Raw genomic sequence first — 72089 nt, 5'->3', positions numbered from 1 at the left:
CTTTAATTTAATGTAGACTGGAGTTGGAATAGTAATTATTAATTAATTAGTGTCCAGCACCTACTTCAATTTAATGTAGACTGGAGTTGGAATAGTAATTATTAATTAATTAGTGTCCAGCACCTACTTTAATTTAATGTAGACTGGAGTTGGAATAGTAATTATTAATTAATTAGTGTCCAGCACCTACTTCAATTTAATGTAGACTGGAGTTGGAATAGTAATTATTAATTTATTACTGTCCAGCACCTACTTCAATTTAATGTAGACTAGAGTGCCAATAGTAAATTATATTTTATTAGTGTCCAGCACCTATTTCAATTTAATGTAGACTGGAGTTGGAATAGTACAATTGTGTAATTAGTGTCCAGCACCTACTTCAATTTTATGTAGACTGGAGTTGGAATAGTAATTATTAATTAATTACTGTCCAGCACCTACTTCAATTTTATGTAGACTGGAGTTGGAATAGTAATTATTAATTAATTAGTGTCCAGCACCTACTTCAGTTAAATATAGATTGGAATAGGAATAGTAATTATTAATTTATTAGTGTCCAGCACCTACTTCAATTTAATGTAGACTGGAGTTGGAATAGTAATTATTATGTAATTAGTGTCCAGCACCTACTTCAATTTAATGTAGACTGGAGTTGGAATAGTAATTATTAATTAATTAGTGTCCAGCACCTACTTCAATTTAATGTAGATTGGAGTAGGAATAGTAATTATTAATTAATTAGTGTCCAGCACCTACTTAAATTTAATGTAGACTGGAGTTTGAATAGTAATTTTTAATTAATTAGTGTCCAGTAACTACTTTAATTTAATGTAGACTGGAGTTGGAATAGTAATTATTAATTAATTAGTGTCCAGCACCTACTTCAAGTAAGTAATATTTTAGCACCTATTTCTATATTAAGTAGAGTGGAGTTGGAATCATTATTTTTATTACATTAGGGTCCAGTATTAATTTTAATTTTATATAGATTGGAGTGTGAATAGTAAGTTACATGTTATTAATATCCTGTACCTAATTGGATTTTGCAAATAATAATATTGTGAGAATATTGTAATAACAAAATAGAAAATGTTAAACATGTTTGAAAAAAAATATTTATTAGGTTTATTATTTTTAGCAGAGATAACAATTTAAATCATAATTAATTCACTTTTATGAAACATTTATATTTCTGCTAATAATTTGCAAACACAATTACAATACAATTAACAGAAGAAGAAGAAAAAATAAAATGGTTATATTTAATATGTAATATTATTTCTTTATAGTATTACATATTATATATTAAATCAAATAAAAAATCAATAATAATATTAACATTATTACAAATTTTTAAAACAATTACTTTTTTACATCTAAGTTTCTCTGAAAAACGGATATTTTTTGCAAACATAATTAGTATATTTAAACATTGTGTGACATTTTTTTTAAATTTCTATACATTGTTGTAATAAATATTATTTCTTTCATAATATTTATTTTTGAAGTTTTTATACATATTTGTAAATATTTTCATACTAGCAAAAAAATAACATTTTTTAGCAAATATTAGCAATTTTTAAATAAATTCAGGTAATTTTATAAAGAATGTCTATTATATTTCTTGCTTTGGACTATTTTATTACTTTTGGGTTCTTTATTTTGTAACCGGGTTAGGTCGTTTTGGGTCATTTGGATGAAGAGCAGCTCGCGGTTGGGAGACACTTCACGTCGCTTCAGGTAAGGTTTATTGTATAGGTTTTATGTGTATTTTAATGTACTTTTGAGAGTAGTGTGCTGCTATTTAGTGTTCTTATATGTGAGTGAGTTGTGTTTTAGATTTTTAAAACGATTATTTCCGTGTGGTAGATACACGTAGTTTTACTTTGTTATAGGATTGTTTACAGAGTAACTTTATCTAGGTTTTAAGTTTATGTAGTAGCAAAATAATGTTTTTACTAATGTTAGTAGTTATTTATGTGTTGCTTAATCTGGGTGGGAATGTCTGTTTTCTATGTTTTTGTTATAGGTGTTCGCCATATCGGAAGTTCCGTTTTTTTTTTTTAAAGGAAGTGTTTGTTGGTTTTATTCACCACTGCTTTGCAAACACTTCTTTTAAGTTTTCGGTTTTCCTGGAGCGTTTCTTTAACTTTTTACTACTTTTTGGGTTTTTTATGGTTATTCGATGGTTCTTCACACCGTGGATTTAGTTTTTTTGGTACAGTTGTATTTTTGCATTTTATTTTGGGTTACATTTGCACTACCTGGATTACTTTGGTGGAGAAGGACGTTATTGGATTTCCAACATGATTGGTAAGTCATTTATGTTTAAACTTTTGTGGGTGGTGATGTGAATATTTAATTGTTCTTATTTTTATTTAATGTGTGCATATATGTGATTAATATCTATATATATTGCATACATTAAATACATCAAGTTTGAAATGTTATGCATATTTAGGTGATAGTTTTAGGGATTGCTTTGGTGTTGTTATTTATTCAGAGTAGGGTTTTGGCAATTATGTTTAAGTATTCTATGCCTTTTGTACTAGGGTATAATTTCACTTGCTCTTCTAGGTATTTGTGCATTTGCTTATTTTGTTTTGATGTTTTAGGGACTAGTTCAGTTATGGATTGGTCCATTCTGAATTCCTGGTAGCTTTGTTCTTTCTGTAGGCCTTAATAAAATGTTCTAGAGTTGGTTTTGTTCTGCCAGTTGATTGTTTAAAGGCATTGTGCCAACCTTCTACTGCGTTGTTAGTTTTAGATTCTCCATTTAAGGTGCTTCTGTAAACGTTCCACCAGGGTATTAGGAATTTTGGGTTTCTTCTGTGGCCAGATCTATGGAGTCTGCCTACCCAGGTGTCTTCAAAGTAGTCTAGAAATGCACTCAACTTTGCTTCATTTTGTTTGTAGAAGGGGCTGTCTATAAGAATGTTGTAGTGTTCTGCTACGTCTGTTTCTGGAACATAAGCCAGTGCTATGAGTTTTTTAATTTGGTATGCAAAAGATGAGTTAGTTGCATATTCTACACTTAAGGTAGTTTTTTGTAGCTGTCTCCATAGACACTGGTTTAAATGATAGTAGCAGCCTTGAATGCAGGTATGGGGGTGGATTTTTAGGATGGTTGAAAGCATTGCTTGCTCAAAATCTAGAATTATTTTTTCTGGAGAATAATCATTAGTTTTTTGTTTAATTATATTTAATAATTCCATATATGTGGAATTATTTTTGTTTGGTAGTAGTGCATATAGTAGTGGTATGTTGCAGTTTTGGTAGAGGCCATGTACAGTGTATAATTGGAAAAATGGTTTGGGACAGATGTTAAAAGTCCCATCCATCATACAATATTGGCTTTGCTGAAGTTTTACTAGATTCATATTGGTCCCAAAAATAATAAGTCTTTTGTCATTGTTTTCATTGTCGTAAATTATAAATGGTTGCCTGTTTAAAGTTATAATTTGGTTGGCATTTAAATTGATATCATGATATGTTCTGGGAGCTGGTTTGGTAGTAGTAGTAGCTTTTTAAGTTCGTGCTATAGTTCTTTTTAGGGAGAGAATATTTGGCATTTGTGTTGTGGCAGTTTTAGGGATTTTAGGAATTGCTTCTTTTAATATGACGTTGCTTTGTTTTTGGGAACCTGTACTTGCCTCTTTTATATTTTCCAATGCTGTTCTAACTTCAATTTCAGTTACATTTGGTGGATGATTGTGTTCCCTAGTATACAGTACAGTAGCTTCTCTTGTTGTTGCCCTTCCATAACACTTGTTAGAATAATATTTACAACATTTCCAATTAACTTTCATGCCATATTGCTTTTCTTGTGTATAAGTGTAACCCATGTAGCACAGTAATAGCTTTCCTTTCTGGCTGGTTACAAATTCTGCTCCTTCTGTCATTTTGTTGTTTGTATATCTAGAAAACATATATATAATAGTTAATGTCAAGGAAAATGTGTTTATAATTTTAAGTAAGTGATTATTAGTAATGTATATACTTACGTGTTTTAGAAATCAGTGAAATCTTTTGATATGCTTTATTCTTTCGTTGTGGAGAGTGTTTTATGATGTTGTTTGAGCTGTTAGGAAAAACATAAAAAGACAATGTTAATACCAAATTGTGTGCATATTTACAATGTTACAGCTAATTTCTATTACAAAAGTGGATACTAATAAGTGTAGGATTTTATTTTACATTGTCAAGATACTTACTTATTTTGTTTTAGGTAGGGTTTTCCAGTATAGTTGTATCTTCTTTTTGTGGAGAGTAGATTGTAGTGTTATCTTAAAAAAATAGGTACATATGTGTAAGAAAATTCACCATGTTTGTAGGTTTTCAACAACTTAGCAGTTAATTATGTTCTTTAATATACTTACTTAGTGAGTTGTATTTTTGGTATTCCGAATTTGGAGATCTGAATATTTTCAGTATATTTTTCTTTAGTGTTAGCTGTGTAAAAAAAATAGATAATAGTAACTAATTAGAACAAGTGCTAATGTTTGTCGTGTTTACCACATTGATTTCTGTTTACAAATACTTACTTAGTAATATTTAATGTAGAAATAGGAATAATGTTCTTGGTTCATTTGTAGTGTAGTTTTCAGTAGTAGAATCTGGTGAAAAAAAGTACATATGTGTTATAAATGTAATTGTTTGTTTGTGTTTATAATATTTTACAAGTACATTAAAAGTTACAATTTACTTACTTAGTTATTAGTATCTTTAGTTTTAGGATCTTGTTCACAGTTGTTTTTTGTAGAATTTTCTCTAGTGGTAGTATCTATAAAAACATTTGTATGTATAAATAATTACAACATGTGCTGAATTATGGGGATTGTCACAGTTAACGTAGTGTTAAACGATACTTACTTTGATATTTGTATATTTCTTTAATACGTTAGTAGTATAGTAGTAAGTAGTAGAATTATCTAAAGTGTTAGGAGAGAAATAAAAGAGTTAGGATATGCACATAAGAAAAATATTTTTAGAAAGTTTACAACATTAATGTCATATAGAGATAATTATAACATTTCTAGTAGTTGTGTTTTCAGAAATCAGTAATCTGTTAATTATTATTAGCATGTTCTGTAGTAGTAACAGAAAAGGAGCACAGGTTATTTAGCAGGTAAGTAATGTAGTAGCAGTTATTTACTTAGTGTTTAATTGATTTACTTACTTGAAAGATTTGATTATATGTTGATAGTCTTGATGTTCTTGTTGGTGTGCTGCAATTCATCCAGAGATGTATCTCCTTCCGTGACTTTTAACAAGTGGTTTGTGTTTTGGGTTTAATTGCTTATATAGAGGAGTATCATTAGTACTTAGTTTGCTATTGGTTGGTGAAAAAAATCTGTGTGTTGATTGGTTAGTTAGTATTTTTGAATTTCAGTTGTGAGTATTATGTAGTAGAAGGGAAAATAAAATTAATGATATAATTATAAAAATAGCAGACAATAATTTTCTATGTGTAGGTTATATAATAGATAATATAGAATAGTTTTGAATTTTTTATAAGAAAAATAAAAATGTTTAATTATGTAGTGTGTATTTAATTGCAAATAAAATAATAATTTGTTAAATAAATGTGCAAATATATGTATATAAACTGTCGATATATCAGAAATTACGATATTATTGTTGACGATATTCTTGATGTCGATATTTTATTTACTGTGTATGTATTTTTAAGAAATCGATATTTATGTATACCGATATCAAAGTAGTCAATATAAAAGAAAACGATGTTTTTGAATATCGATATTAAATATCCGATATATTTGTATGTCTATAGTTAAGTATAGGAAGTCGATAATAGTGTAGTCGATATTTTTGTTCCGATATTAGTGTAGTACGATATTCTGTATTTCGATAATATGTCAGACATTCGTAATTGTGTGTGTGGGTGTGAGTGAGAGAGAAAGCAAGAGAGAAAAAGAGAGTGAGAGGGAATGCTAGGGAATGTCCATTTGTCCCTTTACAGAATTTTGCCTGTTGTTGGATTCAAATGAAATGCTATCTGTTAAAGAGATATTTAGCCCATTCAGGTAGTTTGGCTGTGGTTGCACACTAATCAACTTATTTCAAAAAGGTTAAATGCAATATTAGAGATTTCTGAATCTGTTGATGATAGTCTCTGCAACTGCACAGCATCGAAAGACGCACATACATTATGGTTGGAAGTTAGAGTTCGATTTTATTTACAACTCAACTCCCAGTCTAAGTTGAAGTACCCTGGGTACTCCTGTTGAACATTTGTGAATTCCTATTTACGGACATGAGAAGGAACTGTTGTATGCATAATTGTAAATATTGTACATTTCCATATGGGAACTGTTTCACGTGAGTGCGATTGCACTGTGAAGATTTTTGTATTTTTTTATTGTAAGAAAAAAACTCCCATTGGAGGAATTCCTTCCTCAACATCCAAACCTTCATTGCTGGTATTCTCTTTCTATCCTGTAATTAGACGGATGTCTGCTATTGACAGAATACATATTTGACCATTACGAGGAGGGGAGAGGAATATAACAAGAAAGATAGCTGAACGCATACAAAAAGGTTCTTCTCATAGTAATCAAAACAACCTGACATGTACAAAATCAGGAACATGATTGGCAAAACTTGTGCTAGAGTATTTAGTATTTGCCTTTTAATTCTCCTTTTAGCGTTTGACGTATGTAACCACTCAGGGTATTTACTTGAGATAACATCTGTATTTGTTAGAATGTGCGTTTGTGTAAGCGTATGTGTGTGAGTGAATCTGAGTCAGTCAGTGACGTAGTAAGAGTGACTGAGAGTCAATAAGTGTGAATAAATGGGTCACAGTCAATGAGATTGAGTGAGATTAACAGTGATAGCAAGTGAGTGAGAATAAAGGAGAATGGATGAGTGTGAGGGAGTATAGATAGTGTGAGCGAGAGTGAGGACAGTGAGTGAGCTTAACTATGAGTGAAAATGAGTGATTTAGAGGGAGGGAACATAAAGGAGAATGAGTGACTAAGAGAAAATAAGCGTGAGTGAGTGGCAGTAAAAGTGAATTTGAGTGACTGAATTAGTGAGAGTCAGTGAGTCAAATTGAGTGAAAATAATTTAAAAGGAGTGTGAATGAGGGAGCGAGTATGAGTTGGTGCTAGTGAGATGATGTATGAGTGAATGAACTAAATATGAGTGAGTGTAAGTAAGAATGTGTGTAAATGAGTGAATGTGAGTGAGCATGAGTTAGAAAGAGGTGTTTTGCTTGGGAGTCTGCCTTTGACCTTGGCACTCTGAAGGTACTTCTTGGCTTATTGGCAAAAAAAATTAGTCTTAGCATACCAGGCACCTTAACAAAATTCTTTAACCGGCATACTCGAGGTAATTATTGATATAATAGATACCAATTCCAAAATACTTGTACTGGCATACCAGAGGTTCTTCATGGCATACATGGCACCTGTGGAAAAATGCTGGCATACTTGAGGAAATTCTTAACATATGGGCACCTGTGATAAAATACTGGTTCTAGCACATTGGGGTTAATTCCTAGTGTAAGGGAGGAGAGCACATGACAGGAAGGAAACCATGACTAGTGCTGCCCTAACATACAAGAAGTATGTTTTGAGATAAGTGTCATCAATAAAATATGCACACCATTAATGGCAACATTCTGACAATGGCATGTTGTATGTAAATGTTGCTATAAGGAGGGGACAAAAGGCATGACAAAATGTGGGCTGTCTCCCAGTGGGGGTAACTTTTTACTTGAGAGCACCCATTGCACATTCTGAAATAAATGTGATTAACTCCTTGCTAGCATCAAGTTTCATTGGTTTGCCACACTATGCAAGGACATGAATATTTCATGATTGGCTTATCAGAGCCTATGGCTTTTTAGCGAACATATTTGGAAAGTGTACTTTAAAATGCACCATTTGACCCCATTCTTTTCACAATTTTCTTGGAGGAGAACCCAACCAATCCTCACTAGAAGAGCTTTGGCTCACTTGCTGTGCATGTTCAATACAATTCAGAGCCAGTATTAAGCCCCACCTCGTTCAAAGATCATGTCAGCATCCCATTATAGGTGGCATCTAAAACAGGCATTTGTCAGTGTTGTGTTTTCATAATAATCATGCAGGTATTATGGAAATGCAGGGATTTCAGTTATTGTGATGTCATCAGGATTAGGGTCTAGTAGTGATGACTTTCTCGAAGATTAAGGGTCAAAGGTCACATGGCGTCACTGACATCATAGGGTATGTGATGCTATTGCAGCTATCCCTGGCCTTTTAGAGAATTGAGGTCTATATCAGCTAATTCAACCACCACTAAGAGGCCCTTCAGGGTAGGGAGGACTTTGCAAATGTAGAAGGCAGACCGTTTCTTTTACTTTTTCATTATACCCAGCTTCACATGATTTACATGCCAGTGGTTAAAAACATTTGAAAGAAGCAGCACCCCTCCTGTCTTTCAGTTGTAGAGCAGACATTGTTCCTATTGCATGGTATGTTGCTCAGTAATGTATTCCTTTCTATTTGGTTCCCTTCTATAAGCAATCGCTTTGATCAGGTCAGAGCCTGTTGCACACAAGGCAGTTATGCATGGCCTTCAACCATGCGCAGAGGACTTCTGCATCCCAGCCAAACAGGTAGTGCAAAATCTTTGGCCATGCACTGCAATCTCTGGACAAACATCCATGGGCCTAGCCCCATTCCTACCCAAACTAGCCGTGCTTGGCATTTATACATGTGCAGCACACTCCCCTTCACCATAAACAAACAGCTGTGCATAACCTATGCCAATACAGCGGCATGTAGGAGCATTGCCTCGTTTATTGCAGAGGTGGAAAGGGAGATAAAAGTAGTAATTTGGGGCTTTTGACAAATCTGCATGAAATTAAAGGTTTTTTTCACCACCATAACATTAATTTCCAACTTTACGAATGAAACTGATGACTCCAGCACACGTTTTAATATGCTAAGTGTATTTTAAATATGTCAGAGCTACCAGTCAATGCCAACATTCTTCCAAATGTATAGCTTTCGAACCACACCTCTAGCCTCGTGACGCCTGATGGGTCTGCAATGTCAAACTTGAAATTCCAAAGGCCTCATCATAAACTTGCTCAGAGAACAGAGACGGGTGTCAGTTGTCTGAGCTATTGCCCTGACTACTTCACCAATCCTAAAATTGTCTGAGTTATTGCATGAGCTGCAGAAAGCACAACCACCTAATAACTTTTCTTTATCAACTACTCTTATCTATCAGCGTTTTACTTAGTCCACCCAGGCAGACTCTAGAACCATTGGATGATCATCACAATTTCTTACTTGGTTTCAACAGAGAACATATTTAATTGACTTGTACTTTCTTCCCTCCAATAAAGGCTTCGGATGTTCTTGTCGCCAGCGTGTAGAGCTTTAGAAAACGCCAAATGACATACTAATACATTATGTACAGGAACAGGAATCCAGATTAATGGTAAAGAGCAAGCTACACCCAGACTGCAGCGTTGGACCTGGAGTTATGAAAGTACTACATGACAATATAAATAGAATAGGATTCTCTTTGCTATTTCTTTTTCCTCACTACTATTATTATGCATTATACTCTCACGGACAATTTGTTCTATGAAATATTATTCCTTTAATGCACGCATTCAGACTTCCGGTGAAGAAAATTTACAATTGCATGTAATGTATTTTCAGTACCAATTAATCAGTACTTGCACCGTCTATTGTGCGCAAGGCACAATAGACACATTATTTTTATGTAAAACATTTATTGTTTTTTGTGGAAACATCACAAAGAAAAAAAAAACTCATGACAGTTTCCACATAATCATTAACAATACACGTTACATTACATTAAAATCATTACAGCTTTCACGAGCAGTAAAGCCCCAGCCATCTAAGCCATTACTTCAGTACCTACAGATCTAGAGTCAGGCCCAACCAGCTCCAAACCTATGCCTAGATATTGGTCCCAGTCTTTCAATATTCTATAATGCTTCTGAAGGTAAACCCTAGAGAGGAAAACTGTTTTTACCAAACAATGGGCAAAGTCCTCCATCCTTGCTTGATGCTTAGTCCGACTCCTTCCAACATTTAGCATTATCGCTTTTGGCAGTGAGGAGGCCCAACCTCAGCAAAGCCATTTTGTATCTGTGCTCAAATCTACATTAATATGCAGAATCACCAGTTCAGGGTCTATAGGCAATTTTCACCCTAGCACATCGTCTAAAGACAAGAACATATCCTTCAAAAAGGGGGCATTCATCCCACAGCACTAGCCGTTATGAATAAGGTCTCTGTATGAGGTGCACATCTCAAACAAAGCAAGGAAGCAATCACACCCATCTTCCACAATCTGCCTTGTATTGGATGGCTTGGAGCAAATATTTCACTTAAATGAGTCTGAATTGTGATTAAATAAATAACACACATGGGGATGCTCGTGCATCTTCCAGTCCTCATCTGTGAGTGGGTTCAAGTCTTGTTCCCATGCATAATGCACATGGTCAAAGGAGTCGGGTGTATTTAGCATCAATGATGTATATATTTGTACAATTTGATGTTCTTTTATGTTTTCAGTCATTATCTTTGCCTCCAGCATGTTGAAGTCTACAAGTTCCACCAGAACCTTAACATATGGCGCACGGACATGGCAAAGCTGCAGATGTTGGAAGAACTGAGTGCCGGACTACGATGATGGTAGGACCACCACCGATGGGTTGTCGATGGTAGTCCCACCACCATCGCAGTAAAGAATACCACCTGCCACATTAGGAAGGCAGTCAGACGGTCGGGGACAGAAAGGCCATCTGACACTAATCACATGAGCTCAAGGAGCCCATCAGACAGTTAGTCTGTAATGCTTACAATGGTGGTGGTCCCTAACAGGCACTGCCTTAGGCATTACGATGTTCCATTCCGCCAGGCCAAAAGCCTGTCGGAAAGAGACATCGGGGCCCCTAGCGGGTCACCCTTATTGATTGGTCCCCAGACAATGGATCTTTGGGGGCACCTATGGTGCCCCCCTACATATCCTTGCATCATGTGGCAGGCACTGCATGATGCATGCTCGGTAGTGCAGGCATATGTACAGAGTCCCTTTTTTGCATTGCGGCGGGTGCTACAGCCAGCAACACCCACCGCAATGGAAAAATATAGGCATTGCTACCGCCATGGTGTTGGTCAATTTGTAATGTCTACTGAGTGACTGCTGACAGCCTGCAGGGCAATCTTGATCCCCAATAGGCTGGCGGGCGGGTGGACATAAGTCTGCTGACCATCCTGATTGGGCCCTGACTTCAGTGGAGGTCTTATTCCTCCTGTAAGTCAAAGAATTATAGTTCCCAAAGCTTGATATTCCTACAACGTCCCATTGTTTGAAACTCTGCAGTTCAGCTACCTAACTGAGCCTCTTTCCCACCCAAAGTGGAGTTTCTTTTGTTAACCTGTACCTCCATCCCAAGGACTCATGTGTTTGTCTCCTTATTTAAAATTTGAATTGAGTGACTGGGACTAGGGACAGCCGGGTTGTCCTGCTGCATAACAGGTATAGTATTTGAGCCTCATGTACCGCCCATTTTTCAGACATAAAGACCTGGTCTTCCATCCCATTTTACCACCATTCGTTGAGAATGACTAAGTGTGCAGCTCTATAGTGAGATGTAATATCAGCCCCCGCCACCCTACCATCATACGTAGACTTGAAGCACTTTGTCAATGTAATTTAAAGATAAAACCTCTTAGAATGGACTCTAGCAGCGTGAAGAAAGTATGACATATGGGAAATGGGAAATATTTTAGTTGGTACAACAAATGATGCCGGACCACCATTTTAAAGATTGACAATTGTTGGACTTGGCCCTTTTTGCAGGGTCATCGATGAACCTTATGCATTCCTCCTAGTCTTTTTTCTGATCTGGTGTTGGTAGTTTTAGGACTCTGGGCACTTTAGCACTGCTGTCCAGTCTGATGTGCATGTGCTCTCTGTGGTAAACATGATAAGATTGGTCTACACCTGTTTGGCGTATTTAATTTACCTGTCAGTCCCTTGTCACATGGTATATCAGATTCCAAGGGCCAGTAAATTAAATGTTACCGGTGGGCTTGCAGCGCTGCTTGGGCCACCCACCAAAGAAGCCTTTCAAACATGTCTCAGGCCTCTACCATTGCAGGGCCTGTGTGCACAGTTTACTGCCCCTGTGACGTGGCACATATAGTGCGTACCATGTCTGTGACCCCCCCTTTTACTACATGTCAGTCACCCCTGAAGTAGGCCCTAGCTAGCCCCATGGGCAGGGTGCAATGTAGGTAAGAGGTAGTACATGTGCCTTAACTGTGACATGCCCTGGTAGTGACAAACAGCCATTTTAGGTTCTCACTGCTGTGAGGCTGTCCTCCCATTGGAATGCATTGGGGATTCCCTGGTAAGTGTTTCAGTGGTAATTCCTGATATGAGAGGAGCAGCGTGGTCAAGTTTGGTATGTTTGGAATAGTAATAATAAATGCTGTGTAATGGTGTGTGCAGATTTATTATCACTGTTTTAGAAATGCCACCTTTAGAAGTGGCATTTCTTGTACTATGTGTCTTAGTGCCTGCTTTTTGTGTATTGCATGTCTGGCTCTAGAGTGACAGGGGCTGGTGAGGTGTTTGGCTCCGGAGGCGCAGGGTGAGTCGGCGCTAGGTTGAATAGGCAGGTCTACATTTAGCGTAGTGGGAGGAGTTGCCCCTGACCCTGAATTGGTCTGTGCCTGCCTGGTTCAATGCCGGCTCCACCCCCCTGTGGTGTGAAGAGGGTAAAAAAAATGCTCCCAAACCCCCCCAAATCCAGTTGGGACTGGATCCCCAGGCCCTTTGCCAGGGCAAAACAAAGACAAAGCCTAGCATAAATATATTGGCTGTGAACCCATGAAAGGTGTGCTAGTGAGACTTGTGCCTGTTCTGGGGCAAGGAGTGCTGGGCAACAGGAGGAACTGCTGTGGGACCCAGCTGCTACTTTCTGGGGGTCCCTACGTGCTGGCCTGCCTGTGCCCAGCTCTGCCCCTGATGACTTTGGCTAAAGTGCCCTGAAGGAGCGCACTCGGCTCGAGGAGGGCACTGCCCAGTCCTGCATTTCCCAACTTTGTGACGGGGGAGAAACAGAGCTTAACGAGCCTCCTCTGCTGACAAAGGCGAGCACAGATTGAGCGCTCTACTTCCCTGTGTACTCGGTGCCTTGCAGCATGTGGCCGTGCTGGGGGTGTTGAGCTGCATTGCTGGAAGATAAAACGTTGTGGTGACTCTGCTCTGTTCCCCAGGCTCAGAAGAAAGTCAGGCGAGGATTGCCTGGTTGCGGGTGGGGCTCTCAGGAGAACGAGGAGAGCCCCGCGCAAGTTAGGCAAGGTTGTGTCCTGGTAGTGGATGGGGCTTCAGAGATGACGAGGAGAGCCCATCCTGTTACCAAACAGAAGGTGGAAGTCCAGCAGGAGGCGTGGGAGCCTAGTGGGCTCCATTTCTGCAGTTTCCTGCCTCCCCCACCTGGTAGAGGGAGAGGTGGGTCACCGCATATCACCGGGACCAACAAGATCGAGCGAGGTCTGAGGAGGTCCTGTGAGAGGGGCCTGCAGGGCACCCTGTTGGTGCCTGGTTTCGGCCAGATTGGAGTGAGGGTGAGTCCAGAGGGGTTTATCCCCTCCTTGCTTACACAGAGGCAACCGCACCACGGAGCAGTGGGCGGTTGCCCTTTGGTCATTGTTCGTTTTCTGATGGAAAAGTGACTGAGGGAAGTCTCTCTACCAACAGGAGTATTTCTTTTCTGGCACTTTTGTTGTGGCTGCATCAGCATCCAGGGAGGCCAGGGTGAAGGCCTTGAGAGGGCCAGTGAGCTGTTAGGGATATTGTCGAATGTTGTGACCTTGAACAGTGATATTTATGCCCAGAAGGGGCTGATGAGATAAATGCCCCTGGACAGTGTTACTAGGGTGCACTGGTGAGCTAATGTGGTGCATAATGTGTTTATGCCTAATGTAATGAATCATGTGTTTATACCTAATATGATAATGCTGAGTGCATTATTTTACCAGTAGTTGCTGGTTGTTTCATATCTACAACTTGTGCTTTCTAATGGTTCTGACATTGGCCCGATTGGCCATGTCATGTATATAATCCTCTGTAAATTACTACCTTGTGCCAGTTGGCATAGTGAATTTGTGTGATTATTTTCTAATGTGTTTATGATAATACAAAGGCTATTTTTTATATAACCTTGTGTGGAATTTCTTTTGTGGTGTGCCTCGTGTGTCGCTGCTGTGTGTGTGTGTTGCACAAATGCTTTACATATTGCCTCTGGGATAAGCCTGAGTGCTCGTGCCAAGCTACCAAGGGGTGAGCAGGGGTTATCTTCAGCGTGTAATTCCCTTGCCCTGACTAGAGCAGTAGTTTCTGCCTGGCTTAGGCGCATGCCCTAGCCAGCCAAAAATCCAATTTCTAACAACAATCTAATAAGTATTGGGAAAGTGCTGCTCAGAATTTAATGTCGCTGCAGTTTGTCTATTTGCAATTATGTGTTTTTATTCCATGCTCTCCCTGTATTTTGCATCTTGTACACGCACAAATATTTAAACACCTTTTTTGCCAGCTGTAGACCAAGGGCCCCAGTGTCATCATGTGGGTGTTTGACCATCTAGAAATCTATGACTTAGCTCTATTTATCCTGTGCCCAGATATGGTACCACTCGTATGATTGATCTGTAGAAGTGTAGAACCAGATCAGTGTGGGTCACTTAAGAAGACCAGAACATTGTTGGCATACAATGCAATCCTGAAGTCATAAAACAACCCCCTTGGGAGGAAATATATAACCACCAACACTATTTGTCACACAAACCCTCAAGAATGAAATCCTGGCCAATACAACCTTCACCCAATCAAACCACTTGTTTGAGCACCCACTCTAATCCACTCTGCCAGGGATCAATCCCAATGGCAAAGAAAAGTAGGAACAGAGAGAAACCTTGCCTGGTGTCAAGCTGCATCGAAAATGAGTCAGAAATCGGCCATCCCACCGTGACACGTGTGGATAGATCTGTCTATAATAAAAGGCCAACTGTATGAATTCTGCTTCCAGTTCCAACAATTCTGAAACATTTTATGAGAACCAAACACACACACACAAAACAAGGGAACTACCAAAAATAACACACATTTCCCCTTTTGTCTAGAGCCGCAGTGAGTCCCAGCAACCACAGCCTTGGCGCTTGTATAGTGTAACTTTCTGCAACTCAGAGAACATCACTCTTTGTTTCATACAGAATTAGTCTTAGAAGCAATCAACATTTTCATTCATCCACGAATAGAAAGGAAATACATGCGCCAATACTATTTTATTTGGCAAGTTTTAACTTCCCTACCTTGAGCAAATGAAAGCAGCACTACGAAAGAGAGCCCAGTCATGGAATTTCCCATCCGTTCAGCTTTTTTGATTATTGGTTCAATCTGGTCTGTGCATCTTCTTGTTTTGTCTACTGTGGTGAGCTTTCCTGTCAGTAGAAGAAAAACGTGACTGTGACTGCTTTTTGACTTAACTACATTGTAAGTCATAGCCTAGCAACAGAGCCACTTAATCAGGGAAATGTACTAGGACTGTATGTGCTACTTTCTATTCATTGTCTGCATGATGGAAGTTCTCTAGATTTATTTACAACTGAAACAGTGTTCATTTAGTTTTTAACTCACTGCTCTTGTCCTTTGTTAACTGTGATTTGACCAAGTGTTCAATAGAAAATACACACAACTCAAATGATATCTGTCTCCATTTATCATGATTTTTCTATTGTATCTTTGCATAAAGCAGGATATCTGGCTGATAGGCAAATATAATATTGAGGTACCACAACACTGACCACACCACATTCACTTACTATCACCAGGACTGGTCCTGGACCGAGAAATAACCCTGGCGAAAATCTTAACACTAACCCTATATTGAGCTTAGCTATCTCTTGTACCAAGTGATCCCAGCGCTTTCCACATGGTTTAATGGTTGACACCAAACCTGAGACCAAAAGGGTGGATTTTACAGCCCAGTGTATCAAATATATTGGCTAACATGTGATTGGAGCTAAAGCAGTTCTAAAGCTAAATTAATGGAATATTCAGTCCCCTGTGATGCTATTTCTTTTTTTGTTAGGCCTCATTCTGCCATCAGTTTTCACCCAAGTCGAGGAGCTGAGCCTGTGCACTCCAACCCGGAGTGCCTGATGCACATCCTTGCTAAATATATCGTGCTATTCTGGGGGTCGGTCCATATTTCAGCAAAGTTAGGCTGTTATCATAGGACAATTATTGTTTATGTGCCATACCACAAAGGTGTTCCATCTTTTCTCAACTGAAGTGACCTTATGTTCCTGATCTAATTAACTGGCGTAACATACCAATGATGGGTTAGGGCTGATCCATCTTTTACAAATTTTCCTTCTTGCAGGCAACATCAGGAAAAAGTTCAGTGACTCGGTTCTTGCTCAGCTCATCGTGCTGTGATAAAGGGTCAGTCCCAAATAAAATCAAGCACTGGCATACCTAACCTCAAGGTCAATGATTTACTTCATGACATTGCTTACATCCCTCCAGAAAGGTATCAGTGCCAGGCAATCTACGAGCACATGCTTGTCATCAGCTCCTAGCCAGCCACACCTCCTAGATCTTGGAGTTTCTTGCGTACATTTGACCAGTTCTTTTGGTCTATTGTGAGATATTTCGGCTCCTAGCCAGGGAATTAAATCAAAGCAAAACCAAGAGGGATGATAGACAGAGTGTTAAACATTGCAGGCACTCGCCCCCAGTCAACTGATCTGGGTTTAATCCATCATCATTCTTTAGCTCAGTCCGCCACCCCAGTTCAGACATGGCCATATGCAAATCAGTCTGACCCAATGCTTCATGGGAACAGTCCGATACATGTAAGAGGGGGGTCCCCATAGGAAGGAGTTGTGTATTGTATATAACAAACACAGCAAATTGCACAAAACATCAGGCAAAAATTGTGTAGACAAAATTCAAATTGGCATATGTTATTTAATGACCAATGTTTTATGATTAGTATCTACAATCAAAACATCAAGTGGATAAGCGGCCCCAAAGGGGGGGAGAAAGGAGAAAGGGAGGGGTAGTGCTCAAGGAAGTGTCGAGAGGTCATAACATAGTGTAAGAGAGTAACAATACAAATTAGCAAAGGTTATCAAAAGATAATCTGAATACACACGTCCCAAATCAGGACTACAAATTCAAGAACAAATATGAACAAAGCAATTCCACGGTCACAACTAATTATTAGTAAATGCAAAAATGTGCCGGAAAGACAAAGTACAAAAGGAACTGTCGACGTTTCGACCCCTATCTATAGGCCGAATGGAGTCCTTTTACGGGGTCTTCATCAGGACATCAAAGTGGGGAAGAGGGGAGGGGCCATTCTGTATAAAAAAATGAATAAACACGTATTTGACAACAATCCATACGGGGGATGAAGAGCATCATCCTATCTAAAAATTAGATGCAAGACATTAAATCTGATTTACCATGGTTGTGTTCACACAAAGAAGGGAGGTTTTTGGTACATGTGCGGAGGATACCCGCTGAACGTCGAGGTAGGTATGGTTACTGAACGCACCAGTAATCTGTAAAAAATGAAGAGATCTTACTTTGGTGTCCCCAGTTGTGATAGGAAAAAGCATCACAGTTGGCCTGATTGTGCGCTTTATCGACGCACTTTATAACAGCACCTGAGGTTAATCTGATAGGAAATGATCTGGGCTACATGGAGAATCTAACTATTACTAAATACTTATAGGTCGGATGGTTAAGGCTTTCCACAGCGCTGAAAGTCAGGTACTATGCTTGACAGAGCCAGGGAATAAGGTCAATTGCATGATAAACATCACGTGTAAATGGTGGCAGTAAAGTGAGTACTCACAAATAGAAGTGCTTAATTGGACCGTTCACAACTCAGGTGAGGTTATGCATAATATGGTTTCAAAAAGACAGTCAATTCGGAAGGTTGTTTAAACCTGGTAATGAGAGGGATATTGTTAGAAGGACAGGCATTCAGTTATAATCATCGATCTCAGTAAAAGGAAAAGGTCTTACTTGCAAAAGTACATGGGCTTGCAAGTTCAAAACACGGCAGTTTGCAATACGGCGTCTGTCCGTAGAAACTGGAGATTATTCAGCGCAATACGCCAGTCACTTGGTCTGCGGGAGAATACGGATGATTTATTAAAACCGAGGGACTTGGAGGTTACTTCTAAGGGAGTGGTGTATTAGCATTGGAAATTACTTACTGCGCTGGCATCAATGATGCCTGCCACTTGAGTGTCAAACACGAGCTTGGTTGGGATAGGTAGGTCCGGTGTTTTATCTAAAAAGAATTCAAAAAGGGGTTGCTGTAATAGCGGGACTCGTAGGTTACCAAAGTCGGCAAAGCAGTCAAAATTGACTTTAGGAGGCACTTACTTGCTAAACTACGGCAGCGACCCTGCCTGCTGCTAAACACACGAGCGCCGACTCCGCAGTCTGAGCTACGCGGAGTTTGGGGGCGGGGCCAGAATTCGTACCGGCTCGGGAAATGGAAGAGTTACTACACTGAGTATTTGGTGAGGTTAGATACGATGTTTTAACAAAACTCTGGACTTTTGGAAAACGAGAAAACACTTTGATGGACAAATAACAAATAGCAACATATGTGGTGGTATAGCAAAATGCAGTGAAATAGTGCAGCTCTCATGCAAGAGGCTGAAGACTTTTTACTCAATTGCTGCAACATATGTTAAATGGATAATGTGCTTAATTCCGCGCAACTCTTATTGCACGATGTCATAAAAGGTGCCAATTTACATTAGTGGACGAGATCTGCAAGATTAAACATTCTGTCACTTTAAAAAAAACCCCAAACAAGCACATGGACACCTTATGTGTAGTACAAAGGTTAAAAGGAACCAAGAGATGAAGCATTATATCACTTTACACCATGCACATATTGTAAATCAGGCTGTATTGGCATCCTTTGTATAGCCCAAGCTCATAAGATACTGTAGCAAGAAGAGTGATAGGTTAGGCAAAGGCCATTTCGACAAAGATTAATTTATATTAACCCAATGCTGCCAGTTGGGATAGGCTACTGTCTTGTTCATTCAGCCCATTATTAATGGAGTCCAAGAGGGTCATCCATTTCGATTCTCGAGTATTAAGTACTGTGGGGAGGTTGCCCCCTCTTCTACCTAAGACTACTTTTTCGATGACAAACCAGCGTAAGTCTGAAACGATGTGTCCTGCTGCCCCCCAATGTTCCACAAGGGGCGCGCCTGCCACTTTACATCTCAATCTACTCGAATGCGATGATATTCGGGCTTTGATTTTCTGCTGAGTTTGCCCTACGTATAGTTGGTTGCAGGGACACTGGATGATGTAGATTACTCCCATGGAGTTGCAATTAGTGAAATGTTTTAGGTTGTAAGTCCTGCCTCCTTGGATGAATGATTTTGTCTGGATAGTGGTGTCACATGCCGTGCAAGCACCACACCTGTAGTGGCCGATAACCGGAGGCAGGTTCCAAAGAGTTGGTAAAGTCGGTTGGCTTGATGACTCTAAATAAGAGTGGACCACCATGTCCCTAATGTTTTTGGCTCGCTTGAACGAGTGTAGAGGTAAATCCTTTTGAGCAATCACGTCTGCAACCAACGGCCAGTTTTGGTTAATGATTTTCTTAACATCATTACTGCGTGTGGAGAAAGTTGTGACGCAGATTATTCGATCAGCCGTGGTTCGGGGCATCGTCTCTGAACTTAAGAGGACGTCTCGTGGATTGTACCAGGCTCGTTTTCTGGCTTGTCTCACCATCCGTGATGGGTAACCACGAGAGATGAGGCGTTCACTCAAGACTTCAGACTCTCTCAGATAGTTGGCTCTTGTGGAACAGTTCCTCCTGATCCGGAGGAATTGTCCAACCGGTAAATTGTCCTTTAGGCCTCTCGGATGGTGACTCTGATATTGCAACAGTGAATTGCGTTCGGTTGGCTTCCTGAACAGCGTTGTCTGTAACTTTTCATCTTCCTCATAGATGGAGATATCCAAGAATGGTATGGTGTTATTGCTAGATTCCATCATAAACTGGATGTTGGGATTACGGGAATTGAGCCAAACGTGGAATTCTTTTAGTTGATCTGGATTACCTTCCCAGATACAGAGGACGTCGTCGATATATCTGACCCATAGTGACAGATTCGACTTAAACGGATTTGTTGTAGGAAAAATGTGTTCTTGTTCAAAGGAATCCATATAAATTATGGCCAAATTGGGGGCAAAAGTAGCCCCCATCGCTACTCCCTTGGTCTGTAAGTAGAACCCCTCCTGAAAGATAAAAAAATTGTGCATCATGGCCAGTTCCAGTAAGTCAATAATGAAGTCTGTGGGCACCTGAACGGGTGCAGGTCTTTCATTCAGAACTTGTCTCATTACTTCCAAGGCGTGTTGTTGGGGGATGCTGGTATAAAGCGATACTATGTCGCAAGTGACTAGCAGGGCCTGTGTTGGATTGAATGGTCTTTGGTCAATCAGGTTGATAACCTGAGTAGTGTCTCGTAAGTAGGCTCTGGTAGTAAGAGCAATGGGCTTAAGGAAAAAATCCACATATTGGCAAAGGGGTTCCAATAAAGATCCGCACAATCCACGAGACGTCCTCTTAAGTTCAGAGACGATGCCCCGAACCACGGCTGATCGAATAATCTGCGTCACAACTTTCTCCACACGCAGTAATGATGTTAAGAAAATCATTAACCAAAACTGGCCGTTGGTTGCAGACGTGATTGCTCAAAAGGATTTACCTCTACACTCGTTCAAGCGAGCCAAAAACATTAGGGACATGGTGGTCCACTCTTATTTAGAGTCATCAAGCCAACCGACTTTACCAACTCTTTGGAACCTGCCTCCGGTTATCGGCCACTACAGGTGTGGTGCTTGCATGGCATGTGACACCACTATCCAGACAAAATCATTCATCCAAGGAGGCAGGACTTACAACCTAAAACATTTCACTAATTGCAACTCCATGGGAGTAATCTACATCATCCAGTGTCCCTGCAACCAACTATACGTAGGGCAAACTCAGCAGAAAATCAAAGCCCGAATATCATCGCATTCGAGTAGATTGAGATGTAAAGTGGCAGGCGCGCCCCTTGTGGAACATTGGGGGGCAGCAGGACACATCGTTTCAGACTTACGCTGGTTTGTCATCGAAAAAGTAGTCTTAGGTAGAAGAGGGGGCAACCTCCCCACAGTACTTAATACTCGAGAATCGAAATGGATGACCCTCTTGGACTCCATTAATAATGGGCTGAATGAACAAGACAGTAGCCTATCCCAACTGGCAGCATTGGGTTAATATAAATTAATCTTTGTCGAAATGGCCTTTGCCTAACCTATCACTCTTCTTGCTACAGTATCTTATGAGCTTGGGCTATACAAAGGATGCCAATACAGCCTGATTTACAATATGTGCATGGTGTAAAGTGATATAATGCTTCATCTCTTGGTTCCTTTTAACCTTTGTACTACACATAAGGTGTCCATGTGCTTGTTTGGTTTTTTTTTTAAAGTGACAGAATGTTTAATCTTGCAGATCTCGTCCACTAATGTAAATTGTCACCTTTTATGACATCGTGCAATAAGAGTTGCGCGGAATTAAGCACATTATCCATTTAACATATGTTGCAGCAATTGAGTAAAAAGTCTTCAGCCTCTTGCATGAGAGCTGCACTATTTCACTGCATTTTGCTATACCACCACATATGTTGCTATTTGTTATTTGTCCATCAAAGTGTTTTCTCGTTTTCCAAAAGTCCAGAGTTTTGTTAAAACATCGTATCTAACCTCACCAAATACTCAGTGTAGTAACTCTTCCATTTCCCGAGCCGGTACGAATTCTGGCCCCGCCCCCAAACTCCGCGTAGCTCAGACTGCGGAGTCGGCGCTCGTGTGTGTAGCAGCAGGCAGGGTCGCTGCCGTAGTTTAGCAAGTAAGTGCCTCCTAAAGTCAATTTTGACTGCTTTGCCGACTTTGGTAACCTACGAGTCCCGCTATTACAGCAACCCCTTTTTGAATTCTTTTTAGATAAAACACCGGACCTACCTATCCCAACCAAGCTCGTGTTTGACACTCAAGTGGCAGGCATCATTGATGCCAGCGCAGTAAGTAATTTCCAATGCTAATACACCACTCCCTTAGAAGTAACCTCCAAGTCCCTCGGTTTTAATAAATCATCCGTATTCTCCCGCAGACCAAGTGACTGGCGTATTGCGCTGAATAATCTCCAGTTTCTACGGACAGACGCCGTATTGCAAACTGCCGTGTTTTGAACTTGCAAGCCCATGTACTTTTGCAAGTAAGACCTTTTCCTTTTCCTTTTACTGAGATCGATGATTATAACTGAATGCCTGTCCTTCTAACAATATCCCTCTCATTACCAGGTTTAAACAACCTTCCGAATTGACTGTCTTTTTGAAACCATATTATGCATAACCTCACCTGAGTTGTGAACGGTCCAATTAAGCACTTCTATTTGTGAGTACTCACTTTACTGCCACCATTTACACGTGATGTTTATCATGCAATTGACCTTATTCCCTGGCTCTGTCAAGCATAGTACCTGACTTTCAGCGCTGTGGAAAGCCTTAACCATCCGACCTATAAGTATTTAGTAATAGTTAGATTCTCCATGTAGCCCAGATCATTTCCTATCAGATTAACCTCAGGTGCTGTTATAAAGTGCGTCGATAAAGCGCACAATCAGGCCAACTGTGATGCTTTTTCCTATCACAACTGGGGACACCAAAGTAAGATCTCTTCATTTTTTACAGATTACTGGTGCGTTCAGTAACCATACCTACCTCGACGTTCAGCGGGTATCCTCCGCACATGTACCAAAAACCTCCCTTCTTTGTGTGAACACAACCATGGTAAATCAGATTTAATGTCTTGCATCTAATTTTTAGATAGGATGATGCTCTTCATCCCCCGTATGGATTGTTGTCAAATACGTGTTTATTCATTTTTTTATACAGAATGGCCCCTCCCCTCTTCCCCACTTTGATGTCCTGATGAAGACCCCGTAAAAGGACTCCATTCGGCCTATAGATAGGGGTCGAAACGTCGACAGTTCCTTTTGTACTTTGTCTTTCCGGCACATTTTTGCATTTACTAATAATTAGTTGTGACCGTGGAATTGCTTTGTTCATATTTGTTCTTGAATTTGTAGTCCTGATTTGGGACGTGTGTATTCAGATTATCTTTTGATAACCTTTGCTAATTTGTATTGTTACTCTCTTACACTATGTTATGACCTCTCGACACTTCCTTGAGCACTACCCCTCCCTTTCTCCTTTCTCCCCCCCTTTGGGGCCGCTTATCCACTTGATGTTTTGATTGTAGATACTAATCATAAAACATTGGTCATTAAATAACATATGCCAATTTGAATTTTGTCTACACAATTTTTGCCTGATGTTTTGTGCAATTTGCTGTGTTTGTTATATACAATACACAACTCCTTCCTATGGGGACCCCCCTCTTACATGTATCATATAGCGCCCAGGTCCCCTAGACTGCATGGGTTAACCCCTCTTTTTGTAACGTCATGGGAACAGTCCAGCCCGAACTGCCAAGCCATGTCTTCCCTGGACCAGAAACAAGCATCCTGTGACTGGGTTCTGGCTAATCAGCTGAGCCGTCACCAGCCAGACTAACTTGAATCTAGTGGCAAAGTGAGCAAGGGACCCACGTCTGGGCATACACTGCCAACTTAGGACGAACAAAGCAAAACCAAAGGGGATGATGGAGGAGTGTTGAACATTGTAAGCACTCACCCCAGTAACCTGATCTGGGTTTAATCCATCATCATTCTTTAGCTCACTCCGCCACCCCAGATCAGACATGGCCATATTCAAAGCAGTCTGGTCCTGTGCCTCATGGGAACAGTCAAGCCCGAACTGCCAAGCCATGTCTTCCCTGGACTTGAAACAAGCATCCGGGACCAGTTTCTGGCTAATCAGCCGTCATCAGCCAGGCTAGCTTGAATCCAGTGGCAAAGTGAGCAAGGGACCCACGTCTGGGCATACACTGCCAACTTAGGACGAACAAAGCAAAACCAAAGGGGATGATGGATGGAGTGTTGAACATTGTAAGCACTCACCCCAGTAACCTGATCTGGGTTTAATCCATCCATGGAATTAGATCAATCCTACATGAGTGATTGCACATGGCCATGGCTGCTCATGTTGGGTTTGAAAAGGTACTATTTAAGTTCGGGAACAAGAAATGTTAAAATCAAGTGAGAGTGAAGGTACTTCTTGCAGGTCTTAAAATGAGGGTAAATCTGAAGAAAACCTTAGAGATACACTTCTAGGCCGATTTGGAACCTATTTGGGACTCTCCCAAGACATCACAGTACCTCAAAGACAAGCTCACGTATCCTCTCCAGAGCAGGAATTGTACTGCTTGTGGGAATCTAAGGGATGGAGCAGCTCCTATTGCCTGGCAGGAGCTTTTTGACCAATCAGAGGGGGGAAGTCTCAATTTTCAAAAATAGTGAAGTTATGTCCTAGATGGACAACCCAATAGCTTTCAGAGGTGAGCTATTTGGCTCAGGGAAAATTATTTTATCTGTTGGGGGACACAGGCCAACTTAAGAAATAATTTCCGTTATGGTATTGGCAAATCATCGCTGCAGAAGATAAGAAAAAGGTGAATCTGCATCAGTCATGGGAAACAGAGCTCCTGGAGCTGGCTAAAGAACAACTGTGACAGGTTTCCAAGAATCTACTATATTCAAGAGTGAAATCCGCACCCTGCAAAGCTCTTTCTAAAATACAACAAAACACCCATGTGCCGGTGAGAAGATAGGACAACATGAGGCCTCTGAAATTGTCGTATGTCTGGTCAAGACCTATTTTCTTGTCTGTGTCCAAGGAATGACTCAGACAGTAATGACAATCAATATCTGTAGAGAGTAAGGCCCCCTGACAGTAATGAAAATTAATTACCAGACCAACCAGTGAGCGTAATTGGGCCCAGCCGCCTTACAGCTGTTGTTTAGTTAGTCATGGGCAATGGTGGTCCTAAAAGTGATGAGGATTGGCACAGACAGATAGAGAACTTAACGACCCCTGGCAGTACACACATCAATCGTCCAGGCAGTAATGATTATCAGTAGCCTCACACAATAATAGGCTCAGGCAGCAATGGCTCCTGACAGTATATACATCTATGGTCCAGGCAGTACATGCAAACTGAACAGAGCTCTAGCCAGACCAGAGCCAATGATCATGTGAGTAAGTCAGTGGTGGTCAGCCCCTAAGCTCTAGCTGGTCTATTGTTCTCATGCTCATGTAAATCTATCAGCCACATGGCCTGAGACCATTGCTGAGTTTTAGCACAGTGCCCAAGGTGAATCTCCTCTCTTAATCTGAGCCACAACACTGCACAGTACCTCTGCAGCCAGTGCAGTTATAAAAATGTGTTGATTTGTGGGACTCGTGGTCTGACAGCACTATTCACCTGGCCTGCAGGAGCCATGCTATGTCATTTCTTCTAAATGGAATTAACCACAAACCACAAACATACATAAACAGCCTACTGAAATGACGTCACCTAGGTCCAACATACAGACCAAAATGACCAAGACAAAAAGGTCCACGGTATAGATGAAGATTTGATGTCAAATAACCATAGAAACCTGGAGAGCCTATTTAAAAAGCTTCATGCCAAAATAGATATCATGGAAAGAAGATTAATGACTAAGATAAAAATAGTCAAGCATGATGTTGTACTGATTGGGGAAATGAATAAAGATTTAACATCTTTAGATAAAACTCCTGCTACAAATGATCCTACTGACATGGTCAATAGGGAGCCTAAGGGACATTCTTCAAAGGAAGTGATCAATAATATTTCATCTGCACTACCTACTGATGCAAAAGAGGCATCAGAAGCAGACCTCACAGAAGAGGAACTATCCAGTGCCCTGGGGTCACTGAAGTCAGGGAAGGTGGTAGGCCAGAATGGACTTCCTGTTGAACTCTACAAGGGCCTCACCACTAAAATCACACAACCATTAAAGAGAATTTTTTAGGAGGCTAGGGAAGAGGTACTACAGCCGGCAGACCAGAGCACAGCCACAATTGTAGTTATACACAAGGCAGGCAAACATTCAGATATATGTAGCTCCTACAGGCCTATGTCCCTGCTGAATATGGTAGAGAAGATGCTAGAGAAGGCCCTAGCAAATAGACTAGTGACAGTTATAGACACGATCATCCATGTGTACCAATCCAGCTTTATGCCACACTGAAGCACCCGTCACAACCTACTGTGGCTCTATTGAGTCCTGCACATGACAAAATATCTTAAACTTCAACAGACGGCGCTAATGGCACTATATGCCTCGGTGGCCTTTGAGAGTATAGAGTAACCTTACCTATTAGTTGTGCTTGTCAGACCGGGCATTGGCCCCAAATTCTGTGGGTGGGTAAGATTACTCTACTAGAGCCTACTGGTGCGTTATCCAGAATCTTCCAGCTGTGCTGGGGTACCAGACAGGGCTGCCCCCTGTCGCCGCTGCTGTTTTAATTGGCGCTGAAGCCTCTGGCACACTGGATCAGGGCCTGATGATCAGGGGCATCACGGTTCTAGGGGCTGGGAGGAATGCATCTCCCTATACACCGACAACATAATCCTGTATCTCTCAAGGCCCTATCACACCATACCGAGGGTCCTACATATATTTGAACTTTTTGGGAGCTTCTCGGGCTACACTTAAACATGACCAAGTCATGGTGTTCCCTTTTGTCAGGCCCCCCTGCGAGACTTCCATGGAGGTGCACCGCCCCAATCAATATAGAAGGTTTTAAATACCTGGGCATTGAGGTTACACAAGATCACAAATTGTTCTTGCAGAGAAACCTCATTCCCCAGCTGAACAGGCTGCACACAAATATAATACATTGGCACACTTTGTTGTTGTCCTTAATGGGCAGATCTGCCCTATATAAAATGATGACCCTACCGCATCTATTATACATTCTGCAAAATACTCCATACCCGGTCCCCCCAACCTTCTTTAAACAAGTATCACAGGAGGTCTGTACACTGCTATGGCAGGGAGGCACACCTAGGATTGCATGGTATAAGCTGCAAAAAGGGGTTTATGTGGGAGGATTGGTGGTCTCCGACATCAACCTCTACTACTGGCCCTCACAACGTCTGGTAATGAACAATTGGGTCTACATGGCTAAAGAGGAACCGCCAATAGAGTAGACATAGTTGCAATGCCAGGCAGAAACCACAAGCCATTCCGATGCGCCCATACGACACATCCAGACTGGTCAACACATACTGCAACAGTGGGTAAATGTTGGACCGAGGCAAATAGGTTTCTGGGATGGCAGGAACGGTCGACAGGCATGACACCCCTATAGTTTGGAGATTGGCTAGGGGAGGTCGTCACATTGGAGGGGTTCAAGGGATGGCAGGCTATAGGCATTGACCACCTAGGAGACGTGTGGTGGAACGGAGCACCTCCCTCTTTTGATGATCTCCAACAAGAATATTACCTGTTACTCTCCCAAAGATTTTCCTAGCTGAGAATTGTACATGTGCTACGAAGACATATACACCAGGGCATGGTCCTTCCAGATCACTCCCCTCTAGTAGACAGGCTGCTAGTGGACCCGATCAATGATAAAGGGACGTCAACAATATAGCAGAAATTTATAAACAATTCACCAGGCCCCATGGCTTCCCTTTGAAGGGCCTAGATAGACGACCTAGGCAATATGGAAGACGAAGACTGGACAGAAACTCTACAAAGCCCCAGAGAAATAGCAACCCGTACACAATCTAGGTTGATACAGCTTAAGATACTACACCGCTCTAACTACCCATGCACACTGCTTCATAAATGGGGGAGGGCACAGATGGCGCTGTGTATGAGGGGCTGCCAGCAGCAAGGGTCCTTTTTCCACATCCTATGGGAGTGTCCTGTGATTTATTCATTTGGCGAGAGGTGACGGCAGTAATGTCAATAGTACTGCGGATAGAGGTGCCCCTGGATCCCCAATGGCTCCTTCTGATGGTTAAGGGGGAGGAAAACTGGCCCAGACACAATAGACTCTGGCTAGCACTTGCAGCGGGTGTCTGAAAATGAAATTTCGCCAGGCGCTGGGGTACAAGCTCGCCTCCATCAGTGACAGGATGAGAGATCCACCTAGGCTGGTGCTGAGGGGAAGAAGTAGTGTATAATAGTAGAGGCTGCTTGGGAAATGGGAAAAAATATGGCCCCCATGGCGAAGCTACAGAGATGCATAAAGAGTCACAATGCCCCTGTCACACTGACACATTTACTATGCGATGAAAGACAGTAAGCCTACTATTATGCACTCCCTGTTTTGGGTAGCATTGTTAACTTAACACTATGGTTACTTCAAGATGACTATGATTATATAACCATTTCACAATGGATCTTTGCTCCCATCTCAACTTGATTGTATACATGCATATATATTCAGCTGTGTAATGTTTAATGAGATTGTCTAATAAAAATATATACTTTTTAAAACAACTGAAAATGAAAACAAACATGTTTCATCTTGTCTAGCTGCTCCCGATCAAATAAAGTATAATATAAACACATGCCCATGAAAATTAGCGCCTGCCCACACAGGTACGACTGCTAAACTAACAATAATAATGATGGTGCCACAGAAGACATAACCTCTAGATCCATGAGAAATTGCCAGGACATTCTGCATATACTTCAGCGGCAATGCCATATATATTTATACTGAAAGAGGTTCCAAAGTTGCACAATAAGGCTAATGAAACATGGATGGACCTAAAGAACAAGGTTGTTTACTGGTTTACCAAAAATAGCAATTGTAGATCAAATCTTTATTCACAAGGAACTATTGTGATAAGAAGAGTGAACTGGGTTGGCTACTCGAGGAAACGTTGTCATGGGAAATGGCTAGAAAATTACTTATAGAATTATCCTATAGACAAATGATGATAGAAAAATGGCCAGGTGACATTGCAGCAGTACCACTCGGGTTCTTTTACAAACCGGAGTTTGAACAATCCACACATATTAGTAACCGTGACATATTCATATATCAGTATACACCTTTACAAGTTACAAATAGATTTGCATCACTCAGAAGATGCAGCGAACTCGATTGACTGACTAAGACCCCAACACAAGAAATTAACATACCCTGGAATTTACAAAAGCCCCTAGTAACCGAAACTTGCCCAGAGTTTGCCAAAAGTAGGATACAGCTGCACACAAACCTGACCTTTACAACATGGAACATTGCTGGGAAATAAGATGAAGGATGAAGGTAAGGCCTGGCTTGAAATAGTTAAAAATGTAATCATCCTTCAAGAAGCCCGGGAAAAGAAAGCTTTTAATATTGAGGGATATTCTTCGTTTATTTCACCAGAAAACCCTTCACGCAACGATAGGGCAAAAACTGAACTATCCAGTTTGATCTCAGTTACATCCCCGTTGACCATAGCCAATTCACAGTTCTTTCAACTCTTGAGGCTTCAGACTAGTAAAAGTCAGTGCACTGTGTTAATTAGTTTCTATAATAAAATGTTTGATGATACCATAAACCAAGTTGTTATGACCCTTGAAAAGGAGCTAGATATATGTATATAATGTTTTAAAAGTGATTGTGTTTATATTTGGGCAATTCATTTTAATTGCAGAAAGTGCGATGTTTTAGCAGGGCAAAATTGTGGGTTTATGGATGAACATGGTGAAGTTTATTCTCACTTTCCTCATAACAAATATGGTGAGGTAATTAACAGAGTAATGCACAAGTACTATTTGGAGCTACCACATTTACAAGGGAATTACCGTGGTACCAACATACGAAGGCCATAGACATTCTTCAAATATCGATCACATTTTGATCTCAGAAAATGTCTTTGGATTTATAAAAAATGTGAAGTTGTGGAAAGATCATTTAGCGATCACGGCCACTATTCTTGACCCTCAGACTTATGACCACAGAGTAGGAGAGGGATTGTCTAGCCGCAGATATTGAAACCCAAGGAGAAAACGGCATAAACATTAAATGGTCAGGTGTCAACCCGTCCTCTTTTCTTGATAAGATTGTGGATGATAACCATCACGATATTACAATTTTGACGGAGAAGAATCATTCTGATTCACAGATTATTGCCTTCCGTAATGTTACATCCACAATAGCCAGAGACTTAAAAATGAATAACAAAAAGAACTTCGAACAACGCACTAGCTAGTTTGATTGACTATGTTCAAAATCAAATCAGGACCTAAAAGAGGCCCTAAAAGAAAGGCCAAGTGTTATAAATGGGGGTCTCTAGTTGGCAGAGGTAGGTACCTTTGTCCATGTAGGGACCCTTCTTCCTTGTCAGGGTAAGAGGGATACACTTCTAAAATAAACCCTGTTCACCACCCTGGTAGCTTACATCAGAGGCAGTGTGTAAATCATTTGTGAACACATACAGTAATACAGTGAAAACACTACAAATGGACAACACACCAGTTTAGAAAAAATAAGTAATCTTTATCTAATCCAAACAAGACCAAAACAACAAAAAATCCACAATATAGTAATAAAAACATGACTTTAAAGTGGTAGAAAAAGTTCAGTTTAAAGCAAATTGCAGATGCCACACTTTTCACACAAAGTACCTTGGATTCATCGTGTACACAAACAAAAAGGGTCGCAGGGAAGATGCTGTGTTGGCTCCTTACACTCAGGGAAGATGATGCCTCGGTTCCTTGCTCCGTCGGAGGTGATATGTCGGTTCCTTACAGCTGCGCAAGGAAGGTGATGCGTTGGTTCCTTACCAGAAAGGAGGTGATGTGTCGGTTTCTCATTGTGTGGGGAGGTGATGCTTCGGTTTCTTACTGGGTACCCCAACGATGAGACAGGCCTGGCACCTCAATGCAATGTGACCATGCGTGTGTTCTTGCAGCCACACAGCAGGGCTGGCGTCGGAATGAGTGCAGTGATCTCAGACTTCGATGTGGCATGCAGTGATTTCTCAAGCCACCGCAGTCGTTTCAATGATTTCTTAAGCAATGCATCAGAAACAGGTGCGGACACATGATGCTTCACGTTGTTGTGTTGCTTTTCCAGCCCAACAGCCAGAACAACCTCCAGAGACCCAGAACAGCTAGGGGCACCTCTTGGCAGGTCAGACCTCCCAGCAAGGGAGGTCAGGGGAGCTGGGGGTGAAGACTTTGTGTCCCTGAGTCTTCAGAACAGAAGGCAAGTTCAGTTTCAAGCCCGTGGAGAGCTTCCTCAAGCAGGGGTCACTGCAAACAGCAAAGTCCTTTTCCCTTTTCTTGGCAGAAAGTAGCAACTGGAGGCCAACCCCAGACAACAAACAGCATAGGGGCGGTATTCCTCCTTAGTTTTTCCAGCTCTTCTCCTTGGCAAAGGTTCCTCTCGATTCCCAAAAGTCATTGAAAAGTATTGGGTCTGGGGTCCTCTTTTTATACAGTTAATCTCTTTGATCTCTAGTGCAGAGAAGCTCTTTGTCCAGCCAAAACCAGTTCTGTCCTCTCTGGTGGAGCTTCCCGGTAGGAGGTGGAGACAGCATTGTCCTTGGCAGACCAGGCCCATTCAGGTGTGAAAGAAATCTCCTCCCCCTACTCTGAATGAAGCCCAGGTCTATCTAGCCCAGCCCCGACTCATCCTGGAAAGGCAGCCCCTGTCACTCCAAGTCGGACAGTCAATAACCAACCTACCGGAGGCACATTGGATGGTTAGGCAAAAAAACAACTACTTTCTAAAAGTGGTATTTTCAAACCCAGGATGTAAAAATTACCCTCACTAAAAGATGCATTTTAAAATGCTGAGTTCAGGCATAACAAACTTTATTTTCCTATCTTGTTCCCATGGGCAGTTATGCTTATAAGATGTTATAAGCAAACTCCCCATTCTATACTTTTGGAACAGATAGCCTTACAATAGTGAAAAACTAAATTGGCAGTATTTCACTTACAGGGCATGCCACACACATCAGAACATGTACTACCTTTCACATACACTGCACCCTGCCCACAGGAGTACCTAGGGCCTACCTTAGGGGTGACTAACATGTAAGAAAAGGGAAGATTAGGTCCTGGCAAGTGGATGCACTTGCCAGGTCGACATGGCAGTACTAGACTGCACAAAGACACCGCACTGAGATACCTTTGAAAGGCTGCTTGGGTGGGTGTCACAATCAGTGCTGCAGCCCACTAGCAGCATTTGATTTACCGGCCCTGGGCATACATAGTGCACTGTACTACAGACTGAATAGTAAATCAAATATGCCAATCATGGATTACTAATCCATAAAACCAATTGACCATGGGAGAATTTGCACTTTGGCACTGAACAGCAGTTGCAAAGTGTCCAAAGTATCTAGAACAGCAAAACAAAGTCCAACACACAGCAAAAACAGAGGAGGCAAAGGCATAAATACAGGAGAAACCCACACCCATGATGCCTGGTCCAACACCAATAAATACCAAAACAATAAAAAAAATCTGGGGAAGTCTTATAAATAGTCCTTAAAGAAAGAAAAGTAGCGACCCAGGAACAAGCTTGTGGAAAATTAGTATAGAATGCAGATACCCGGGATGTAACATTATTTTGGAAAATAGATACCATCCTTTTTTTAATGACCAGACTACAGCAATGTTGAGAATTTAGTGCAATCTTCAGACTGGATAAGTTATTTTGGTCAGATATTTAATCCAAACAATGACAGTCCAATAGTTAAAGGGAAAAATGTTTGAACAATGGGCTGGAAATGATAAAAGTTGCTTTAGAGAGATATGTTAATGGGAAGGCACAGGGTCCCAATGGGGTACCTATAGACATGTTTAAATCGAATATTAATTTCTGAGCCCAATTTATTTAGGAGTTTGTAATGCACCATCCGGTGTTTTTTTGCCTATAGCTTGGACAGAAAGTGTTATTGTACCGATATTCAAGAAAGGAGATAGGGGAGATGCAAAATCTTATTGCCCCATATCCCTCCTTGACTCAAACTCAAAATTGATGGGCAAGGTCCTTTTGGAAAGACTAGAAAGTTGGGGGAACAACAACTCAGTCATCACAAAATCCCAGTACGGGTTTAGAAGAGAGATAGGGACAATGGATCAATTAATAAATCTTCATTTAATTTTTGTAAATACACTCTCCAAGAAAGGCCACTGTAATAATCCAGTAGAAGCTTGAATTTTAAGAAGTGTATTGGTCAGCACAGCATCAAGTCCTAGTACAGCAGTATCCAGGTTACAACTGACAAGCAGTGCAGAATGCTGTATGAGCAAAGCTCTGTTCAGAATATAGAATGTATAAAGAAACATAACATGGCACATGCAGTTAAAGGGACAGGATTACAGGTTGCATAACACACAACTATTACAGAATATAACACATCTCCCTCATTAAATAAATGAACAAAATATAGATTATACAAAATCTTGTAAAGCAGTAGGTCTTCTTCTGACACACATATCATCTTTGACTCTTGATGCTACTGAGTCAGAAAAGGAACTCGAACCAGTCTCACCATTGAAATGATCACATTGGCCAAAATTAACTTGAGACTGGAACTGTACATCATTTCGTATTGGACATTTAGCAACCTTGCACAAATTCCATACCTTGCCATCTCGGGTGATGACAGAATTACTGAATACTCTTTTAATTTGAATTGGTCTACCATACTTACTCATTCCCTTGCTAACCATGAAAGGTTTCAGAATCCTGACCCAATTACCAACACACAATCTATGCTCTCTTGTCTTCCACTTCTTATTGTACCACATTGCTGACTTACTTTGTTTACAACTAACTCTGTCCGCAACACATTGGATATCAACCTCATCCTCTCCCAAATTTTTACATTTTTCCTTAAACCACCAGGGACATATGTATGATGCAGGATCCCTACCTTTAAGTAATTTGAAAGGGCTAACCTCCGTGGTGGTATGAGGAGTTATACGATAGGTCCAAAGCTTCTCCCTAAGCCCATTTAACCAATTACCTTTCTCCTTAATGGCATCAGCAACAAAACTCTTCAATACTCGGTTAAAGCGTTCAACCTGTCCGTTCTCATGTGGTTCGTAAAGAGAAGTCCGAATGTGTTTAATATTGCAAGTTTGCAAGAATGATTTCATTTCAGATTAAACTAACTGCACACCATTGTCCGACAATAACACAGAAGGGCATCCTTCTCTTGCAAAAACTTCCTTAAAAAAAGAAATGACAACCTCAGAAGTCACCTTAGCTACAAATTTCACTTCTGGCCATTTAGAATGATAGCCGATCATAACTAATGCAAAAAGTGATGCTTCTGGTAAAATATGAAAAGGGCCTGAAATATCAAAAGATATTTTATTCCAAGGAAACTCTGGCCATTTCACTGTTTTAAGGGATGGGAACATATAATTTTAACATTTTATCATTGGTACAACACTCGCTACATTCTCTAACAGTGCGGTCAACATACCTGTCCACCCCTGGCCACCAAAAATGTAACCTTATTAAACGCTTCATGGCTGAGATCCCAGGATGAGTTTTGTGTGCCAATTTAAGGATTAGCTCTTGTACACCAACTGGCGGGATACATTTTCCAGATTTGAAAATCAATTCACCTTCACAACACAACTCATCTGCCACATTGTAAAAAGATAGTAAATCATCCCTGACACTGGCTTTGTTGGGCCAACCCTCAAAAAGATAACTCTTTAACATTACCAATTTCTCATCCTCATCTTGACATTTCATCCAAAACTGTTCACTTATATCCTGATACTGAGGTGAAACAAAATCAGATAAACTCAAAACAAAATCATTTGCACTAAGACCACTGACTTTGTCTCCCTGACTTCCACAAGGAAGACGTGATAGACAGTCAGCAGTAAAAAAAAAAATTCCAGGAATGTATTCAACAGTAAAATTGTATTCCTGTAACTTTAATGCCAAACGTGCAATTCTTGCCGTGGAGTTCCAACCTCCACCAACCGATAAAATATGTACAAGCGGTTTGTGGTCGGTTCTCAGAATAAACCTGCTGCCCCATATGTAAATTCTGTAATGTTCAATGGCCCACACACAAGAAAGAAGCTCTCGTTCATATGGCCGAGATACCCGCCACCCCCTCTCAACACACTCCCCAAGGATGGGAAACCGGAAACAGTTCTGAACTTTTGGAAGACGGGAGGGAGTGACCCTCCCGGCCGTATTTATTAAAATATGAAACAAAATTAAAACATTAAAATAACAGTTTCATATTTATGTACAATTTCATTACCACATTGCGATGTTTGGCTCACCTTAACATATTCTCTAATACAAAGGTTCTCCTAGCCGAACTAACATCCTACAAAACATTAACTTGACATTTTGAAATTGTACATCCTAACGTTTAAGGGCCAACGGCAAGGTCGTAACCGGTGTCAAGATCCCTAAACCAGAAATATCCCCCTCACTTGTGAGGGGCGACCGCACAGAGGTGTACCTCAAGTGCAACTACCAATTCCCCTTGACTTGACGGGGGCCCCAATAAACTCGACGCCACTTAAAGGTCGACCGAGGACTCGTGTGAGGTATCTAGAAGGTAGCGTAGACCCCCTCCCAAACCCCACACAACTTACCACATCTGCCGTCGCAGATATCCTGGCCCCGGGAAATTCCCCAGGAGGGGGCTGTAGCCCCTCCTACCCAGGAAGGGGCCTTGACCGCCTTTCCTTTCCTTTCGGCGTCCCATCCTTAGAAGGGACCGCCTACCCGTTGAGGGGCCAATGGCCACCTCCCTCGAGCGCTCCCATCCGTAATGGGTGACGCCCACTCATAGGGATCTACCAATTAGTGCTCACCGATCATGACCTTACCGCCCGACCAAAAATAAATACGACAATTTAGCTAAAATCACTCAATTACAAAACACCATAACCATTTCATATGTGATTACTGTTCAAATATTACTGCAGAATAACTTTATTTGAAAAACATACTGTAGATGACCATTGTTTATTGCATATTCAAGATAACACGACCATCACCACAACCTGTAAAAATTAGAATTACCACATCAAAGCTTTATTCAAAACAACTGGCTGTCCTCAGGGGCCGGTGGGTGGGTCAAAATTGGCTCTTCGTTCCGTCTCGAGCTCACGTGCAGCGAGGGGGTGCAGCTTCAGAGCACAGGAACAAGAGGATGCGTTCTTGGCTTGTTGCTCCTTTTATCCGTCTTCAGGGCGGGCGTAAACCCGCCCCTGCCTGCCCCCAGGGCGTGGCCGGCCGCGTCAGTGTCTAGGCCAGCCCACTCTAGGGCGGGAAAAAGCGCGCCCCGGCTACGCCGCTTCGGGCATACCAGCCGAGGCTTGCCTCCCGCCCACAAAATGGCTTCCCGGGGGGCTCGTGGTACTCAACCATACGTTCGGGGGGACCGAATGGTCGCCCCTTTCCATATGGCCGAAATACCCGCCACCCCCTCTCAACACACTCCCCAAGGATGGGAAACCGGAAACAGTTCTGAACTTTTGGAAGACGGGAGGGAGTGACCCTCCCGGCCGTATTTATTAAAATATGAAACAAAATTAAAACATTAAAATAACAGTTTCATATTTATGTACAATTTCATTACCACATTGCGATGTTTGGCTCACCTTAACATATTCTCTAATACAAAGGTTCTCCTAGCCGAACTAACATCCTACAAAACATTAACTTGACATTTTGAAATTGTACATCCTAACGTTTAAGGGCCAACGGCAAGGTCGTAACCGGTGTCAAGATCCCTAAACCAGAAATATCCCCCTCACTTGTGAGGGGCGACCGCACAGAGGTGTACCTCAAGTGCAACTACCAATTCCCCTTGACTTGACGGGGGCCCCAATAAACTCGACGCCACTTAAAGGTCGACCGAGGACTCGTGTGAGGTATCTAGAAGGTAGCGTAGACCCCCTCCCAAACCCCACACAACTTACCACATCTGCCGTCGCAGATATCCTGGCCCCGGGAAATTCCCCAGGAGGGGGCTGTAGCCCCTCCTACCCAAGAAGGGGCCTTGACCGCCTTTCCTTTCCTTTCGGCGTCCCATCCTTAGAAGGGACCGCCTACCCGTTGAGGGGCCAATGGCCACCTCCCTCGAGCGCTCCCATCCGTAATGGGTGACGCCCACTCATAGGGATCTACCAATTAGTGCTCACCGATCATGACCTTACCGCCACAGGCCGGATAGTTGACCGGCTATCCGGACCCCCCACACACTCCTACCTAAAGGTCATGTCTTAAAGTCCCCAGCCAAGCTATCAGGTCTCCTATGAGTAACTCGTTCCCAACCCGGGACAAATGAACACCATCACCCAAATACATACTGTCCCCTATAATACAACCATGTGAAATAGAATGCAGTGAACCTGAACGGAACAATCGACTCACTTTATTATTAATCTTCCTTACTGAATGATTCAGAGCAGAAACTGAAAGAGCCCCCCGCCACACTTTTCGCGGGATCAAATGGGACCATGCGATTGTGCACCCTGGAACTCTTCTCGCTATCCAACTTACAGTGGAAAGCATTGCCTCAAGAAGTAGTCGTCTACCAGTGGACACCAAATCGTTGCCCCCGAGATGCACTATGACTATAGCCGGCGGTGACCTCGTCCGCCCTAACAAACCCTCAAAAAATGATTGAAATTGGTCAATACAGAGCCCGCCCTTTCCGTAGAAGGACACCCTGTACCCGTATTCCCCAGCCACGTGAATCATGTCACCTGCTTTGAATACGTCCGCGGCCCGCCTCACGTATGAGTGGCCCACGACCCACACCTCCTTTTTCACAGCCGGTGATGTCTGACCGCTGACCCGGTGTTGGGTCGACTGCACAGTCCGCCCCACCTCGTAGGCTTGCGCAACTGAAAACCAAACAAAAACAAGAAGCGTGAGTACATCATTACAGCTTCACAACATGTGCAACCGCACATACCTTTTATAACAGTTCGAGGACCAACGCCCCACACGTTTAACTTGTTCGACATTCAGACCCCTGGCTGTAGCCTCAGTAGCAGCCCCTATCCGAAAGGAATGGGTCCCAAACTCGCCGGGGTTCAAGCCCGCAGCGGAAATTGACATCGCAAGCACCCGCTGAAACTGAAACCTCGTCAATGGGGTGGTGTCAGCGTGTCTCAACAAGGTCCCCCCCCATGATGCCACCCTTTGCGCTAAATATTCCTCTACGCAACTTACTGGGCACATGGAGGACCCGGGAATCCTTTGTATGATTATGCAGTCCCCCACCGCACCCTGGTCGGATTTGGACCTGACAAATGAGATGGACATCGTCTCCCCTCTGACTTGAACGTGCTCTCAGCACAGTCCCCCCGTCACATCCCGCTTGTTCCTCGCCACCAGTTCGCTTACCCGCATAGCCCCATGGAATGCTAGCGCAAAAGCGGCTCGGAATAACATTGTTTCATACTGGGATGAACACGTTGAAGGGAGTACAGATAATAACAGGGCCAACCTATCCAGACCTATCGGGCGCCTTTCATCTACTCTACGACCCTCAAGGCGTTGCCACCCACGTAGCGCTTTTTGTACAACGAAAGACGCTGTCGGGTCCTGGATCCCATAAGCCCTTGCCACAAAGGAAATGGCTGCCCGATGCCTCTGGGCCGTAGCCACAGATTTGCCTGCCTGATGTAAAGACAGTAAAAAATTTACCACCCACTCCTCCTGGCCCCAAAGCTCCTCCCCAGTAGTCCCCAAAAAGGCCAAATAGGAACGGAACGCCCCTTCATATGCCTTCCTTGTCCTGGGTGCTAAACTCTCTCCCACGAGGTTTCGTAGTTCGGGGCACCGAGAGACCAGAGAGCTTCGGGAAAGGGTGCCGCCACCGGGTCCGCTGCGGGCAGAAAACCCCAGAAGGCCTGCATACGGAAACGAGAAAGCGCATCAGCCGCTTGGTTCATCACCCCCGGTACGTGTCTCGCTTTAAATAGGACATTCAATTGCATACATAACAAGACAATTTCTTTGAGCAGCCTCAGGAACCATTTGCATCGTGCCGCCTGGCTATTGATACACTCAACCACGGTCATGTTGTCAGACCAGAATACCACAGAGTGATCTCTCAACCCCTCCGGCCAAGTTTTCAGGGCCACCAGAATGGGGAACAGTTCAAGAAAAGCAATTTTACTCGTCAGCCCACCCTCGTGCCACCATGACGGCCATTTTTGAGCTGACCATTGTGTGCCAAATATGGCGCCAAAACCAATGCTCCCTGCCGAGTCTGTCCACAGGCCCAGCTCCTCGGAGGATACCGCCGGTTTGTTCCAGACAACTCGACCATTGAAATCCGCCAGAAATGCTAACCAAATGCGCATGTCCTGGCGAACCTCGGCCGAAAGCCTCGTGCGATGGTGGCCCTCCTTCAGGCCGACCATGGCCTGGGCGATCGAGCGGGAAAAGGGGCGGGCCATCGGCATTACTCTCAGGGCGAAATTCAGCTGACCCACCAATTGTTGTAATTGCTGCAACTTAACCTTAGACAGACTAATACACGTCTCCAGGGATGCCCTGAACCTGAGCACTTTTTCTCTTGGTAAACGAAAACAACCCTCCTCCGAGTCGAGCTCGATCCCCAGAAACTCCAGGCAAGTCGAAGGACCCACTGTCTTACCAGGTGCCAATGGCACACCAAAATGATTCATTAAGGCACAAAATTCATTCAAGGCCTGACCACATTCCGGATCCCCGGCTGCCCCTAGAAACAAAAAGTCATCGAGATAATGCATAACCTGATGAAACCCCGTCTTCTTTGTGAAGACCCATTGCAGGAAACAACTGAACTGCTCAAAATAGGAACAAGATATAGAGCACCCCATTGGCATACATCTATCCATGTAATAGTGTCCCTGAAACATGAAACCAAGAAGACGCTGATCGTCTGGATGTACCGGGAGCAACCGGAATGCTGACTCGATATCAGATTTTGCCATCAGCGCACCGGGCCCTAGGCGATTCAATATGGCTACGGCCTCCTCGAAAGATGCATACCGTACTGAACACACTGCCGGGTCTATCGCATCATTTACGGAAAGACCACGTGGGGCCGACAAATTATGTATCAGCCGAAACTCACCCGGGTCCTTCTTGGGGACCACCCCTAAAGGGGAACAAACAAAGTTAGCGACCGGTGGATCGTAAAACGGACCGGCGACTCGACCTCGAGCCACCTCTTTCCCAATCTTCTCTTGTACCACGGTCGTGTGCTGCAAGACTGATATTTGGTTTTTACATTTCGCTAAACCCTGAAACTCCCCCACTGGGATGCGGAAACCATATGAAAACCCGTTTCGCAACACCCCAGCGGAAGCGTGATCCGGGTATTCGCTGAGCCAAGGAATCATTGCCATGGTATCAATCGGAGTAGGTAAAGGCGCCCCTCGGACTATTTCAGACCTGTTTGGCGCCTCCTCTACCCCCGTTATCACCCGTTTTGGCTCTGCACATGGACTCAGGATGGGACGCTTGCCCACACCCACTACATTCGTGCCTAAATTTGCATGACCCCTGGGGCCTCGTACATTTTCCCCTATTAAAATTCCAACAACTCCCCTTTTTACCTGTGGTGCCGTTCGGCCTGGAGTGGTATTCGTTACTCGCGCCTGATCGAAAGGGGGTCCCCGAATATTGGCGGGAGGACTCCCCCCCATTACTCCCCACCAATGGCAAATTCAACATACCAGTATCCGCCATTTTTGACCAAGACACAGAATCGTAACAATCCCAAGTTAAGTTTTTATCATGTTCTTTCGCTTTTCTGAAAATATTATCGTAACAGAACCACTGATTGCCCCCATGCGACACAGAATACCCCATGATCCGTGACTGATAAATCGGCAATTCAGACAGCATATCGGGCCTACGTTCGCCCAGGATGGATGTAAAAATCCCCCATGCTTTGCCCCAATTGCCAATGTTTTCATTTACCTTGAAGGCGACCATCTTTGCGCGCCAAACACCCGGATGCATGAGCTCCTTTTGGGTCTTAACATACTCCATCTCATAATGATCGGTAAGCAACGAGAAGATGTTTACATACTCATCTGCCCATATCTTCTCCTTAATAGCTAGAGGGACATGTTGACCCAACTTTTCCCTTCGTGACGGGGCAGACTCATCCCTCGCAATCGGCAATGGCCGCTTACCTGAACCGGAAGCTGTATCTGTGGCTGAGCCTGTTCCAGGTGGCTTTCCTCCTGCCGCGGCCGGCGCGATAACTGGCGATGCTGCCTTCGCCGCCTCCCTTGTTTCACGCAGTTGCCTCATCCAAACCCGTGCGTCATCAGCCGTGGCGCCCTCGTTATTCTTTCCCAACCACGCTGCTAATTGTGCTTCCAGCTCGGGCGGCATATCCTCGCCGGACACAGGGGTGACCACCACGGGAATCGGATTCCCCTCCGCCGGCACCGGAGTTGGCTCTTGGAGTGGGGTGCAGGGAACCGGGATGTCCCCTCCAGCTGCTCCCCTTCTGGGTCTCTTGCCTTTTCCTCCCGGAGCAGTTCCGGCCAACGGACGTTTCGGTCCCTCTTCGCCATCTTTCTCCGCCATTCGCTTCTTTAGGTCAGTCACCTCCTTCATAAGAACACGCAGCATCTGGTCGGTAGTCATTCGCTTTCCGACCTTCTTAGGCATTCTCCAACAGAGTATCTGTAAAACAAACAAGAAAGATTACCACACTCAAAATTGGCTCTTCGTTCCGTCTCGAGCTCACGTGCAGCGAGGGGGTGCAGCTTCAGAGCACAGGAACAAGAGGATGCGTTCTTGGCTTGTTGCTCCTTTTATCTGTCTTCAGGGCGGGCGTAAACCCGCCCCTGCCTGCCCCCAGGGCGTGGCCGGCCGCGTCAGTGTCTAGGCCAGCCCACTCTAGGGCGGGAAAAAGCGCGCCCCGGCTACGCCGCTTCGGGCATACCAGCCGAGGCTTGCCTCCCGCCCACAAAATGGCTTCCCGGGGGGCTCGTGGTACTCAACCATACGTTCGGGGGGACCGAATGGTCGCCCCTTTCCAATTACAGCATACCTGCACTCCGTCTCATTCAACGTCCTAGAAGAAAAGGCCACATTTCATTCCATGGCACCATCCGTCTGAGATAACACACAACCCAAACCATACAAACTTGCATCAGTAGTGATGATACATTTCCTACCCATTCTAAAAGGTTTCAAAGTTGGCAAATTGACAACATCGCGCTTAATTTCAGTGAATGCTTTTTTTTGTTCAGCTTCCCAAACAAATTCATTACTTTGCCTCAGTAATCTTCTTAATGGCTCCATGTTGGTAGCAAAGTTAACCACAAACTTGCTGTAGTACTCACACATGCCCGAAAAGGAAAGCAGTTTTTCCTTATTGCTTGGGGCTGGAACACTGAGAATTGCATCAACATTCGATTTCTTAGGAATTAACCCTTCCCCTGATAATGTATGTCCCAAGTACTCAACAGATTTCCTAAACAGTTTGCATTTGTGTGCTATGAGGGTAAGACCATACTTCTCCAGACTACTATACACTTCATCTAAGTGTGAAGCATGCTCCACCTCATTTTTTGAAAAAATCAAGATGTCATCCAGAAAACACTTTACGAACATATCAAGGTCTCTAAAAATTTGGAACATAACCCGTTGAAAAACTGAGGCGGCCGATGCCAACCCAAAAGGCATACTTTTGTATTGGAAAAGGCCCATGGGAGTGATGAAGGCTGTGTATTTTTTGGATTCTTCAGTAAGTTCAATTTGATGGTATGCCGACCTAAGATCCAATGTGGAAAAGATCTGCGCACCATCACAAAGTGAAACCAGCTCATTAATGTTCGGAAGGGGATGACAATCAAAAATAATATTCGAATTAAGTGCCCTCAAATCAATGCAAACTCTCAATTTTTGGTCGGGCTTGCGCACCAAAACTAAGGGCGAAACCCATTCTGACGACTTAATGGGCTCTATAATGTCTTTAAGCAAATCATTCAACATTTCCTTTAACTCATCTCTAACATTTAGAGGAACCCCTCTTAGCTTTTGTTTAACCGGAAGTGCCCCTTCCTTTAACACAATTTTATGTGCAAAGTTTTCCAATTTCCCTAAACGCTCACAGAAAACTTTCTCAAACTTGTTGCTCCAAAATGAGATATCATTTTTTCCTTCACCACTAGGACAAATAGCATTTAATCATTTCTTCCTTACTACACAGAGAGATGGGATCCTTGGCTCGTGGATTTAATTTGATGCCAAGTTCCTATTGGTCATGCCACACAAGAACATTGACTCCTTTCACAGCAATGTATAATTTGATATGGGCTGACCATCCCCTAAAACTTAACGGAACCTTTAAAAACTCTTCAATATCAACCATATTCCCATTGAATCCTTCACCAATAATATCTAAAGGTTGTAAGCTAGAAATATCACACACACTTATATCCGAAGGTTGTAAGCTAGAAATATCACACACACTTTTAAATTTTTCATTAAAGTATCCCTTAGTAATTATGGTCCACGGGGACCCAGAATCCACCATAAGTTCAATAGCAATAGTAAAAACATGAAAAACACATTTGGGAGATTTCTTACTGGTTAACACTACACACCCACTTTGAACAATAGAAACTACATAAACACGATCGAGGTCCTGTTTAACTTCACCAGAAATACTAATTGAAGATACTTTTGTAGGAGTAATAGTGTTAGTGGGTGTACGTAGTTGTCCTGCCCGAAATTGGGTATTATAAAGTTTTTCTCTACAAACATTACTAACATGTCCCAACCTACCACAAATATTACATGTTTTGTTCATAGCAGGACAACCCTGGAAAGAAGCAATGTGTGATTTGCTACCACACCTAAAACATGACACAGAACTATTAGTAAAGTCTGTTCTTCTGTTATTGGAACTATAAGCATTTTTTGCTCCCACTTGTGTAGGCATGACATTTTTAGCCTCTACCTTGGGCTTAACAAGACATACTTCTTCTTCTGTATTACTTTTACCAGTGTTAGAGCTTTGTTTAACAACAATATCCATCCATTTTTCTAACATTTCGATGGATTTGGCGATGGCGATAGTTTCTTCCAAATTAGGATCACCTATACACCATAATTTGTCCTGTACCTTTTTGTTCTTAACATGAACAATGATCTGATCACGGATCATTTCATCAGACATGGCGCCAAAATTGCAATGCAAAGTTAGAGCCCTTAAAGCCATGATTCCTCTTGCTTTTGTGCTCTAGTGTAAAATTTGAAACGGTTCAAAGCACCTTTTCTCTAATCTACCAAGAGCCTCAGTATAAACATTCATAGTATCACCACTATTAGTAGGAACTGATAACTGGGGTAAAGTTCTAAAAATCTCTTGTCCTTCCGACCCTAAAAGTGCAGTAAAATACTTTTTTTCTCTCTGCTCCCATAAGTTCTCCATCTATAGCTCTCATATAGTTGAAAAATTCCTCCTTCCACCTTGACGAAGGCATGGGAGGATCACCCTTAACTTGTAAAAATTTAGTAGGAGGGTCAAACTGCATTGTAATAGTGATGAAAAATAATACACAGAGGGCTTAGAATAAGCTACAATATAACACAGTGAAGTAAGCTCAGAGTACTTGCAAAAGAATATAAACTCAATAAAAGAAAGGAATGAATTCCAGTTAGTATGTGTAAAAATCAAAATAACGAATAGTTAATGTACTTGTTGGAATAAAGCAAGAAATCTACTGAAGTCTTCCAAAGAATCTCGCTGGAACTCTCCTCAGGTCTTGAAAATCATATGAAGAGAGATTCATCAAAATAATACGAATGTGTAAAACAGGAAACAAAACTGTAAACTTTGAAATAATAAGTAAAATGTAGAAGCGCTGCTCTGAAGTAATCGATAAAATGTAAAAGCGCTGCTTAAAAATGAAAATGTTCACATTAGTCTGCAAGCAAATCCCGTAAAATGGTTGCTAGGAAACACACACAAACAAAATGGAGGCACGTAGCACGTTGTGTGACACATGTCACGTAATGATTACTAGAACTCCGCGATGATGTTTCCTTAATGAAGAATCTGCCTGCACTGCGCGATGACGTTGCTTTCGTCTTCCTCACGCCCCGGTGATGACGTTTCCTTCGTCTTCCTCACGGCAGCGGGATGATGTTTCCTTCGTTCTACTTCCTCGTTAAGGAATGAGAATTCACGCTGAGTGACGATGTGGAAGCAGTCAGCGGTTACCAGGAATCAGCATAAACAAATGGTTGCCAGGCAGTAGGTAAGACGCTATGACGAGTAGAATAGCGAAGCAGCATGCATCGAGTTGAAGGTAACAGACAACTCAAAAGATGCAAACAATGTCAAAACTAGTCCAAAATAGTTTAAAGTTTCTCAATTAAATAAACTCTTCGTGGATACAATTTTCCAAGTGGAGAGATAAAATAAGAAGTTCCTTTATCAAACGAAGAGCCAGAAAAAGGGTCCAAAATTTCCAAATTCATCCAAAATTGCAGTAAAGGTTCCAAACTCCGCTCCTGTGCTGAAGATGGCAGGATTAAGGTTGTCCACGTCGCCAAAATTTGTAATAATCCAGTTGAAGCTTGAATTTTAAGAAGTTTATTGGTCAGCACAGCATCAAGTCCTAGTACAGCAGTATCCAGGTTACAACTGACAAGCAGTGCAGAATGCTGTATGAGCAAAGCTCTGTTCAGAATATAGAATGTATAAAGAAACATAACATGGCACATGCAGTTAAAGGGACAGGATTACAGGTTGCATAACACACAACTATTACAGAATATAACAGCCACCTACACTTATATTTTGTAGATTTAAGAAGCACGTTCGACCTGGATATTCATACATAATTATGGCAGACACTAGATTAGATGGGTTCCCCCAGTGAGATCATTATCTATTTTTCACATATATTAAATCATCTCTCCATTAGAGTATGATATGGGTCTAAAGACCAGGACCGCTGCATACTGTAGGTATTCTAGGGATGAGCTATTAGCCATAGGTAAGAGTGTAGAAGGATCTCCTCAAAATATCCTACAACAGTCCGCTGTAGTGCTGGGTTGTGGACTGATCAATAGCAGATCCCTAGTAAAACATCACCTGGAAGTGTCAGAGTTGCTAAATGACATGGACCTAGATGCCCTATTCATCACTGAGACATGGACTACTGTGGATACCACTGTTGAGTTGGGCCTGTCATGCCCTGAAGGATATAAGTTATTTCATAAACCTAGGCCACTGGCAAGAGGAGGAGGGCTTGGAGTGATTTACAAAGATAAGTGGGACTTTTCCCCTTTACAGATCGATGGGGTGGCGGGGGTAGAGTTACTGGGGTTCTCCCTGCAAGAACCAAAAGGTAGAACGCTGACCGGACTGATATGTTACAGACCACCTGGTGCGGAAACACAATACCAGGCGCTGTTTGATACCATTGCTGCCCTTGCCCTGTCCCACTCCAGAATGTTGATCCTAGGAGATTTTAACCTATGGGACAAAGGGTCCCTGGGGAGCCACCTGAGGGATCTGAAGGACAACTGTGGAAACTGGGGTCTGGATCAGTTGGTACAGAAACCAACCCACTCAGGGGGACATATCCTAGATATGGTCTTCGCCAACAAGACTGAGACTAGGATGGTTGATATCCTACCTCAGCACTGGACCGACCACTCCCTAATCCACTTCGAGATCTCCATATCTACTGAGGGGAACAGAAGTGAACGACCGGTAACCTATAGGAAGGGACGGAACTGGTCTAAATTACCGAAGGATAAAACAAAGCCTATTTTTATGAACAATGTTTCCTATGATCCAAAGGAATCGGTAGACCTGAACTATCAAAAATACTGCAATTACATCATAAAGACCCTGGATAGAATTGCCCCCCTGAAAACTATAAAAAATAAGATGAAACCATCTGCCCCCTGGTTTAATGAGAAGCTGAAATCCCTACGTAATGCACGCCGACAGGCAGAAAAGAAATAGCGAAGACATTATTCAGAGATGGACAAAAAACAGCTGAAAGTGGAACAGGCTAAATACAAAGGAGCCATCGCCAAAGCTAAGGCACTCTTCTATGCCACTACTATTCTTCAGTCCCCTAACAGTACTAAAACCCTTTTTAACATAATAAGGGATCTCTCACATCCCACCTGTACGAGTAATAAGGTGGTTGCTACACAAGAACTTTGTGATGAGATTGCGATCTATTTTCAGGAAAAGATCGCTAAAATTGTGGGGGGGCTGAAGGAGGAAAGGGATAGCTGCAAAGATGCAGAGGCACAGATAGAAGAAGAGGAACCCTTACCAATATTGTCATCACTGGAAAATTTCACCCCTCTTACAGAAGAGCTCTTTCTTAGACTGGCCCAGAATGTATCATCTGGGTCCCCTCTAGACCCCCTTCCGCACAGGATCTGGAAAGAATATGGGCCAGAGTTGTTCCCCTGGATGCATTAGATCTGTCGCCAATCTCTCGAAGAAGGCATAGTGCCGGAAGCATGGAAACAGGCAGTCGTTACCCCCCTGCTTAAGAAGCCTTCGCTGGACCCTACTATCCCGGCGCATTTTAGGCCCATCTCCCTCCTGCCCTATCCGATAAAAATTTTGGAGAAGGTGGTCAGTAGATCCTTGTCAGGTTATCTGGAAGATAACTGTCTTTTGGATGAGGACCAATTTGGCTTCCGCCCAGGCCACGGAACAGAAACTGCATTGGCAACCATGCTGGACACCCTTCGAATGCGAGCCGACAATGGCAACTCCTCAGTCTTGGTGCTGTTGGACATGTCGGCCGCATTCGATACGGTCAGCCATGCAGTTCTGTTAAGCAGGCTGGAAAAACTGGGCGTGAAGGGCAAAGCCCTGAGGTGGATACAATCCTACATGACAGGTAGACAACAGGTGGTAACCCTAGCACCCTTTTCATCGCCCAAGTCCCTGGTCAGTCAGGGAGTACCTCAGGGCTCCTCGATCAGCCCTATTCTTTTTAATCTTTATCTGCAGCCCCTGATCCCCATGATCAAATCCTTCGGCATAGATCTGATAAACTACGCCGATGACACACAATTGGTGTTCTCCTTAGAAGGAAGACAGGCGGTGACCATGGAGACCTTCCAGAACTGCATGAACAAGGTGTCCAGGTGGTTGACAATAAACTCCCTTCAATTTAATGAGGGGAAGACAGAGGTTGTCTACTGTTCGTCAGCCAAGCTGAGTCAACAACCCTCCCATGAGATTAGGCTCGCGCCGGGAGCAGAACCTTGCATCCCTGTTAAGACCTTGCGCAATCTAGGGGTACTGTTTGATGCGGATCTCCAAATGACCTCTCAGACCAATAAAACCATCAGTGTCTGTTATGGATTGTTGAAGGCACTCAGACAGATTCTGCCCCTCCTGCCTAACGAATCTAGACCACTAGTAGTTAGGAGTGTGATTCTGGCTAGACTGGACTATCGTAACTCTTTATATCTAGGGGCCCCCCTATATATCCTACAGGGGCTCCAGAGGGTCCAGTCTATAGCGGCCAAGCTGGCACTCAAAAGACCTCGCAGTTCTTCCACTACGTCGGCGCTAAGAGATCTACACTGGTTGCCAATCGGGAGTAGAGTTGCCTTCAAGTCCCTATGTATCGTGTACAGAGCCTTGCACAACACAGGACCTATCCCTCTACAGGAAAGGCTCTCCTGGTATAGTCCTTCCAGGTCCCTGTGCTCTGCTAGCCAGAGTCTGGCAGCTACTACCAGGATCAGGAGAACGAGGATGGGAGGCAGAGCGTTCTGTACCTCTGCCTCTAGGCTGTGGAACGAGCTTCCCCAGAACATCAGACAGATCGACACCCTACTGGGTTTCAGAAAGAGCCTGAAAACCTGGCTGTTCGCCAAAGTATAATCCCCCTGACTCTATTTATTAGCTCTGGCGGCTGGTCTATATGTCATGACAGCTAGTGTATTGTTTACCATCTGATTACCATCTGATTACTTCCTGTTTGGGCGCCAGGATACCCGTAGGGTGACAGTTGCGCGTTACAAATAACTAAATACAATACAATACAATACAATACGAGTGCACTACATGCTTTAGAGTAAAACGCGGTTTTAGACAAGTCTGTGTCTTGCCCCGTTATTGTTCTCCCTTTATCTTAATAAAGTTGATAAATCTTTACAAAAGTTGAATGCTGATGCCCCTAAAGTTGGTTAATGTATAACCCATGTACTATTGATTGCAGACAATGCGGTTCTCCTATCCAGAACCGCAATTGGACTGCAGTGTTTAATTGAGAATTTTGCCAAATATATGTAAGCTAAATCTCAAAAAAACATTCAGTATGTGGGAAAGGGAAGCCAAAAACTAGAAACACCACGTCAAGGAGGAACCAATAGCAGAAATACATATTTTTACGTATCCGGGCATCCTTTTTACATCTAATGATCACCGGGGCCACAGATTGAAATATGTAAATCAAACTTTTTGGGTAACAGAGGCCATTTTCAGACTTTCTACCAAGATAGAGAACAAGCCAATAAGAGAGATTCTGACCCTTTATAAGAGAAAGTCTATGCACTATGGGGAATGGCTAATTGTGCCCCACTTCAGACTCAAGACAACATCCTCCTAAGGCAATTATTAGCAGTCCCTAGCTCAACTTCTTCTTATATAGTACATAAGGAGCTAGCAGTTCCTTATAATGACAATTATATTAGCATAGCTCAACTAATTGCTTGGCATGGGATCTGGAGTAAAAGTGAAACCAGATTTACCCAGGATACTATAACTGACTACCCGGCCCTTGATTGCGGTAAAAAAATCCCATAGTTGGCACATGTTAATAAACTCTTAAAAGAGTTCGATAAGAACAGTGATATTAATCCCCTTACGAACATCTTATACTACAGTGAGATTCATTGAAAATGGAGCTTACAGGGCCTTGATATGTTTTTTAGGGAACCAGGCGAAAGTTCAAAATCTACAATCAAAGCATATAGTGAGGGGTTATCTGACAAAGGCAGCAAACAATATCTGCTTCGGGGTCCAAATTTACAACATAGATTTTATCTCACAAGACTAAGACTGGGTACTCTTCATTTTTTAATAGCTTTCCCCAATATGGGCAAATGGAACTAAAAACTACCAAATTGCCCTTGCGATGTAAAGCCACAACAGTCAACCCTACATTTTAAATTTTTGGGGGAATTTTTACAAGGACATTAAGAACAGTATTTTATGTCCCCTCTTTCATAGTGGAAAATTATACTCCTATAAAGTGGCTTTCAATTTTATTCGAAGTGTGAAAAACGAGAGAATATGATATGCTGTAGTTCCTCATGTACAAATTAACGATTAAAAGAAGGAAGGCTAATTTACATCTTGAGACCTTACTCTATGAAACTACATAAGTTATACACTAATAGGGAGATCCTTAGGTTGTTATGTCCTATACTACTTTTGGACAGATTTAAAAATATTACATTCTGCTATATACTTCCACTCTATCTTTTTTTATTAAAAGTGTCCTATGAAATTTTGTATATATTGTATCCTGACTTTAAATTCTAAACTGTGGTACTGATAAACTGATGCAGTATGCTTGAAATACTTTAGATTGCTTTTATGGCTACGTTTTAACCGAATAAATCTGAATTGAATTGAATTGAATTGATTCCATTATTTTGAATGCTGCAATAACATCTGCATTTCTCACCCTGAGCTTTGCAGTAAATCTAACCTACTAAAGGTGTTGTGCTAAGAATATCAAACTAAATGCTACAGGACATGAACTCTGATTACTCCAGTGTAATTAAAATTGCCCCCAGACCTAGATGTGCTGTGAGTTCTGAGGGAGATTGAGCATGAGTCTGGTTGCTGAGTTCTGGGTGGTTTGTAGTCTTTTACTAAGTTGTTTGGTGATCCCGGCATATGTTCATGTAGTTCAACCTGCTGGTAATGAGAGATTGAGAGATAGTTTTTCTACTGATGCTTGTGTGCCATTTGAAGGTGTGGTCCTAGTTTGACCAGCCACCTGGTGGAATCCTAAAGTAAGATGTTCTTACTGATGATCCCTACTTCTGTTTTGTCTGTGTTGAGCTTGAGACAGTTGACTTTCAACCAGTTAGCGACTTCAGTCATGGATCAGTGAACTTCTTCCTTGTATTTGGGGTTTTGGCCGTAAGATGAATGTCATCAGCATAGGAGAGGATGTTGATGTTCTGTGTGTGGATGATGCTAGCTAGAGGAATCATGTATGCATTGAAGAGGTTGGGGCTCAGCGCGGAACCTTGTGGCACTCAACAGATGATTTTGTAGACTTCTGAGGAATAAGGTGCCATGCTGCCAGCTTGTGTTCTAATCGTTAAGTAGGAGCAGTTCCAGTGGAAGCAGGTTCTTGGATGCCAATCTCATGCACGAGTCTGATGAGGATGGTGTGTGAGACCGTGTTACATGCAGGAGAGAGGTCTAAGAGAATAAGGGCTGTTGTGTCCCCTCTGTCAAGTATCATGTGATGTCCTCTGTGGTGGTGATGAGTATTGTTTCTGTACTGAGGTTAGCCCTGAAAAGGTGTGTGACAATGTCTTGCTGATATCTAGCAAGATATGTATATAAAATGTGAGATTGTTTAAAAAGGTTACACAAAATCTTTGGAATTTTCACATTTTTTGTAAATTTTGTATAATTGCCGAAACTCAAAATGTTTGCAAATTTCCCTCATACTATTGCTTAAACTGCATCTTGTACTGACATAAGGAGACCTTTGATTTCAGAATTAGAACGCATGTGCCCTTACCACTCATGCCTTTACCGCGCATGGTAAGACTATTTAATGTAAGTGTAAATGTTCGTGTGTGTGTGTGTGCAGGCAACTCGACCCTAAACGCCAAAAGCTCACATGTTAAACATCTAATCAATAGTATCCCTTATGGGGAGATGTTGAGATTAAAGCGTATTCACAGCAAGGAAAAAAACCTGATACTAGCTCAGAATGCCAGTAAAGCTAGATTTATGGAGAGAGGCTACTCACAAAAAATTGTTGATATTGCCATCTCTAAAACAATGCAAAAAAACAGGTTAGATCTCTTGAAGGGAAGTACTAACATAATAACGACAGCGGTGGATAATACAGATAATTAAACTGAATTTAGAATCATTGTCTAATACAGTGCCCAACATAAACAAATTCAATCTATCATTAATAAAAATTGGCCTTTGGTTTTAAGCGATCCAATAATTGGGAAAGATCTTCCTAAAAGACCCTCTATAACTTATAGCAGGGGTCAATCTATGAAAGATGAACTAGTCAAAAGCAGTCCTGAAGTCTTGGAATCCAACAATTGGCTCCAGACACATGGCGGCTTCTTTAATTGCAAAGTATGCAAAGCATGCCTACAAGCAGTTAACAAAACTAGCTATTTGTCACCATTTGACTTGAAAGAACACAAAATCACCAAGGTACTCATATGTAAAACTGAGTATGCAGTTTATGTCTTGTCCTGTCCATGCAGCTTGCTCTATGTGTGGAGCACAAAGCTCCCTGTACATAAAATAATTTTACAACATATTAGAGCAATCTGCAACCAAGACAATACTTATCCAGTGGCAAGACACTTCAAGGCAAAACACAACTCTAAAAGTGGGGAACTGAAATACTTTGTTATAGACTGTGTTCTTGCTAGCAAATGAGGCGGCAATAGAGAGGAGAAATTGCGCCGCCTCGAGACCCTCTATATACTAGAACTTAACACCAAACAACCATCTGGTCTGAATATTACGGAAGATCTTTTTACATGCATTTAGACAATTTAAAAACTCAAAAGAACGGTATTTCAGGGATGTGTAGACATATTGAAATTTAATAACTTTTTATGTATTTTAAATATTTATTAATATTTATATATTTATAGTCTACTTTTATGGCAGAGTCTCTTATGTGTATACTTCCCTCCTAATAACTTTTTATAGTTGTGATACATATATATTTTTAGCCGTCATTTAACCATTTTATGGTTTTTATATTTTATATGGCATATGCTTTAACTATTTATATCACAATTGTATTACTTGGAAGGGGTATTTATACCTATGAGAGACATATCTGTTATGTTCATCCCAGACTAATAGTTATACTGAGTTGCAAGTCATCCCAAAATCGTTTTTCCCCTTTTTGGTGATTTCTCTGGTATTTATACCGACATATGACTGCCCCCACTCTTTTGCATAAGCACGTTGCACTTTACGCTAATTAAATAGGCACATTTAACATCTGGGCCCCGATGTTAGCAAACAGGTCTGCTCTGCCTTTGGATGTCAATACATTAATTAATTAATTATTGGTATACTTGTAAAGCGCACAGCTACCCACACCGGGGTGTCCTGGCGATGTATACTGCTGGCGAACCCGTCCTGGCTTTCCCTGTGAGATGGTCCCTCCTGGGCACCCCCAAGGTGAGACGAGGCATCCCTGGCGTTGAAGGGGCCGTTGTGAAGATTAAGAAAGCTATTGCCCAGAGTCGCAGAGTGGAGCCCAAGGTTAGAGTAGGCGCCGAGGCGAGAATTATCGAGTCCGCGGACATTGATCCAAGACCCTGCCGCGTTGGGAATTGAACCCTGGTCCCGGGCCGATCTCAGCTTCGGGGTCTGCCGCCTCTAACCACTGAGCCACACTTTTCCACATAATACATGAGGAAAGATATATAAAAACATCCATTAAAAACCATTAAAAATCGCAAAAACACAAAAAAAAAGAAAACACCATTAGTAACCTTATAAGCTCAATAAGCTGCCTTTCAATGAAAAAAATTTGTTGTTTTTAAATAATATCTTGTTCTATGCACTTGTATATGTATTTTACAGGAGTTTGGTTTTTTATGAAATAGCACATTTTAACATTATTTTAGGTTACAGCCAAAATGTAATGTATTTGATGAATTGTCTTTTACATTCAGATAATTGCTTGCAGTTTGTTTAAACTACAAAACTCTTCTATGTCTATTTGCAATTCAGGCTGTAACATGTGATTGTTCAATGTGACTATTTAAACCAATACCCTGCTGATGTACTGTGTCATGTGATCAAGCGCTCGGGGAAGCCCGAAACGCGTCATGGCGATTTGAAAGCACCAACAATAAAGACCTAATTTTGCACCTACTTTGGGCCCGTATCTGTTTCTGCAGCCTCGAAACTCTGCACTTGATTCGGATGTCCTTGGAATATATATATATATATATATATATATATATATATATATATATTCACAGAAAAAACCATAGGTTATAGTGGATATATAGTTAGGAATTTGCATTTACAAAACCTTGAAAATTCAATGAAAAAACCATAGGTTATAGGCCATATATAGTTAGGAATTAGCATTTACAAAACCTTATTTTACTCGCATAAAACCATTGAAATTCCATATATAGTTAGCTAACTATAAGCGCTAACTATATATCGCGCACCCGCAATCCACTGCTGATGATGTCACATATTACATCATTCATGACATGGTCAGTGACATCACTGATGACATCACTGATGACATCTCAAATGACATCACTGATGACATCACTGATCACAACATCCAGTGATTGTATGTGTCTGTAAAGTTTAAATATGTTTCACATATTGAAGAATGAGTGGATGTATAAGTGCCTGGATGAAGAATTTAGTAGGTGCATGACAGACTGTATGAGTGAGTGATTAAATGTGTCTCACTGAGTACATGGGTTAGTGACTAAACTGTCTTAATTCGTGCATCAGTATGTTTGTTGTTGTGTAAGCTGCTGCATGTGTTGATCAGTAGCTATAAGAGTGGTCATATGGGTTATTGATTGGTTGCCCAAGTATTTGAATGGGAGGCTGAGTGTGTGTGTGGGTGGCTGGGAGGTGCGTGACTCTGTGCATAGATGTGTAAGCAGTTGATTCACTAGGAGTATGAGTTCAAGAGTGCATGTGGAAACAGCTATATGGGCGGTTGACTGTGCATGGGTGTGTTGGTGAGTGAATGGATTTCTCATTGCTACATGTGCAAGTAAGTACGTATGTAAAACACAATACATGTGAGAGTTGAGATATATAATTAACTGAACATAAGAGCCAGTGAATGTGTGAGTGGCTGTATCGATCACTGTGAGCTTGTATCAGGGATTATATAAGAGAGTAAATATGTGTTATTATATGTTTGAATAAGTAAGATGTGTATAACTGTATAGTTGAGGAAATGGAGGTGTGATTGATTCTTTGCATGACTGACTAGGTGTGTGAGTAACTCCATGGATGAGTGACAGTCTGTGAGTGTCTGTTTATACTGAGTGTATGTAAGGTTATATTAGAGTCTGAAGAGGTTCATTGTATTATCACATGAGTGATGTGATCAGTGATGACAAATGAGATGTCATCAGTGATGTCATTTGAGTTGTCATCAGTGATGTCATCAGTGATGTCATTTGAGATGTCATCATTGATATCATTTGAGTTGTCATCAGTGATGTCATTTGAGATGTCATCAGTGATGTCATCAGTGATGTCACTGACCATGTCATGAATGATGTAATATGTGACATCATCAGCAGTGGATTGCGGGTGCGCGATATATAGTTAGCGCTTATAGTTAGCTAACTATATATGGAATTTCAATGGTTTTATGCGAGTAAAATAAGGTTTTGTAAATGCTAATTCCTAACTATATATGGCCTATAACCTATGGTTTTTTCATTGAATTTTCAAGGTTTTGTAAATGCAAATTCCTAACTATATATCCACTATAACCTATGGTTTTTTCTGTGAATTTCATTGGTTTTTTAATAGCAAATATGAAAAGCTTTAAAATGTCAAGTACGTGATAGATAAAAACATTTTCGTATTTATGCACGCTGATGTGCTTTGAACGCTGCCCCCCCCCCCCTCCCCTCTTTTGCCTTAGTAGTACTCTCTCTTTGCAGATACAGAAGGGTAGTTAACGCAGGCCTTTACCCCCGTTGTAATCCGTCGTACCTCCTTGTCTCTCCATTTGATTAATTGTTGTCCAAGCATTTACTGTTTTAGAATTGGTTCTCTTTGGATCATTCTCTATTTACAAACAAGCACAAAGTCGCAATACTCTGTTTAGTCTTTGCAGATAGTGAAAAATCGTGTAAAAAAATAAAAGTAATCGAGCAAAATCAGTAGGCCACTAATTGGATCTCTTTTTGACCTCGCTAAAATAGAAATATTAGGAACAACCCTTCTTGAGAAATACGAAAATAGTGAGATGAACTGAGCTCCACACCATGAGGGCTGCAAGACAGCTCGGCTCCATCACCCATCCCGCACAAAATAATGACAAACCCTATGCAAATATTAAAAATATAGACAACACACCAGCAAAGAAACAGGGTAAAACATTTTATTAAAAAACTATTTACATAACGTTGGTTTATAAGATGATGTCAGTAGTGGACCGATGTGTGAATAGATCGAAAACAGCACAAGGCTCCAAGATCCGGATAGCAAGCTCCTGGATGTTGGGTGCCATAGTTTAGAGTTCTAAATTTCAGCCTTTTTCAATGCCTGTGCTTTGTTGAATCAAAATGGCGGCTTGACACAAAGCTGACTCAAGCGTTGTTACTGATGCTATGCAGACAAAAACTGGTTTTCAGTTTGTACATTTTTCTAGATTTTTCAATCCAAGTTTGGTTGACTTTGTAGAACGATGGCTTCAGATTTTCAACATACGGTGTGGTGGCGCTGACTGGGAAGGGGCGCTTCGCTCCTGCCCCCTCCCCAAGTAAGATTTTCATACGTGAAAGTACGTTAATGGTTTTGGTCCCTGAGATGCTTCGATGTCACTACCATTCTCAAATAGCATAAGTTCTGGATGTTGGGTGCCATAGTTAAGAGTTCTGAGCAGCGCTTGTAACACTGTCTGAAGCTTATTTCCACCTACTGCAGCTTCACTATTCTCAAAGTAAGTGAGTGTCGTTTGTGGACCTGACTGCATTAGAAAACAATGTGATATGTTACCTTCCTAAACAGCTTGACGGAGGCCCCTGAGGGGCGCTGTGATGGCCATGGACTCGGAGAAGACGCTTGGCTCCGACACCCTCCCCAAGTCTTATAGCACTGGTGTAGCCTGAGATCGCCCCCGACATAGGCGGCCGGCTCCCGGGGTCCGGCGGTACTTTTTGCCTTTTGATGACTCTTCAATTCTGGACCTTGTCCCACAATCCGTTTGACCTGAAGACAAGCTGTAGTGAGGCGCCCCTTTATCGTTTTAGTTGCCATTCCGCCCGCTTTTGCTACACTGTGCCTCTTCCGCCATTCAGCTGTTTTCCGCCCGCTCTTGCGACTACAGCGTCTCGCTCACCATGTAGTTGAGATGCGCCCGCTCTTGCGGTGCAGCGATAGGCGGCTGCCACAGGACTCTCAAAATGGCGGCCGGCTCTTCGGTTTTGGGCCTGGTCCACTAAAATGGCCCTGGGACACCTTGGAACTCGGACGCTTGTCTGCTAGGGCTTGGGTCCCATTCTCGAAAAGCGTCCCCTCAGCCGTGAAGATTCTACAAAAGTCTTGGGGGCCTCCGACTCCCGCAGGCTTCTGGTGGGGAGCGGCTGCCATGATTGCTCGTGGAATGGCCACGACGGAGCTACGAGATGGTAGTGGTCTCATGCTGACGCCAGCTTTAGTCTGAAACATCCAGAAACACTGTAGACTACCAATTCGATCAGTTCCGGTAGCGCCCCAACATGACCCGGAAGAGAAGAACTTGCCCTCCCCTCTTTGACTGATGGTTCTTGTTGCCTGTCCCCTCTGTTGTCATTTAACAGAACTTTTTGGACTGCTGAAAGGGGTTGTGTTCTGAACGCTGGTTGGTGGAGACATTTAGACTATATTCTTGACCTACGTTGTCGCGTAATGCGTTTTATGACACGCCGCGTTAGCGCACCCGGAAGTGATCCGAGGCGCGGCGCGCAGCGCGTAACGTAAGCATAACAGGTCATGTGACTTGTTAATAAAACTTTTCATTGGTTCATTTTACTTTTGTTAATTTAATGATGAAAAGCTTGGTCATATGACCTAAAAATTACGCTTTTTATTATTTTCGAACAATATTTTTTTTTCAAACATATGTTATAATATTCCAGGCTAATGTACTTTCCCGGAAAATTTACAACTGTCTTGCAAGTAAAATATATTCCTTTTTCGAGAAAAAGGGCGTTTCTTCCTTCCATGACGGAGCCGTTGAGTAAAAGAGATTCGGCCTGCTGTCTTAGTCGCCGATACGCCTGATTATCAGATTCTTATCGATCACTTTATGTTGCAGACATGAAAAACACAACTGCCCTTGACCATTTATCTTTACTGCGTTCCTACATATTATACCTTTTATCCGTCATGTAATTGGACTGCTTTATTTCACTTGCCTTTTACTGATTCGAAAACAGTCACTAAAAGTAAAAACTTTACAAATGAAAATACTACTACCGTGTTTTGTTTTAAAAACCTTTATTGTGAAAATGTCAGTATACAAATACGGGCCTATAACCACGTGGGCCGGCCACGGAGCAAACTCAAATCGTATATGATGAGGAGACATTTACACTGTAGAAGAACGTAACGAGCGGGCCATTAGGTGACAAGAACAAAGGTGTCTAACAGTTGCGGAATCGGTGGACGTACATTTTGTAATTAAAATACGACAGGGCCACTTACAATAACATTTTCTAGATATACATTTGCGGGCAAAGAGTTACGAGTCCCATTTATACCGGCGCCATTTTGGGCGAGGCCGGGCAGGTCCAAGATATAGTCAAAATGTCTCCACCAACCATCGGCCAGACCAGAACCCCTTTCGGCCCTTTATGCTACAAGATGGTGTCTTCCATTCAGAAAATATTGTTGGCAGCATTTTGAAAGGAAACAGAAACAGCCGTTCTCCTAGTGAGTTTCACATTGTTACATTTAGGAAGAATGTTGAAGAGTAGTATGTGGAAAATCTGAAGCCATTTTTCTACAAACTCTCAATCAGACTTGGATGGAAAAAAAAACCTGAAGAATGTACAAACTGAAAACCAATTTTTGTCTGTATAGCACCAACAGTAACGCTTGAGTCAGCTTTGTGTCAAGCCGCCATTTTCATTCAATCAATAGCGTCCCCCTGCACACATTCAGGGACCTGGTCGTGTCTTCAGATGAAACGCATTGTAGGAAAAGAAGCAGAAAGGAAAAGGAAAAAAGTTCCGCCGGACCTAGTGAAGCTGCAGCAGGTGCAAATAAGCTTCAGACAGTCTTACAAGCACTGCTCAGAACTCTCAACTGAGGCACTGAACATCCAGGACTTGCCATTCGGATCTTGGCGCCTTGTATTTTTGTTTTGTTTTTGATGGAGGGGAAAGAACAAAAAACAGACATTGAAAAAGGCTCAACAGTGCAGGGCGCCTTGTGCTGGTTCCGACCTATTCACACATCGGTCCGCTACTGACATCACCTCATAAACCAACGGGGCACCCCACGCCGACTTTCGGCGCAGCATTGTAGGATGGCCACACCAGTGCGGCAATTTGCTGGACACCACCTCGGTGCCATCCAGATCTCGGCGCGTTCATTCATTCAATAGCGTCCCCCTGCACACATTCAGGGACCTGGTCGTGTCTTCAGAAGAAACGCATTGTAGGAAAAGAAGCAGAAAGGAAAAGGCAACAAGTTCCGCCGGACCTAGTGAAGCTGCAGCAGGTGCAAATAAGCTTCAGACAGTTCTACAAGCACTGCTCAGAAATCTCAACTGAGGCACTCAACATCCAGGACTTGCCATTCGGATCTTGGCGCCTTGTGCTGGTTCCGACCTATTCACACATCAGTCCACTACTGACATCACCTCATAAGCCAACGGGGCACCCCACGCCGACTTCCGGCGCAGCATTGTAGGATGGCCACACCAGTGCGGCAACTTGCTGGACACAACATCGGGGCCATCCAGATCTCGGCGCGTTCGACTCACTGTACCGCAACAGTGACCGCAACTCAGCTGGACACGCCGTCTTTCGGCGCAGCATTGTAGGATGGCCACACCAGTGCGGCAACTTGCTGGACACGACCTCGGCGCCATCCGGATCTCGGCGCGTTCGAGTCACTGTACCGCAACAGTGACCGCAATTCAGCTGGACACGCCGTCTTTCGGCGCAGCATTGTAGGATGGCCACACCAGTGCGGCAATTTGCTGGACACCACCTCGGTGCCATCCGGATCTCGGCGCGTTGTGCTGCCTTCGGCCTATTCGCACATCGGTCCGCTACTGACGCCGCCTCACGTGCCAACGGATTTTCTACGCTTTTTGTAGCCCTATGTCGCATAACAGGTCATGTGACTTGTTTATAAAACTTTTCATTGGTTCATTTTACTTTTGGTTTCCTAAAGATGGAAGGCTTGGTCATATGACCTAAAAATAACACTTTTCATTGGTTTAGAACATTTTTTTTTCCCAAACGATGAAAGCCCCACCTTGTTTCTGGATCATTCAGACTGAAGCTGGCGTCAGCATGAGAGCACCACCATCTCGTGGCTCCGTCGTGGTCATTCCGCGAGCAATCATGGCAGCCGCTCCCCACCGGAAGCCTGCGGGAGTCGGGGGCCCCCAAGACTTTTATACAATCTTCACGGCTGAGGGGACGCTTTTCGAGAATGGAGCCCAAGCCCTAGCAGGCAAGCGTCCGACTTCCAAGGTGTCCCAGGGCCATTTCAGTGGACCAGGCCCAAAACCGAAGAGCCGTCCGCCATTTTGACAGCCATGTGGCAGCCGCCTATCGCTGCACTGCAAGAGTGGGAGCAACTCCACAACATGGTGAGCGAGACGCTGTGGCCGCAAGAGCGAGCGCAACTCAGCTAGATGGCCGCCACCTGGGGAGGCCCGTTCACGCCGCCTCCCCCCCCCCCCCCCCCCCCGGGCCGCCGCACGCCAATTTTCGGAGCAGCATTGTAGGATACCAAAACCAGTGCGGCAGTTTACTGGACATCACCTGGGTGCCTGTCGTACATGTTGTGTCAGCCATGTGACACTGGACACAGACCGCTACTGACGAGGCCTCCCCCCGCACCACCCGGGACGCCCCACGCTGTTTTTCTGTGCTGCATTGTAGGATCCCTAAACCAGTGCGGCACCCAGGCGACATCACCTGGGTGCCGTCCAGAACTCTGCACGTTGTGCTGCCTTGGGACTATTCGCACAACAGACCGCTACTGACGAGGCCTCCCCCCGCCCCACCCGGGACGCCCCACGCCAATTTTCGGAGCAGCATTGTAGGATCCCTAAACCAGTGCGGCACCCAGGCGACATCACCTGGGTGCCGTCCAGAACTCTGCACGTTGTGCTGCCTTGGGACTATTCGCACAAAAGACAGCTTCTAACCATTGTTGCTTTTTGTGTTAATAAATGTTTAAATGTTTTTAGTTTTTGTTCTGTTCATTATCGTTAAAAGTTAATAAAGTTTTATAACCTTACTTTGTTGGAGTGTTATCTATTTTTTTAAAAACGGGTGAATGGGGCTTTGAATCGGGTTGTTGTCATGTGTGGGCTTTGGAAGTGTGCTGCTGCAGGATCGGACATTTCAAACTCAAATGCACGTTCTTTTTCTTACCTTTCCGAAGCATGGAGCGCAATAGCAGACAGAGAAAGGGTGATGCACGTGTTGAACACTACCTGACCTGGCAAGTTGCTGGCAGTGCCCCCCCGCCCGCTCCTGAAAGAGGGCACACACACACCGCCGCCCCGAGTACTTCACAAATCTTTAAAAGACCATGCGCTTGTTCATGAGGCTTAAATGGTTTATCACCTCTTCTAGAACCCCTGCATCGACCCTCTGACGTTTCCTGGAAAAATTACCATGTAACACAATACCAAGCCCTGTCAGCTGAAACCCCCAAGGAATCGTGGGGCATATTATCAAGGGGGTTTATCTCCGCTTTTTTGGCTTTAAAAACCATGAAAGCGGAGATAAAATTATTTCCCTATTATCAAGCTGTCGCTAACACCAGTTAGTGACAGCTAAAAGGAGATAGCGACCATCTTGGGCCCCGCTTTGCATGTCAGTGATACTTATCACTAATGACATGCAAAGTGGCGTGCCAAGATGTTAGCGACTAGAAACAGTCCCTAACATCGCTACCTTCTATTACCAACTTTTGGAGATATTCGCGCTAAGCGCGAATATCTCCAAAATCTAACACCTGCCCTGAGCAGTTCTTAGCCATGTTATCCAATGGGAGGTGGATAACATGGCTAAGAGCATTAGGTCGATAATACATGAATATCGCTGACTTTTCTGCGATAATAGCAAGGTTTATCTGCGATAAAAATCGCCGATGTGCGGCGATAATTTTTGTCTCTAAACAAGTTAGAGACAAAAATTATCGCTAGTTGTTCGTAATATGCCCCCGGGTTTTTGCTTGCAGAAATCGGGAGGCGGGAGACTAGCACTGAAATCAGTACTCACACGCCTGAATCAGGAGGATTGGCATGTCTGAATTCTCTACAGCTGGGGCCATAAACTACATCCGCAGGGGTAGGTGATAGCCTGGGACCAGCCTGGCATCTAAAATGGCTGCCGTGCACGACAAAATTGTGGCATTCGAAAAAAGGCAAGATGGCGCAGCCGCTGGAAGAGATATATCAACATATATCAGCCTCCTCAGCCACCCTCAGGAAACATAGGGGATTAGGATATGTCTCCCGCACCCCCTTATACCTACTACTTTAATTAACGAAGCACAAAATGGCGAATTCCCGTTTCGCTACCAGTTTGCGGCCCAGTTCGCGGCCCGTGAAGCGCTTCTACCGTGAAAAATCATTTTTTTTTTATTTTCCCCATGGGACCCTTTAATAACCCCAACAACATTCCTAGGGGGTCAAGAGGGGGATACCTTGCCCCCTTTCATTAAATTCCCCCTTAGTTTTTCACCTTTTCTTCTCTCTCGATCCTACCGAGAGACAAGATGGCGGCCGCTCCGGACTGTCACGCAGCAAAAAAAAAAAAAAAGCTCACGCACAGCCGCTGGAAGAGATGTATCAACATATATCAGCCTCCTCACCCACCCTCAGGAAACATAGGGGATTAGGATACGTCTCCCGCACCCACTTATAACTAGTAATTTAATTTACGAAGCACAAAATGGCGAATTCCCGTTTCGCTACCAGTTCGCGGCCGCGCTTCTACCGTGAAAAATCATTTTTTTTTTATTTTCCCCACGGGACCCTTTAATAACCCCAACAACATTCCTAGGGGGTCAAGAGGGGGATACCTTGCCCCCTTTCATTAAATTCCCCCTTCGTTTTCCACCTCTTCTTCTCTCTCGATCCTACCGAGAGACAAGATGGCGTCCGCTCCGGACTGTTTAGAATGTTGACAGACACCGGAGAGCCAATCAGCTTTCTGCGCGCAAAGTTCCGATAAGCGAAAAGTAAGCGGACCGGATCGCTGCCCAGAGCGCTGTTACAGATATATATCTTGGTTTGAACGTTAATTTCTCAAAAACTACTGGAGCACATATATTGAGACCTAGCAAAGGCACATCGGGCTAACAGTCCCTACAATTTTGCCAAGTTTCGTGCAAATCCATTCAGCCGTTCAAGCTAAAAGTGAGTCCAACCGCCCTATGGAAAACTCAATGCAAAAAACGCGTTTTGGGACCCCCCTTTTTTCTCAGCCCCCCCTTGACGAAACCCCACCAAATTTTCAGGGGCTGCTCAGAAACAAAATGTGCCATTTTCCTGAAAATTTCAGCCGATTCCGTCCACAAACGCCAAAGTTATTAGACATAGAATTTTCAAAAGTCCCATAGGGAAAAAATTCTAACTATATATACCTACTGGCGACAGCCAGTAGGTAATATATATATATATATATATATATATATATAAAGCGCAATCTTCAAAACCTCCAACTTCTCGGCGAAATGAAGACACGGACCCCAGGCTGTAGTATGGTAGTTTTATTTAACCTCTCAGGTGACGCGTTTCGAGCAACTAGTGCTCTTGATCACACACCATACACCTGGTCAGCTGACCACTAAATACTTTTTTTTGATAGTGATGCTCCACCTCTCTAGTGAGTCACGTGTTACATAAACACAAACAAAATACTAGTTTATACAACGCATGAATGCGTAATGAGGGCACAAAAACAATATTGCTGCATGAATGCATAATCTCCTTAAATCATATACAATACAATATAAAATACCCTGGAAATGAAATTTCATAACTGTTGCAAATTTGTAAATCAGATCGAATGAAACAATGTATATGCAAATAAATATCGACCTATTTACACTAATGACATATAATATACCTATATACAAAAACTGCCGAAAATTTAATATTTTGGCCTCAATATGCATAGAACTAAACCAGGTCCAAGATTAAAACATATATAAACAGTTTCAATCCATGTATACGATAAATGCAATCTTATTGCTGTCAATCATGAAGTGCTTAATGTGCCCTGGTTGCCCACGTGCTACTAATTACCCTAACCAATTGGTGCTTAAAATTTCCTAATAAAAAATGGGAATATAAAAAGAGAAGAAAGAACTTTAGAAAAAATTATTGTTAAACAATATTTACAAAGTTACGTCTGGTTGTATAACAATAACGGATAAATTGTATCAGCTGGAAATTTCATAATAGTTGAATTCTCAAATCAACTTGTTCACCCATGATGCAACAGGGGCCAATCAGATTTCAAAATTCTTATTGAGATTCAGTTCTGGAAGTCCCTAAACAATAAAAACATAAATTTGTGCTTAATCAACCAATAACAAAATACTGAAACACACATACATGAATATACAGATGAAATAACTACAAAAAGTGATGTAAATCTTCTGTGGTGTTAAGCCATGCGGGTATTTACTATCAAGCTCAACTATATATTCAGTCTCCTTTTTCCTCAGTAGTTTTTCTCTGTCGCCCCCTCGTTTGAGAGGGGCCACTGCATCAATGACAAAATATGTCAAGTTGCTTAGATCATTGTTATGAGTTGATCTAAAGTGGCGAGCTACGGGGTATGCACTGTCATTATTGACTATTGCACGCAAATGCTGTAAAATCCTGACGTGCACCTGCAGTTTGGTACTGCCTATGTACCGTAGGCCACAGGTGCACGTCAGAACATACACTGCAAATTCACTGTGGCAATTGTAATTCCCTCGAATAGCTTTACTGATTTGACTGAAAGGCGTATTGTAGTGCGTGGTATTGATGCCAAAGTTGCACACCCTACACGAAGAGCATTTGTAAAAACCATCTTTCTGTTTGAGCCAGGTGCTGCCACCACCTAGCTCAGGACTAGATTTCACCAAACTATTGTGCATGCTTCTAGACTTTTTATAGGTTATTGTAGGTGTAGCTGGCAATGTGTCACTAAAGAACCCATCGGTCATGAGAATTGGCCAATGTTTCTTTACAATAGACCTAATTTGTCTTTCCTGTTTGCTAAAGGATAAAATCAAGCGAGGAGTATTGCTATTGCTCTCTGACTATTGTGCTTCAGATTTCAACAGAGACTCCCTAAATCTTTCTCGACTGCGTCTCAGAGCACTTTCCAAAATGTTATCATCGTATCCTCTAGATTTGAGTCTGGTAATAGTATTTTTAGCCTCATTTTCAAAAACCTCTGGAGTGCTGCTGATTCTTTTTATGCGCAGCAATTCTCCGTAAGGAACATTGGCAATTACATGTTTAGGACCTTTACTACTGGCATGCAATATGCTATTCCCGGCCGTTGGTTTCCGGAAAAGCAATGTCGTCACCCTGTTGGTATCAATAGTGATATGTACGTCTAAAAAATCTGCCTGCACTTTGCTTATGTTGGAGGTGAAGAAGAGATTTTCCTGATTGTGATTCGAAGCATCAACAAAATTTGAGGCGCTTTGTTCATCACCTTCCCATATACAGAACACGTCGTCTATAAATTGCATCCAGTATTTAACATGATTAAATCCAGGTGTTTTGATGAGACCATGCCCCTCCCACCAGCCCACGTGTAAACACGCGTAGCTGGGGGAGAAGCATGATCCCATCGCCACACCCCTGATTTGTTTCCAAACTTCTTTAGCAAACATGAAAAAATTATTATGCAAGCACCAATGTATTAATTCACATAGCATCATATTGTGACTGTAGTATTCACATGATCTTAACCCCAAGTACTGACGGACTGCTTCAATAGCCTTAGCATGGTCTATAGAAGTATATAAAGACTCGATGTCAAGAGTCATCAAACACCAATTGTCCTGCCATTGGATCGAGTCCAATTTGTTCAAAAAATCACCTGTGTCTTTAAGGTAACTTGGTAACCCTTTAACAATGTCCTGAAGAAAGAAATCAATGTACCGGGAGATGTTTTCCCCAATACTATTGATGGCCGATATTATTGGTCGGCCCGGTGTTGGAACTTTCTGTTTATGCACTTTAGGAATCAAGTACAAAATAGGTAATATAGGATGTTCCACATGCTAAAAGTCAAATTCTGTTTGTGAGATGGAATTGTTTCTTTTGTATGTTAGTAGCATCTTTTTAAGTTCATCCTTTGCTTTTTTATATGCCATTTCATTCGATCTCACATAACAATTAGCATCATTCAATTGTCTCATCGCTTCAACAATATAGTCTTTTCTCTGCCATAAAACAATATTTCTGCCTTCGTCGGATTTGTTTACCACTACTTCGTGGTTTTGACTTAACTTGTTCATTAACACTTTATACTGATTCAAAACGGCATTGTGTTTAAGGGTTTGAGCCTGTGACGTGCGGTGTAGCTTTTTTAAGTCTTCAATAACACATTCATGATAAATATCTACAGCATCTTTAGGCATGACAGGCAAAAACGTGCTTACCGGTTTAAATGGACTGTCACCGGCTCCCTTCTGGCGAATATCAACATTGTAGAGTTCACGTTGTGTGTTCAGAATTTCGCCATCATTGGCATTAGTTGATGGGGTTCCAGAGTCTCCTAAATCACAAAGAGTTAATAACAGCCTGGCGTTGCAAGCCGCTGGTGTCATGGGGTTGCCGATGGACTTGGTTGCTGGATTATATATATTTATATATATCACCTACTGGCGGTTGCCAGTAGGTAATTAATGCTTATAACTTTGGCGTTTTTTAACAAATCTTTGCAAAATTCTCTAAAAAGTTGCTCTTTTTAGGTCAGCTCCTATCTTAAAAGTTTGAGAGTGATTTGTCAAGCGGGGCTGAGAAAAAAGGGGGTCCTAAAATGTGTTTTCCCCATGTTAATATCCTTAGGAAATTTTGCGATGAGCTACAGCACGAACTGCTGAATGGAGTTAATCCAAATTTGGCTTTAAATGGTGGAAATCCGTTCAGTAGTTTTTGAGCTAACTATTACTTGCGCCCCCGCAATGCACTGCTTATGACCTCACATATTACATCACTCATGACATGGTCAGTGACATCTCAAATGACATCAAGGATTACATCACTGGTGACATAATCCAGTAAACAGTGATTGTTTTTAAAATGTTTTTAAGTGTTAAATATATATACCAAGGTGTATTGATGAATCAGTCAGTGTATGAGTGCCTGCATCAATTCTTTAGTAGCTGCGTGACTGACTATATGAATGAGTGATTAGATGTCTCAGTTACTGTAATGGTCACTGACTAGGTTGTCTGAATTTCTGTATCAGTCTGTCAGTTGGTGTCAAAGGGGCTGTACTGGTTGGTGAGTGGGTACATGTGTAGATGTATGGGTGAATGATTGGTTGTCTGAGTACTTGTATAGGTATATGACTGTCTGTTTGGGTGGGTGAGAGGGTGTGTGACTGCCTGCAGGGATGAGTGAGTGCATGAGTCACTGGGTGTATAGGTTACTGAGTGTAAGAGAATGGTTGTACACATGAATGAGTGTGCCTATGGCTATGGCAGTGAGTGAATTGATGTGTCAGTGGTATATGGGTGAGTAAGTGTATATGTGAAAAGCAGCATGGATAGGTGTTGGAGTATATCAGTGACTGTATGTGTGAGTGACAGGTTGTGATAGTGGCTGTATGGGTTAATGAGTGCATTTTTGAGGGTCTTTATGGGTCAGTGATTATCTGTTAACATCTGTATGAGTAGGTGAGTGGATATGCGTATAACTTTATAGGCAAGTAACTGGCTGTCTGATTAAATCTATAGGTGAATAATAAGGTGTGTGAGTAGCTCTATGAGTGACTGACAGTGTTTGAGTGGTTGTATGGCTGTATAAGTGGGGATATCAGTGGCTGAATTAGTTTGTGTGTTGGTGTACGAGTGGTTGTATGGGTGACTGAGTGGATGTATGTAGACCTATTAATCAGTGAGTGAGTGGGTATGTAAGTACTGGTATGGGTGTGTCCATGGTTTCGATAATAGTAGGTTAGAAGTTGCAGTGGGTGTATAAAAGTTTACATTGAGGTGTGAGTGGGCGCATCAGAGATTATGTGGATGATGTCATCAGTGATGTCATTTGAGATGTCATCAGTGATGTCACTGACCATGACATAAGGAGTGCATTGCAGGGGTGCAAGTAACTGCTGATTGTTTCTGGTTTTGTACGAGTGAAATGTCAGCCTAACTATAATGTTGCTGTAACCTTTGTTTTTTCAGTGAATATATAAGGTTTTATTAAATTCAATTTCCTAACTATAACAGCACTTTAACCTTTCGCTTTTTCTGTGATTTTTTTAAGTGCTGATTCCTTACTATAACTTAACTATAAACTTTGATTTTTTTGTAAACTTCCATGGTTTTTTAAGTAAGTAGCAATGGTCTTTGCAGAATGCTGTGGAAAGGGGGCAGGGTTTCAGACCAGCTCTCAGAAATCGCTCTGCTTAGGACTTATAGAAAGTACCAGGAAGGCTTCTTGGTCCCCAAGGTCCATTAGCATCCAAGACAACATTATTCCCCAACCAGTAGTATGCCAGGAGATGTGTTTGCAGAGAGTTGCAGAAAGAGGGTGTGGCCTCAGAAAACCTCTTTGCAAACTGACTGTGTACAACTTGCTGGAGGTAACAAGAGGGATACTTGGACCCCAAATACCCTCAATACCCAAAGGGGCTTCATCCTCCATTTGCAGAGTGATGCAGAAAGGATATCCTTGATGATTGCACAGATTGTGCCTGTATGATTCTATGAGTGACATTGTCAAGGACAGACTGCGAATACCAGATGTTTTTGACAAAGTGTAAAACACATATGTAGACATATTTGAGATTACGTTTTAGTGTAGTGTAGTGTATTTAGTAAGATACCAATATAACTTTCCTCTTTGTCGTCATTTGTCGGAATAACTACATCAAAAATTTATTTTCTTTCTTCACAGTAACACCGGGGGTCACAATGAATTTAGTAGTCACAAATACAAATGAAAAAGTGTAAAACAGATATATAGACATATTCTACGATAATTTTGAGTCTAGCTGTTTAGCAACACATTGATTTAAACTTATTTTTACAAAATATGTTTTAAAAAACAACTCTCAAATAATACCTTTCAACATATAAACACATGAACATAACACAACTTCCAAATAAACCTTAAACTATCCATTGTTACCCAGACATATGGGGAATCAAGAACTGCACAATTTCTGACAAGACCATCTCTAGAGGGATGAGCAAAAAATATTCATGTGGGACAACGTCCATGTTATATAGTCTAAAGCAGAGTGAAGCTGGAGTATCATCTACCTAAGTGGCAGCATCAACAATTCCTGGTCAAAAACTCCCTTCTGAGGTGTAGACTACTGCAACATATATGGCTTCAGAGTCATCAAGCATGGCCAAGTACTGCATAGACTGTAGCGTTGTCATAGGTGCTGCTGAGCAGTGTATTACAGGTATTCAAAATGCTGCCAAAATCCTACATGGTGTTTTTTCTTCCTTTTATCTTTTCTGCACATTTCTTAAGAGGAGTTCAAGTGAGCAGCAAGAAAGCAATGCAAAGCTGAAGGACCTTCAACTTCAATAGCAGCACAACAACACCGAAGCAGAGAGTCCATTCAAAAGTCCAAATCTTGACTTTAAGATTTGGCTCCACAGTTTTCCTGAATGGCATCATACTGCATGGATTGAGGAGTTTTAGTTAGTGCTGGAGAGTAGTACATAATGGCCCTTCGCAATGCTTGAATGAATAATAAATGCAGATTTGTTTTATTTTTGATATTCATAGATTTCTACTTTAGCAGGCATTTTATTATCCTACAAAATGGGCATCTAATATCTATCTGTTGTTCATTTATAGTAACTCTACTTACATATAACTTGCCATATACACAAGTCAAACCATCCCTCTACAAATAAATACACAACTAACTTTTGCCAGTTATCATTATTTACTTTTTCACTTTTTAAATATAAGTCAACAGTCTGTGCTTAAATCTTCTAGTAAGTGCATCAACAACATATAATAACATACTCTGCTTTCTACAGAACACTCTATTACATTTTGTAATCTCTTTTTTTAAACTATCAACTATAATATATGTATCTTGTTCTAAAATTCTTCCTCTTAACAACTCTTCATTTTTCCCTAGAATCCTGCTCAGGACCAAAGAAAACAAGCTGCACATCACCAGAAACATTTTCTATGTCTGCCGCTCTACCATGAAAAAGTGCTCTACTTGTTTCTCCTGAACATAAAGCAGGAGTTTTCACATAATACAGTCTCCTCCCTCAAGTTTACATTGCTGAGTGGTATAAATTATTTTGTGTTTTAAACTTCACCTTGGAAAGATACATAGAGGCTTTGTGGCCGGAATAGGGGAAAACCAAGATGGCGGATTGTAGACGCTGCCCGGTGCAGCCTGAAATGCAGCTCCCACCACTTTGCTAACGGCGGATAGAGAGAAAGCCTTAAACTCTGAAAACTGCTATAGAAATACCTGGAAATACCTGGAAATAATTCCTGCAAGTGAAGGTACAGCCGAAGTCGGAGGGGAAATCGGATGCGGGTTCTGTCTGCAGGAGGTTGTGGTAGCCGCGGTAGCCGCGAGCTGTGGGTGGAGACTGGCTGCACACGCTGGGCTTGCTGGACTCTGCTGATCTGGCTCGACTCTTCAGGTCCGGGCTGCGGTGTACTACTTAGCGCGGGACGCGCGACGAGTGCCTTAAGATTCGACGACCGGGAGTTGAAGGGACCTTCATCTACAGGTGACTCTGTCGGCAAAGCGGCTCCAAGCACGGAAATGGCTCCGAAGAACCAACCGCGTAGTACCAGGACCACGAAGGCGGTAGCAAATCCCGAAGAGAACGCCACACAGGCAGCCACAGCTGCTAGCAATACCAGGGGAGAGAAGAGATCGGTGGCGGCGGCGGCCGATAAACTGAAAACCCCAGCCAAGTCCCACGGGAAGGATGGAGCTGCAGCTAGCTTACAGAACTTGTTTGCTACTGGGAAACAAGATAAAGCTGCATTACTGGCTGGTAAGAACAGTTATTACGACCTCCAATGCTTGCTGCTGGTGATAAAAATAATGTAACTAAAGCAAAGGTTGCTAATACAAATGTAAACTCAGTGGCCTCAATAAACTGCATTAACCTTGAGGATATTGCGCAAACTAATAAGGAAATTAATGAGGCACGGGTGACTGATATGCAGAGCAGTGAAAGTACTGATAATAGCACAGGAGATAACACAGCTGCCGAGACTGATGTAGCGACTACAGAATTGCTTGTGGAACGTTATGAACCAGATAAAACAGATGATCACAAAGATAAAGAAAAAGATAAAGTCAAGGCACAGCCACAGGTACTAGCCCTAGATTCAGAGGGTACGGATTTAACACGAAGTACGGATAGGGACAGGGATACGGGCTTAAGAAGTGATGAAGTTAACAATATGCCTACTCAGGTGAATCATGAAACTCTGGCGGATGAGGCAACAGATGCGCACAATTTAGTCTTAGGACATGAAGCTAAGGGATTTTCTGGAGAGTGTGCCGAGGGATGCAATGAGAAACAAGTGGAATCTAATA

This window comes from Lissotriton vulgaris, chromosome 7 (genome assembly GCF_964263255.1).
Source record: "Lissotriton vulgaris chromosome 7, aLisVul1.2, whole genome shotgun sequence".
Lineage (NCBI taxonomy): Eukaryota > Metazoa > Chordata > Amphibia > Caudata > Salamandridae > Lissotriton > Lissotriton vulgaris.
The sequence above is the reverse complement of the archived record's forward strand: the minus strand, read 5'-3'. Positions refer to the sequence as shown.